Source organism: Gossypium arboreum, chromosome 2 (assembly GCF_025698485.1).
Source record: "Gossypium arboreum isolate Shixiya-1 chromosome 2, ASM2569848v2, whole genome shotgun sequence".
In the NCBI taxonomy this organism is placed as follows: domain Eukaryota; kingdom Viridiplantae; phylum Streptophyta; class Magnoliopsida; order Malvales; family Malvaceae; genus Gossypium; species Gossypium arboreum.
In genome coordinates, this window is record NC_069071.1 from 109,872,703 (window position 1) to 109,944,791 (window position 72,089).

The 72,089-nt window shown below is 32.7% G+C and overlaps 6 protein-coding genes across 6 annotated transcripts; 3 read left to right on the top strand and 3 right to left on the bottom strand.

Annotated features, from left to right (window-relative positions):
• Positions 1 to 8,960: 8,960 nt before the first annotated feature.
• On the bottom strand, positions 8,961 to 9,817 carry LOC108466601 (probable F-box protein At5g04010). Its single transcript, XM_017766988.2, has one exon. The coding sequence runs from the start codon at positions 9,787 to 9,789 to the stop codon at positions 9,052 to 9,054; it is 738 nt and encodes a 245-aa protein (XP_017622477.1). The 5' UTR covers positions 9,790 to 9,817; the 3' UTR covers positions 8,961 to 9,051.
• A 10,159-nt stretch (positions 9,818 to 19,976) lies between these two features.
• On the top strand, positions 19,977 to 25,241 carry LOC108466710 (glycosyltransferase-like At2g41451). The gene is made up of 11 exons (XM_017767084.2): positions 19,977 to 20,628; positions 21,194 to 21,343; positions 21,442 to 21,494; positions 21,886 to 21,994; positions 22,101 to 22,235; positions 22,353 to 22,397; positions 22,578 to 22,765; positions 23,379 to 23,520; positions 23,947 to 23,993; positions 24,143 to 24,230; positions 24,378 to 25,241. Exons 1-11 carry the CDS (start codon positions 20,302 to 20,304, stop codon positions 24,630 to 24,632), a joined length of 1,539 nt encoding a protein of 512 aa, XP_017622573.1. The 5' UTR covers positions 19,977 to 20,301; the 3' UTR covers positions 24,633 to 25,241.
• A 689-nt stretch (positions 25,242 to 25,930) lies between these two features.
• LOC108460655 (S-formylglutathione hydrolase) lies at positions 25,931 to 32,054 on the bottom strand. Its single transcript, XM_017760236.2, has 7 exons — positions 31,776 to 32,054; positions 30,521 to 30,638; positions 28,655 to 28,702; positions 27,422 to 27,618; positions 27,100 to 27,198; positions 26,935 to 27,000; positions 25,931 to 26,282 (listed from the first exon to the last, which is right to left on the bottom strand). Exons 1-7 carry the CDS (start codon positions 31,920 to 31,922, stop codon positions 26,103 to 26,105), a joined length of 855 nt encoding a protein of 284 aa, XP_017615725.1. The 5' UTR covers positions 31,923 to 32,054; the 3' UTR covers positions 25,931 to 26,102.
• A 19,691-nt stretch (positions 32,055 to 51,745) lies between these two features.
• Positions 51,746 to 52,240, top strand: LOC128284058 (protein DOWN-REGULATED IN DIF1 11-like). The gene has a single exon (XM_053021549.1). The coding sequence runs from the start codon at positions 51,809 to 51,811 to the stop codon at positions 52,193 to 52,195; it is 387 nt and encodes a 128-aa protein (XP_052877509.1). The 5' UTR covers positions 51,746 to 51,808; the 3' UTR covers positions 52,196 to 52,240.
• A 1,610-nt stretch (positions 52,241 to 53,850) lies between these two features.
• Positions 53,851 to 56,842, top strand: LOC108463225 (uncharacterized). The gene is made up of 5 exons (XM_017763170.2): positions 53,851 to 54,236; positions 54,419 to 54,554; positions 54,874 to 55,005; positions 55,091 to 55,492; positions 56,336 to 56,842. Exons 2-5 carry the CDS (start codon positions 54,436 to 54,438, stop codon positions 56,472 to 56,474), a joined length of 792 nt encoding a protein of 263 aa, XP_017618659.1. The 5' UTR covers positions 53,851 to 54,236; positions 54,419 to 54,435; the 3' UTR covers positions 56,475 to 56,842.
• A 4,001-nt stretch (positions 56,843 to 60,843) lies between these two features.
• On the bottom strand, positions 60,844 to 62,721 carry LOC108464021 (zeatin O-glucosyltransferase-like). The gene has a single exon (XM_017764083.2). The coding sequence runs from the start codon at positions 62,329 to 62,331 to the stop codon at positions 60,949 to 60,951; it is 1,383 nt and encodes a 460-aa protein (XP_017619572.1). The 5' UTR covers positions 62,332 to 62,721; the 3' UTR covers positions 60,844 to 60,948.
• Positions 62,722 to 72,089: the final 9,368 nt, after the last annotated feature.

A 72,089-nucleotide genomic window follows, 5' to 3' on the forward strand; every position in this document is an offset into this window, starting at 1 on the left:
GAGTATTTACTCTTAAGCAACATAACTTTTCTCACTTTTATAATTTAGTCCTTTCCTGAATCAAGATATCATAATATCTTTCTAATGTTGTTATAACTCAAAATTTCCCTTTTTGTTACTTTATTTCCTTATTTTACTATATCAAAGATAATATCTTATTGTAGAAATTTTCGGGGTATTACAGCGTTGACCCTTCTCCAGCAAAAATTAATTTTCTATCAGTACAAGATTCATATTATGTTTCCATTTGTTTACCTTGAAAATAGGCTCACAAATATTTTAAGAATACAAATTTCAGTTCCTAAATATTTTTTTACAATTTGTAATAATTTTTCAAAATCATAATAGGGGAACCCAAAATCATTTTGACATTGTCTCACAAAAATTCGTATATCTCATAATCTATAATTTCATTACTTACACCATTATGCAAAATTGGGCTCAATAATATTTAATTTCATATTTAATTCAACCTTTAAATCGATTTTTATAATTTTGGTGAATTTTCAAAGTTAATCTACTATTGTTGTCCAAAACTATTTTAATGAATATATTTACTTATTATCATTTATATCACTCATACCAACGCTTAAGATTTATTTTACTTATCAACTATTAGATTGTTTTACAAGATCACTTGATTATGTATATCATCACCCTTGAATTATTAGCCAATTTAGTTCTTAAAGCTCACATATCATTAATGATAATTTTAAATCATAACTTCTCATAACACAAATTATATCACTATTTATTGATTACAATTTATAATATACTTTCCATCACTACTACTTAAATAAAATTCATATATTAAACACTCAATTTAGTACATACCTTAACTTATTACTTTGAAATATCAACGAAATTAAAATGATAAGTTATCTATTTTTAACAATAACTTCATTTTTCCTTGCTTTCCTTCTTATTTCTTTCTCACTTCCATCACTTCCATTCCTTTCTTTTCTACTTTCATCTATTCTAATTTCTCATTCCTTGCTTCTAAAACGATATTCTAACTCTCTAGTGTCTCTACTTCATTTCTTCTTTTGAGTGTGTTAGAGTATAAAGATGCAATCGTACGAAGCTTTATATGGCCGCAAATGTCGAACTCCATTGTACTGGACCGAGCTTAGTAAGAAAAAGATTCACGGGGTTGATTTAATTAGAGAGACTGAAGAGAAATTGAAAGTAATTCGCGATAGTCTAAAAGCAACTTTAGATCAATAGAAATCGTACGCGAATACGAAATGAAATGACATCGAATTTCAGATCGGCGACAGAGTATTTCTGAAAGTATCACTGTGGAAGAAAATGCTTAGATTTGGTCGTAAAGGTAAACTGAGTCCGCGTTTCATCAGGCCGTATGAGATCATTAAAAGAATAGGTCTAGTGGCATATCGGCTAGCATTACCGTCAGAATTAGAAAAGATCCACAATATGTTTCATGTGTCGATGTTGCGTCGATATAGATCAGATCCATCACACGTAATTTCTCCGACAGATATTGAAATTCAACCCAAGATGACATACAACAAAGAACCGATCAAAATTTTAGCTAGAGAGGTCAAACAATTGAGAAATAAGAGCATAACTTTAGTAAAAGTTTTGTAGCAACGACACGGTGTCGAAGAAGCCACTTGGGAACCCGAGTGTAACACCTCTATCCCGTATCCATCGCCGGAATATGTAAGGGGCATTACCAAACAAACAGAACATTTCAGACCAATTCAGAATCACAGATAACATATAACATCATTTCATAAGCAATCATCTCTTAAGATGGTCTACGAGACTTAGAATATACTTTTAGGAACATTCAGAACTAAACCAAACCCATTCATAAATTTTAGAACTCAGAAAATCTTTCAATTCTGTTGAGGTCACACGCCTGTGTGACCAGGCCGTGTGCCTTACACGGGCATCAGACACACCCATGTGAACCAGCTGTGCCAAAACAAGGCACCTATACTGACTTTCACCCACGGCCAATAGGCACGCCCATGTGCTTTGGCCGTGTGATACTTAGTTAGCTACTGACTTGAGCCCACGGCCATATGACACGCCCATGTGCTATAGCCGTGTGGATCATAAGAGGTTACTAATTTTCTTACATGGCCACAAGACACGTCTGTGTCCCCTGACCGTGTGACACAATGCAGGCTTGGTTTAAGCCAACTTGCAACCCCTATATGGGTCTTTCCTACTAACAAGGTTAAACAACATTCATACAACAATTTTCAAACAATTCTATTCTCAAAACATGCTTCATTACAACTAAATCATCATCATTCAACAACCCATTCAAAACCATACCAAAATTTATACCATTTGCTAGCCAACTCTCATGGCATAATATATGTATACAAATCAAAACTTAATACATAGACCTTCTAGCCTATACATACCATATTTTAAAATATTTACACTTTCAAAAGTACCAAAATGAGTTCAATAGTGTGGTGACGATCCTCGACTATCCCTGAGCCTTCAACATCTATGATAACTGTAAAACAGACAGAAATCACACAGAGTAAGCTACAAAGAACTTAGTAAGCCAAATACAATTGGTCTAACTACTAAAGCTTATAAGTACAATTCAACCATAAAGATTCATAGCTATTTCATAGAATAATTCATAAACTTAACCATTCTCCTTTGTTTGCTTATATGTCATGCTTCGTTTCCAAATTCCATACATATTTCACAGATACAGAGTCTTTCATATACAGAAATTTAGTACGATACAAACGTACCTATATAGGTTATACATTTCATATACTTATTCTCATATTTCGTACTCTATCATCAGACAGTTTAGAAACGATAACGATACTCACAAACAAGTACAGTGCTGACGTCTCAGACGTGGTCGTACATGTAATTCAATATCGATACATCTGTCCCAGACAGGGTCTTACACGAAATCAGATATGATACCGATGTCCCAGACATGGTCTTATACGTAAATCTCAATCGAGGCCTGTGTCCCAGACACGGTCTTACATGATATCTCAAATAGATGTCAACGTACCTTTAGAAGTATATAGAGCTTTTCGGATACTAACATATTATCAAACTTTACTTAAAAGACATTCATCAAGCTCTCAAGGTCATCCAATACAGATTACAATTTATATATGTGGAAATTAGTCAATTTAACACATAATTGTAATTTGACTTACCTTGGACGAATTTCGGATGAAACGAGTCGACTATTCAACTATTTTGAACTTCCCTCGATCTAAGTCCGATTTTCTTTGTTCCTGATCTAATACAATTCAAATTCAACCATTCAATCATTCATTTCATTCAAAAATAATCCATGAACACATATTTAGGGCACTTTGCATTTTAGCCCTTACATTTTCACACTTTGACAATTTAGTCCATTTTTCACAAAATCACAAATATGCAAAATTCACCAAGACTATAGCTTGGAAGAATATACATGGCTTCCATACCAGCCCAAATAACATATTTAATTCACAATTTAGTCCTTAAAAACCTAATTTTCACAAATTAGCCCAAATAGCTCTATTTCATAAAAATTCAAAGACAAAACTTATAAATCATCTACCAAGCCTTTATAATTCATCCAAAAACATCACAAAACTCATGATATCAACAATGGAATTTCATGAAATCTTTAACAGAAACAGAAATTCAGACATGGGTTTTGAAGAACCCAAAGTAATGAACACAGAAACGTAAAAATCATAAAAAACGGAACAAAAACGAACCTTGAATCAAGCTTGTACAAGGCCGAACCTAGCTTGCTCTTTTTCTTTCTTTTTCTTTTGAAATTTCGGCTAAGGATGAATACTAATGCATGGCCATTTCATGTTTATTTTATTTTTTACATATTAATCATTTTTTTCCCATTTTTCCCTTGACTATATAATATAAATTTTCAACCACTAATGTCCATATTTGTCCACCATTAAAAAAAATGGTACATTTGACATGCAAAGACCGTTATTTTAAAAGCCAAGCCAATTAGATGCTTTAACATCTAGCACTCAACTTTTACACTTTAAGCGATTTAATCCTTTTTCATAATTAAGCACAGAAACAGACAAATTAAATCACAGAAATTTTACAGATATAAATTCGCATATCACAGACACATAAAATAATATTAAAATATTTTTCAGAATCGATTATTTGGTCTCGAAACTACTGTTCCGACTAGGGTCAGAACCAAATTGTTACACCGAAGAAGCCATGAGAAAACAGTACCTAAACCTATTCACTGGTAAGATTTTCGGGGACGAAAATCCCTAAAAGGAGAGAGTTGTAACAGCTCGTTTTTAGTCAAATCAGAACAGTGGTTTTGGGACCATAAATTTGAAGTCAAAATGATTATTTTATTATTATTTTGAGGTCTATAGTATGATAAGGTGATTGTGTGAAAATTTCGTTAAAAATTTTTATCTTTTGAGTGGTTAATTTGATAAAAAGGACTAAGTCGCGTAAAGTGCAAAAGTGATGTTCTATTAGCTAAAGGTGTCTAATAGCTATAGAACCTTAAATTTAAGGTCTTTAAGTAGTAATTAGACCATTATTAAGTTAGTGCAAAATTATGATATTGGTATTGTTGTAATTAGTGTGATTAATTAAGGTTATTTTGGTAAATTAGCAATTAAAGATAAAATAAATAAAACAAAACAAAAATTGTTTTGTATCATCTTCTCTAGCTGAATTTTATCTAGAAGAAAAGTCATTTTAGGGCTTGAATTTTGGCAAGCTTTTCTCCTTCAATTAGGTATGCAATTTTAACCCATTTTTAATGATTTTTATGTTTTTGAGATCGTTGCAGCTTAGTCTAGTAGACCAAGGACTATTTTGCAAAACCTTTAAAGATTTTAGATGTTTCTATTGATGAATTTCTATGTGTCTTGATGTTTGATGACAGAAAATGCATGGTTGTTGTTAGATAAACAACATTTGTTAAGTGATTTTTAGTAAAATGTCCAATTAAGGATTAAATTGAGAAACGTGAAAAGTTTGTAGGGTAAATTGTGAAATAAATGAAAAATAATGCCTTTTAGGGACCTAATTGAAATTCGGCTAGCATGGGTTATGGTTAAATTACATGAATTGATGTTTTATGAAATAAGGAATAAGTTTTAAAAGTTGTAAAATTATAAGGGAAAAAATGTAAATGTGTTTTAAAGTGTATTTTGGACTAAATTAAAGAGAGATAATTAAATAAGATAATTTTGATTACATATAGATCAAGAAAAGCAAAATACGAACTTAGATCAGGGAAAGAACAAGGTTAGAGAATAGTTGACTCATTTAGCCGTTTTGTATCCGAAGTAAGTTTGTATGTTATAAATTTCATTATAAATGTATTTTATACACTTTAATATTGCATAAACTGTGAATACGAGACTACGGATATGTTCAATAGTGATTCGACGATAAATTGTCCTTCAAAATCTCGGTTGAACCTTAAGAATAGATTAGGATACTAGTCACATGTCATTAGGAGATACATTTATTTGGCTTTGGGCCATGATATTGGCACTTTAGGTGCGAACTTCATTGATTTGGCTTCGTGCCATGATATTGGCACTTTGGGTGCGAGATATATTGAGTTGTCTTTAAGCCATGATATTGGCACTTAGTGTGCGAGACTCCTGAGTATCCGACTTTTATTCCGAATGGTTCAACGGGTATATTAAAGATGTGAATCGGTGAGAAATAGATAAGTAACGGTACATATATGTACTAAAAATTATACGAGCATTGAATCAATAGAAGTTGTGAGTTTATGATCAAGTATGTGGTTAAGTTCATGTAAGCTTGGGATTAATGCATTGTTTTATGTTATGTTATTTAATTCGTTTGGCAACTGAGTAGTGAAGCTTGCTTATTATTTTCATACGAGTTTACTAAGTTATAAAGCTTACTTTGTTCATTTTTTCGTGTTTTATAGTGATTTTAAAGCTAGCTCGGACTAGGGGATTGTTAGAGACTTCATCACACTATCCAACTATCAATTTGGTACTTTTGAGCTTATGTTTTGGTCATATGGCATGTATAGGGACTTTGGTTATTTTGATATGTATTTTGGTGGTAAATTTTTCCATTTAAGTTAGCTTGTAAATTTCTATGCTTTAGTTTATATATATAGCCATGAGAGTTGGCTTGATTTGGTTGGTTTGGTTATATATATATGCTCATATATAGATGTATTGTAAGCTCATGGATGGATATATGATGCTTGTGAATTATGAAGATTGTGGAGATTAAAATGGTTGATACTAGAGTAGTTATATGCTGGTGATTTTGATGCATAATGATGCATGTTTGGAAGTGTATAAATAGTTGAATTATAAATGTGAATTTGGTATAAATGGTATGACATGTTTTGTGAGTAATGTGTATAGAGAATAGAAGTATTGAATTTGCATGATTTATGTTTGAATTGGTTTATGTTTGAATTGGTTGATTTAAAATGCCTATTGATGCTATGTTTTGTGCCAATTAGGTTAATGTAGGTATATTAAGTTCTGGGTAGCAAATGGCCTAGTAAATAGACTATTTTTGTCCACACGGGCAGAGCCACGGGTGTGTGTCTCAGCCATGTGTGACACATGGTTATGTTACACGGCCATGTATCCCCTGGTGTTGAAATTAAAATCAAGTCAGTATGCTCCACACGGCCTCATACACGGGCGTATGACTTGGCCGTGTGGCATAAGTCAGTATACCCTACAGGTTTGGCACGGCCTAGCACACAGTCTTGCACACAGGCGTGTATGACCATTTTTAGGGCACACGGGCTAGCCACACGGGCGTGTGTGTTGGCCGTCTGACCCAAGTTAGAGAGTTACGCGAGGTTAGACACGGGCTGGGACATGGGCATATGTTCCCATTTTGAATGTCCACACAGCCTGTGACACGAGCGTGTCTGTGGTCGTGTGAGACACACGGCCGGGCCACATGGACGTGTATCCCCTGTTTTTGAGAAAATTTTCTAAGTGTTCAAAAAGTTTCCAAAGTTATCGGTTTAGTCTCAAACCACTCCCAATGTATGTTTAGGGCCTCGTAAGCTCGTATTAGGGACAAAATGTTTGATTGTGAATGAAATGTATATGATTAGATTCATTGTATATGAACTGTATGTTTAAAATATGGTATAAGTTTCGTAACCCTATTCTGGCGTTGAATACGGGTGAGGGGTGTTACAATAATAATTTTAAGTGTGTTACAGTTACCATGTTCCCTAAAGGGCCAACCATAATAAAATAGGATGGACACGGAGTCTAATGCTTGTAACTGACCATATTTGCCTATAAATAGCCTTCTTTAGCCTTGATAGAATTTTTCAACCTCTTTCCTTCATGCCATATACTTCTTTTTTCCTTTCATTTAGTTGTTTTCAACACTTCATCACTACGTGAGCCATCACCTCTCTCTACTTTCCACATTGGTCATCAAATGATATTGATGAAAGAAAATCAATATTAATTCCAATCTTGTAGATTTGCTAAAGTTTTTTATAGTTGGAGAAGAGAAGGGTCTAAAGCAATGTAGTCAGTTTCGCACTAGTTTCGGTTGCACTTGTCGGTGCTCACCGTTCCAGTAATAAATCAGAATGACCACTTCTCTTTTCTAGATTAGCGTAAGTTCCAATCTGTACTAGCTGCAGCAACTTGTTCCTACCAATTCCAGTTGCATCGATTAGTGTCACGGGCCAAGGTGCAAAGCTCGTGACCATCACACAAGATACATCCCATAGAGGTCTACGAGAATTGAGGAGATCATTTGACCTACGAGAATTGGCTTGATTCAAAGAACTGATGAAGAAGCTTGTTTGATGATGCAGATATGAAAACATAGGCTACCTTGGTAAATAGGAAAACTAATCTTAGAAGATTGAGGGGAATCAGATCTGATAAGATTAGATTTAATTTGATTATATAATCTTGTAAATCGCTTGATTGGAGGGATAGGTTTAATCTCATCTTTCAATGTAACTTGATCTAGACTGTTGGTTCTAGGAGAGCTCAACAATAAATAGAACCTCCCCCTCACTTATAAAGCATCCATTTAGATCTATTCATCCATTACATTCTTATATTCTTTGAGAAAGTAATACAATTGAGAGCATTTACTCAAACACTCTCGTGCATAAATTTTTTGTGGCTATTCTATTCTTTTGAACTTTTTTTTATTAGTGTTACTTTCGCTATATAAATTTGTGTTTTGGAAAAATTTTTTGTGAATCCTCAATTGTTTCTTAATTAAGTTGACTTGACATGTTTACATCAAAATGATTGTCTAAGGCCGCACAAATTACGAAACTAAAATTCTAATCAAAATGATTCAAATTACGAAACTAAAGTTCTAGCATTGTAATAGCATTGTAAGACTAGAACATTGCGCACCACCCGCGACATGAATAATATTAAATTTAATCAATTAAAAATTATTAATCAAATTTAAATTTTAAAATTTAATCAAGGCAAATGAACAGCTTTAAATTTTAAATTAGAAAATTAATAAATAATTTATATAACAAATGGAAAAAATTCTTAAATGCTTCATGAATACAATTTTATTTATTATGAGATCATCTTATTGTTATAGATAATTATAGATAATTTTGTTGTTAAGTATGTGAGATGTATTTATCTTTATTTATTTTATGATAAAATTGTGTTTTTTATATAATTAATTAATATTTTTATATTTAAAATTATTTAATCAAATACATTTGGAATTCAGCTTATTGACAGCCGGTAAAAAGATTGATATTTGTCCGTATTAATGAAGTCCAGAAAAAATATGATTTTCTACACACTTTATACTATAGTGCCAAATGGAAAACCCAATTTCCCTAAATTTTGCCTAGACCTACCAAGTCCAAGGGGATCTTTTATATTATTCTATATGCCATTTCAATACTTGCAGGAAATTAAAATTAATTAATCCATCTATCCATCTTCCCTAAATAAAAATAAAATTGTTTCATCACTGAAAACCCAAAAAGCTTGCTGAATTGAAACAGAGAGCTGGATTTAGTTTTAATGTCAACTACATCCCATCACATTGACATGGCAAAAGAAAATGCTGCAAATATCTAAGCCCATCTTCAATACTCACATACCTCCAATCAACAACCCTTAATATCCCTACGCTCACTTTTTCCACTTTCATGTCCACCTTCAAATCTGCAACAATCCCACTTCCCACTTCGCTGGAGCAACACCCTGGGCAAGGAAGCTCCTCCGAGAACCACCCTTCCACCGCCCTACAACTCAACTTTCCTTGCCAATCCATCATTGTAAAAATTGCTTCCCATCCTTTTAACACCACGTTCCACGTCACTTTCATCTCTTCCAAACCTTTAATCCCCTTAAAACTGCCATGCTTTACGTCAACATCGAACTTGAACACTTGGTTGTTATTCATTTTGCTTGCGGCTTCTGCTATAGTGAAGATAGGGACTCCCTTGGTGGATAATTGAATGGTGAAGACAATGTTGTCTATGGAAAGGCGTGGTTTCGATGGGGGTTTATGACGCCGTTTGAAGGCGGCGAGGCCAGTAGCATAGAGGCGATGATATGGGACGGAAGGATAAGAGATTTTGAGATTAGACAAAGAAGGAAAACTAGAAGAACAAAGGGGCTGCCAAACGACATCTAGGGACATAGCTTGACACCATGGTTTGGAAACACATGAAGCAAGGGCTAAGGTTTGAGGATCAAGGTAGTGAGCAACCATGACAAGGGCTTCCCATGGTGGTAGATTTTTGGACCTTGTCTCAGACATTTTTAGCTTTGGATTCTTTCTTCCTTGTCGATTCAGGGACTTTGGCTTCATTTTATTAGCTGTTTGAAGAGAGAACTTCTGTGGGGGGCACGTGTAATATGATGGGATGTTGCATGGAATTTAATTTACACGTCAGGTAGGAGAAACAGATTCTAAGCGTTACACGTGCAGTTTTATGTCATGCACACGTTTGATGGGATTTCTATCATCGTCTTGTCCAACAATTAAAGCCAAAACTATATTACATTTTTAATTACTAAATTACGAGTAAATTTTAGTTTAATTTTAGTCACTTAATTAAAACGGATTATAATTTTGTTATTAAATTATTAAAAAATTTTTATTTAAGTCAATGAGATGTTAAAATTAATATTATATGGCTTTTTTATTGTACTAACTGCGTCAATTGAAATCTTTCTTTCCTTTTTCTCTATAATTTAGTTTTTTTTTATGAAACAACTTTAGACATTATGAATTTGCGAACTAAAATTTAAATAATTTCTTCTCTGATCTCCAATACTAATTGTCAGATTAAATTGGATCTAAGATATTTTCTTCTACTTGTCGATAGTTTTTGATCCACGGAATCACTGCTTGGAACTTCGAACTTAAAAAAGAAAAACCTAACATCCTAGTGACTTAAATAAAACTTTTGAATAGTTCAATGACTTAAAAGAAAACTTTCAGATAATTTAGTGACAAAATTATAACTTTTTTATAATTAAGTGATTTAAACACAAACTTACCAATAATTTAGTGACTAGAGAAGCCCACCTTTGAAAACTTTAAAATTTATGAGGTAAAAAAGGCCTATAAAGTAAGTGGAGAAATATTTGGATGATAAAAATATTAAAAAATTTAAATATAAGTAACAAAAATTAAAGTGAAGCAAATCGAGATGAGGCGAAGATGGATAAATTTAACATTTATGGAAGTAGTAATAATTTTCAAAATTATACATTCATAATGAAGAGCGTGCCAACTATAGAACTACGGTGAATTTAGCAACATCCGTCTCCTCTCTACTCCATTATTTTCCTTATTAACATTACAAGATGAGTTTAAGGGATAAGTAAAATATTATTATATAAAACTATCTTTTAAGGAGCCATAAGAATAAATGGGGTATAAATGACTTTTTCAACTTATTTTTAATATATATTTGCAGTTCCTAAGGGCTCTATAAAAATAAATAAGGGCATAATAGAATTTTAATATGTTAGAATTTCTATATAATACCAGGAATATAATTCTAAGACTTGTACTTTTAATTATTTTATTTTAAATTTAAAATATTATAAAATTAATCACTAAAATTTTGAAATAAATAGTATCAAAATTTTTCATTTCATAATCCAAGTATTTATCTATAAAATCTAATGCTCATAATTAAACATGTTTCCAATGTGTGCCATATATATAGCTTTTACCTTAACGATATTAGTAGGGGCAAAATTAGAATTTTTTTAAGGGTCGAAATTAAATTATAATTTTATTATAGTAAAAATATAATTTCACCATTTTAATAGTTTATATATTTATAATTTTAAAGGATTAAATTAAATTTTTATATTTTCGGGAGAAATTAAAGTGTAATTTGACCTTTGCTAATTTAAAATTTTAAAAATTTAAATGAAAAATTTTCTATTTTAAAAATTAAAAATTTATTATGTTTCAATTACATTGTTTTTCATATATTTATATTTTAGATGATTTTGTTTTACATGGAGACAAAAGAAGTTTTGTTTATTGCTTAATCACCTTATATCCATATTAAACATTTTGCTCCATATTATTATTATTATTATTTTGATCATACTCCATATTTTTTTAATTATAAAATTTAGAAAAAAATATAAACAAATAACGTTGATTGGTTAATTTATAATTAAACCGATTTAAATAAATAATGAATTATTTGTACATTCATTTTCATACTTTTCATTTTTTAATTTCATATTTAAATTTAAAATTATAATTTTTTTAAAAATCCAATTAATATTTTACATTCATTCATGCAATAAAAATTAAAACAAAATATTACGAATTCATATACCACAAATACAAAAATATGTTTGAGTTCAATAATTGCTAAAATATTTGCAATATTAATGGTAGTTGTTATATTTGAAAAAAGAGCAAAAGTAAAAAAAAAAAAATATTGCCATTCATTCTAGACTAGGTTGAGTTTGGGTTGATTCTAAATTTTAGGCACAACTTGAAAAATAAGTCTAAAATTTTACTTAAGCTTAGCCCAAATAAAAAAATGTTAAACTTGAGCCCAGCCTAGCCTGCTTGTATTAACAATTTTTGTATTATTTTTTATATAAAATAAATTTAAAAATATAATACATCAAATATACTAAAAATATTAAAATAAATGTTTTCCAACAAACTGAAAATATACTAAAAAGTATTTATACTTAAATAACACTAAGATAGTTGCAACTTAGCAAGCAAATACTTTTAAAATAGTAGCAAACGTAACAATAAATCAAGAGTTATACAATATCCAAACAAGAACAATATAATAGCAAAATGGCAACAAAACAACAACAAACAACATCAAAACATCAGCAACCAACAGTAAAAAAATTTTTTTGGTAAACTCGGGTTGGGCCAGGTCGGTCCTGAGCCAAAAAATCTTACCTAGGTTTATTTTTTGTCCAAACCCATTTTTTGGGCTTATATTTTTACCCAAACCCTCCCACTTTTTGGGCAGACCTTCAGGCCTAGGCGGGTGATGTAACAGCCCGTTTTTCAATGATGACGGAACAGTAGTTTCAAGACCACAAATTTTCGTTGTGCTAGTTGGTAAATATTATTTATAGAATATTTACAGAGTCATTAGAGTCATATTAAAATTTGGTTAAGAAATTTTAACGTTTAGACAGCTAATTAATGAAAAATGACTAAATTATAAAAAATACAAAACTTGTTAATTATTACATTTTGATGATTTAATAGCTTAACTAATAAATGTGGGAGGGCCAATAAGGAAATTAAACCTTATTACTTGATAGCGGACGGTTTTGGAGTGAAAATTTAAAGAAAAATTGAAAGTAAATTATGTTTAATGGTAATTTTGTAAATAAATTAAAATCTAAAACAAAATTAAAAAAAGAATAAAACAATTTCTTCTTCATTTTCTTCTTCAAGTGGCCGAACACCATAGCTAGGGAGAAGAAGCTTTGGTTGTGTGATTTTCATTGCATATAAAGACTTTGTTGATTTACGTGAAAAAGAAAAAATTGTGGAATAATCCCTAAACTTTTGTAACTATTACAAGACAATTCAAATAAGTTCGTACGGTTTATAATTTAATATTTATATGAATAGTATGATGATATAATGTGATATCATGGATATTAATTGTTTTATTGATGACGTAAAATTGTTTGAGAAATGTTATTGAATTTTGATATTTGGATCGAATGAACGCGGGATAGAGTACAATTGAATGACGGCGTGTTATGTGGGGATTGGAGTGGAGATTGATATGGTGTGAATTATATATTTTTCTTGAGTACACCGAGGTTTAGCATTTGTTGCAAACTCGTGTTGTACTATCTTGTTCTAGTGTGTTATAGGGGCGGATGTATAGTTTGTATAAGTATCTGATGTGTTTACAGTTGGATTAGCTCTTATAAGCATTTGGCGTGTTTGTAGTTGGATTAGCTCTTATGAGCATTTGGCGTGTTTACGGTTGGATTAGCTTTTATGAACATTTGGTGTGTTATCAGTTGGATTAGCTCTTATGAGCGTTTGGCGTGTTTCGATTGGATTACTTGTGTACTCATATCTATAAGTTGTTCATCAGATCGTAAATTATTGTATTATAACTTATATAATGACTTGGAAAGGTTTGACATGTAAATGATATCTAGAATTGATTCTATTATGGATATATATGTAATGGCCTAAATTCAAGGTTATCGGAACAATGGTTTAGTAACCATAGATCCGATTTAAAGAGAAATTTATTTCAATATTTTTGCTTGAAAATTGATATGATAGGAAAATAGTATGAAAATATTGATAGGAAAATTTTATCGATTTAGTGATTAGTTAGAAAAAGAAATTATTGAAGAAATTGGGTAAAATATGGTATCGGGACCTCTATCTCTTAAAACCGAGTAGAAAATAATTTTATAAATATTTATGAAATGTTATTAATGTGGTATTAAAATATTGTTAGGAAATTTTAATGTTTGGGTAGTCAATTAAATGAAAAGGACTAAATTGTAATAGGTGTAAAAGTTGCTAGAGTGATTAAAATGCTTAAGAGTCTAATGAGAAAGGATTTAAAAGGCAATTAGACCCAAAAGTTATTTGGGCTGGACGGCAAGGGTATGAAATCAGCAAAAAAATTGATAAATTAAGGGTAAAATTGGAATATTACAAAATTAACTAAATAAAACTAGGACTAAATAGGAAATATCTAGATTTCTCTTCATTTCTCTTCAATTCCAGCAGCTAAAAACGCCATAGGAGGGTTCTCTAAGCTGGTATTTCATAATTTTTGCACCAAAAGATTCAAATACGAAGCTAGATCGAGGAAAGGAAAAAGTTCGGGATTAGTAGATTTTTACTGTTTACAAACAAGTATCAAGGTAAGTTCGTGTAACTTGAATTATATTCTTAAATTGCTTGAGATTGTATGTTATTGATGTAAATATGATTTGAATGTTCATTGTATGAGAATTAATGAAACATTGATATATTTGATAAAATGGGAAGAAATCTCGTTTGAATGAAAGGAAAATTTGATGGATCTCTGAAAAGGAATTGACGGTAAAAAGGATCTAGCCCGGACGGGTGATCCTATCTTGATATAGCCCTCCCGAAGAACATGTGTAAAATGGATTTAGCCCGACGGGTAATCCGAATTAGGTCTCAATTTAGCTTTGGACTGTAATTGGATCCAAGCTCATTAGAGTAATTGTCGTTGCGGGATTTAGCTTTGATGGTAATCTGACAATACTCTATGAGTTTATATTGTAGGGGATTTAGCCTGGACTGGTAATCCCGCTGCAAGGTTGAGGTTCGCAGGAGTGTGCTCTCTGAAATGGATATGTGCGCACATGAATATGAATTGACGGATTCGGAATTGTACAATAAATGTGTACCTCTGAAAATCCATCAAATTCGATAAATTCAACGGGATAAATATGGAAAAATAACAAGGAAATGGAAATCATGGTATTGACGAGCTCATCAATCATAGTATATATTATTGGTACATGGAAATTATTGTACTAACTTGAATGTTGAGTTTGTGCATATTAGGGTAATAATGCATTGAATGGATATATGGATGTTTATTGTATTGTATTGAAAATATTAGGTAAGTATAATTCTTGTTACATGAGCTTACTAAGCACAAAGTGCTTACCCGCTTCCTTTTCCCTGTTTTGTAGTGTTAAGAGCTCGGAGGTCGGATTTGGTGGAGACACATCACATCGTCAACCTCGGGATTTCGGTATATAAAGAAACTTTATTTTGGAAATCAATGGCATGTATAAGCTAACAAAGTAAATGTTAACGTGAAATAAATGTAAAGTTAGCCATTAGTATGGTTAACAAACACAGTTATAGATATGTGATGACGTTATCTTATATAAATGCATGAATCTATCATGAAAATATGTTGAATTGATTTGGTTGATGTGGATTGGTCTCGATTTAATATTACAGGGAAGGTTAGATATTTATAAAAGGGCTATATTGAATATAAAAAAAAAATTAATTCGTAAACTCCGGTAATGCCTCGTACCCTATTCCGGCAATGAATACGGGTAGGGGTATTACAATATATATATTATCCTGGAGTTTATTATTGAGCTTTGATTTGAACTATGCAATTCATCGATTGACATTGTGGATGGCAGGAAACACTTGTAGTTGAGTTATTATTGATTGAATTGTTGTATTTACTTTGATATGATTTATTGTTTCTATACATTGAACTTACTAAGCTTCAATGAGCTTACTTGTGTTAATTTCTGTTCTTGTATATACTTTTGAAGGTTAGACAGTCAGATCAGCATCAAGTCACACTATCCATCCGTTTCTAGTAGTTTTTGAATCATTTTTCTTTTTGGATTATATGGCGTGTAATAGGCTTGTTTTGACCTTACTTTTGTTTTGGTATGTATATATATAAAAAGTAAGCCTAAGTGCAAATTGGTAAAATGAATATCATTACATGATCTTGGTATTTATTTGGCAAATGTTTGGTTGATGATTTGCTATGAATTATGATTGATGAAAGGTGTTTTTGACATTAACTTGTAGTGAATGTATAACTAATTGGCCTCTCTTGAATTATTATGATTTGAGGTGCCTATGATAGGCATATCGGTTGGATGTTACGTTGTGTGAATTGACATGTTTTGGTTGATGATTCATATTGTTGTATACTTGTGTATACTTGTGGTACTAATGAGGGCACACTGATTAGGCACTTAGGATGGTTGATTTAGCATGTTTTAAGCTTGTGTAATGTTATTTTGAATAGGTTTAATGGCTAGTAAATGGATTACTTAGAATCCAAGTAAGCTTGAAATGGTAAACTTGTCATTTAAGGTTCATTTAGGTGCACATAGTCTGGGACATGCCCATGTCACTTGGCCATGTGCAACACACAGTTTAAGGCATGGTTGTGTGTTTTAAATCAGTGTGTTACACGGCCTACGACATGGCCGTGTGGTCCAACGACAGAGACGAGTTAAAAGTGTTAAAGGTGACATGACCCATGAACAAGTCTAAAACAATTGTAGTATGATTTCTCCTTTAGCATAGCTAGTTGTCCTAGCAAATAAATATAAAATGCATATGTAACATATAAATATTAATAAAAAAAGTACATAACATTAGCAAATATTCAAGTTAAAAATAAATGTAAAATAATTGCCTCCTTCAACTTCAACTCTTTGACCCTATAAAATTATGTCCATCATTCTCACCTTCATTACTGGTGATAAGCTTTTAGTTCGTAATTTTTAACCTTCCTCTAACAATCTTTTTTATCTTTAAAACGTGCAAGTTTTCACTTAGAAAATTGTGCAAACTTTGCAGCAATTGCTTCAAAAAGTTCCTTGTAATCGTCTACTACTCCCACTCAACTTTTATGGAAGTAAAGCATCGACTACACTTTCAAATCTCTGACCAACATGAAGGCAAGTTGAGCACGAAGGTTGTAAAACACTCTCTCCATAACATGGAACAAATTCAAATCCCAATGATTAGTAACCTTATTCGGGCAACACCCAAATAAATTGTAACAGAGCGTAAATAATTTTGAAATTTCTCAAAATTGATATTTAAAGTTGTAATAAATTTTATTATGCAAGTTTCAAAATTTTTATGGAAGTTTTAATTGTATATAACCTCTAGAAAATGAATAAGAAATGAGTCAAAGGTTTCATAAAAAATAGTGACTATAAATATTCAAAAATAGTCCTATTGACATTTTTAAATGAAAGTGAATAGTCTTTTTACTCTAATTATTTTGTGAATTTTATTTTATATATTATATAGATAAAGATAATATAAAATTTATTTATTTTATTTCTTAAGATATTTCTTGGAGCGAGCCGAATAACTAATCCTCCGCATTTTGTAGGCCCATTAAGGGGTAGATGCTGACCACAAGTCTTTGTAATCTTTTTTAAGAAGGAGAATTATTCTGAGATTTAACACAAGCATTCTGCATTTATTTATGTAATTCTTGAACTGAAATGAGTAAGCATGAAATTTTAATTGTTTTTTCATGATTGTAGTCTCCTAGATTTCTATCCATGCTTACTCATCCGGAAAATGAAACATTTTTTATCTTCTTCATTTATTTATGTAATTCTTGGATTGAAATACTGAAATGTGATATGAGATAATAAGAAAAAAACTACTTCATTAAAGTCCAATTTATCTTCAATTGATCTCTACTACAATTCAAAAATTGAAAACGAATAACAAAATAACATTAAAAAAACTAAAGCCATACATAGGAACAAAAACAAAGCATAGAAATATTGGGATTAACAAATGTGAATCTAGTAAAAAGAAAAAGAAATTCCATGAATTTAAAGGTTTTCTAAGATGAAATCAAAAAGAAAAAGAAAAAAAAATTATAAGAGAGGCAAATAACAATTAGTAAATGTAACTTAAAATTTTAAAAAAAATTAAGGGTAAATTACACCAAGTCACTCAATTTTGAGGTAGCTGACAAAACAGTCGCTCTGGTTTCAATTCAGTCACTTAACTTTAAAAAAAATAACAAGACAATAATTAACGTTATTGAAAAGTGACAAATTAATCACTCATTAACTTTTTCCGTCACTGGCTTGATGACACTGTTGATGTGGCCAGTTAACTTGTCACGTTGGACGAGGCAAAGTTGAGTGATTATTTCTTTTTCGTCCTTCCTTTTTCTGCTTTTTTTTAATAAATTACCCAATATTTTTTGCGTAAATGGCTCAATATGTTTATGCATTTTCTTCTCCACCTTCAAAACCCTTGGCATAATCCTAATCCTAACAGTAACTGAGCAAATCGCTCACAAGGGAACCGTAATAAGCGCTCTCCTAACAACCCCTCCTTCTCATCCCACCGTCGGTCACCCCAAAGCTCCAACCAAGAATCTCATCATGGGTCAAGTCAATATCCTCAAACGCAGCGAAGATATTAATTAAACAATCTATGTCGGATAAGCATGTGAGGTTCATAAAGGAAAATGTTGATGTAGATTGGGGTTCCACCGACTATTTGAGTTCAGATCCCAGGTCCTCCCAACCCAGATCCAATTCACCGAGTCAAAAAATAATGAAAGTAAGGTTGTTCTAGTCTCGTTCCAAGTTTTGTTCCATTGCCAACATTTTTTACAAAGAAGATTGGGGTTGGTTTAAAGGATGACGTCGCTATGAGTGCCTTGAGGAGGATATTAAGGTCAGATTTGTAGCCAGAACCAAAAAACAAATAATAATAGTGTGGGCAGTGATTGACTGAATTTGTTGTTAGATAGCTAATCTATTCTTTGGGTTCTCTAATCTTTGATCATCCCTTATTTTTTCAAGGGGATAGATCGAAATAGATAATCAAGTGTTCTTTTTACTGCTGTATAGCTTTGCAATTGTTTGGTTTAATATGAAATTGTCTACTGTCTAGCAACTTCTTCTCTTTTTTATTCTTCTCTGTTTCTTCTTTTTCTTTTATTGCCCAGCCCATTTAGGGTTTTAAATTTGGACGTTTACACAGTAGGATGCCATGTCTTTTTTTTGTTATGTCTGTATCGGAAAATGGTTTAAATGATTGTTTTGTTATTTTTTGAAAGTTGAGTGACTATTGGTATAATTTATCTAAAATTTAAAGATAAGAAACATTATAAAGATTAAATGTTAACATTTACATTTAATAATTAAAAAGTTGAAAAATTTGAGAGTTTTTTATTATTATTAAATAGCACATATGTAACAATTTCATAAAATTGATTACTTTTACAAAAATCTTAAATAAAATTGATGAAATTAAAGTAGAGAGATTAAATTCATAACTTTTATAAAATATACGTACTAATAGCAAAATTTAACATTAAATAATTGAGTTGAATCTTAATATAAGTAACTTGACAGAAGATGATGAAATATACATGAATTTAAATATGTGTAACAAAGATTTGTTAAAAATAAAGTGTATAAATTGATAAAATAAAAACAAGTTAGTATTTAAGGTGAATTGCCCGATTGAAGTAGCTCGTATTTAGTCCTGCCTAATTAATTTGGTAAATATAAATACGTTTTTAATATTAAATCTTTTTCACACATTATTTAGTAATTATAGTAATTGATTATGACATAAATTTGTGATCAAGTTTGATCTCTATTCATAAAAAGAAACATATTTCATAATAATCTATTTATCTCTTTGAAAAGTATTAATACTAACGATAAACATCCTGATTATGATAAAAAAAATCATCTATTTAGCTAAGTTATTTTGTTTAACAGTTTCATTATAAGTTCGATAATATCGATATTTTTTATATAATGTTTGAACTATCTATAGTTTATTCCCAATCTATAAATAGGAGAATAATACGGTTCAATATAATTTCAATTGTATTGGAAGGAAATATGAAATAAAGAAAAGAGTAAATAATAATAATAATAAGTTATTGTGAAGAAGAGAATGAGATGGATATAAGATTTTTCATAATTTAGGTATATAAGTTAAATAGGAAAAGTAATTGCATGGTTATAAAAAACGTAGAACCAAATGGGAAAGGAGCGGAAAGAGAGAAGAGGGTGACGGTCATCACAACGCCAACGTACGGACAAAAACGCCTGCTCTTTCCCTTCCCTTCTCTTCGCTTTGCTTTCTCATTTTTTTAGTCTTTCTTTTGAATATCTGTTTATCAACTTTCTCTTCAGTTTCAAATTCAATTCTTCATATGCATATGCATGTATATATATACACACGTCTTCCATCTCTGTATCTCATCTCATTCTCATTCTCATGGCTCCTCTCTCCTATTCTTCTTCAAAGCCCATCTCTTCATCTTATCAAGCCCTTAATTATCGTCTTCTCTTGCTTTTGACTCTCCTTCCATTAACCGTTGCCTTCTTTGCTTTTATTCTCCAATGGCAAGGTGGTCTCATTGACCCCCTTCTTTCGTCTCCTGATCCTTTCCAGTTTCCTGGCATGGACTATCCTGGATCAAACTCTCGCCCCCATCGGCGCTCCGTTTCCGATTGCGTCGATGTTTTGGGTCAGAGCCGGTCCCCGGCTTTCCCTTATTTTAAGGATTGGAATTTTGAATTCGGCTCGAATCTCAGGCCAAAGGTTTTCGTGCCTTGATACGCTTTTTGGGTCTCCCTTTGCTATGTAGTTGATGGAAGTTCATATTCTTAATTCTATGATGTTAATTTGTTACAATTTATTATTCAAAAAAAAAAAAAAAACCTGACCCAGATTCGGCTTTTCTCCCCCGAAGAAATTTGAATAGGTGGTTTTGATTAGCTTAATGCACCTGAATTATAGTTACCTTTAGGACCGAAACCTTAAATAACTTCATATTCGTCTTCATTGTTCATAAGAGCACGAAAATTCAGATCATAGAGAAAAATATAATTAGATGGTAATGTAAAGAAATACAAATTAGAGGGGAAAATCAATTCCAAGAAAACATCTTTAAACCCAAAAACACAATATACAAAATATAAAAATGTGGTGCTAAATATATGTTATTTATTTATTTCAAAATACTGGGAAATGTTTCAATTTAAAAACACCTAATATGTTTCTTTTTTAAATCTTAATCTGATCCTTGTACTTGTTTTTAACTTCTTAATAGATTTATGGGTGCTATTTCTTACCATATTTTTGGTGGTTTTTTGGTGCATGCCAGATATGTATTGTTTCAAGTACTGCTGCAGGCCTAGAACAGATATTACCATGGATATTTTTTCACAAGGTTATTGGAGTTTCAACCTTTTTCCTTTTTGTTGAAGGGAAGGCTGCCTCTCCCGTTGTGTCCAGAGTCCTAGAATCGATTCCAGTTGAGTATAAATCCTCTGTTACTCCTTTTTATTAGTATCTACTATTATTTATTTCACTTTGGCTCTGTTCCTATGTGCAAAATCCAATCCTTAAAAGGGGGTGGAAGTGATATACCGAACAAAAGAATTAGAGGAACAACAAGCTAAAAGGTTGGTACATGATTTGGTTTAATAGCTTATTGTTTGTTGTGGTATTGTTCTAAAAGGCATTAGTTTCACTTCCTTTTTCATATGCGAAATTTAAATGATTGTTGAACCCAATGCTAGGTAGTAATGAAATCAAAGTATACATAGTGCTTGACCAAAATAGAAATACCATTATGGTGAGCCTTCTAAATCGAAATACATAACACATTTTGAGTTGAGAGACAAGTTCTTTGAAATAAATAGTGCTACGTCTACCATTTTCGGGATATGAGCTTTACCTGCTTTCTTTTTCTGTTTTAGTACTTCATTTCAATGCCCAAAAAGGGCAGCCGTTATATGTCATAAGATTCTGACTTGCCCTTTTTTTTTTTTTCTTCTTTCTTTTTGCTTGTAGTCGGATCTGGAATGAGACTTGGCTGGCAAAGTTCTTCTACAAACCATGTAATCATGAGTTGTTTGTGAAGCAGACTCTTAACATGGAAATGGCTATTGTAATGTCAAGGGTATGCTGTTGCATTTTCATCTCTGGCATAATGTGTATGTTTGGTAGCATAAATTCATGTTCAGTATAACTCTTAGCTTTATTAATTTTTCTTCATTCATTTATAGGATGCTGGCATGGATTGGATTATTCATCTTGACACTGATGAGCTTATACATCCCTCCAGTGCTCGTGAGTACTCTGTCAGACAATTACTGGCAGACTTGCCTGAAGATGTTGATATGGTTGTCTTCCCAAATTATGTGAGTGGACTTGCTATATTTTAGGTATAGAGGTTAAGGATGTTTAGTTGGTCAAGTTGTACGTTTATTCTTTCATTGTTGACACGGTAGGTGTTTATATCATGTGAATTTTCTCAGGAAAGCTGTGTTGAGCGGGATGATATAATTGAACCTTTTACTGAGGTGTGATCTCATCCATTTGTTTCTCTTCTCATGCTTTGCTTTGGCTAGGTTTATGACTATATGACTTTTATTAGTTTGATGGAATATTATTAGCAAATGTGCCTGTCAATAGGATTTGCTGGAGTTATGATCATATACGTGCATTTATTGTATATGAATCTATATTCTATCTTTGCATAGGTCTCAATGTTCAAGAAGAACTTTGATCATCTTCCTATAGAAGCCTATCTTGGTAACTACAGACGGGCAATCCGTGGTAACCCAAACTACTTTTTAACCTATGGAAATGGGAAAGCAGCTGCTCGTGTTCAAGATCATCTTCGTCCTCATGGTGCACATAGATGGCATAACTACATGAAGGCACCAAAGTAATGTTATTTCTCCTATTCCATCCATTTTGTGTAAATAAATTGATATGGTTAAATGTATTATTATGTATATCTGGCATTGTGTGCACTGCAAATAGTGTAAAGTCCCTTGTACTGATTCAAGGAATCTTTGATCAAGTCCATAACAATTATGCCTAGACACACTTTTAGGGCCAAAAGCTTAAGAAAGAGTGACATTTTGCTTTCTTTAGTTTTTAGTTTCTTTTATTAGCTTTCTTTTAATTGCCAAAAGAAGATAATATTATCTCTCTTTACAAGAATGAAACATTGGATAACAATCATAATGTAATCCGTGTGCAATTTTGGGTTTGTAGATTGAAGTGAACAAACATTGAGCTTTTGTTGATGATGACTTTCTGTTAAGTAGTTAAACAATAAATAAGACAATTTTTTTAACTTTCTATCCACAAACCATAAATTTCAAGCTTGTTATATACTTCTTTTTTCTTTTTATGTTCCTGTAATGGGCCTTGCACCTTTGACAACATTGATACGTACTTTTGTATGATATGTTGTTCGTTGCTTCAAGCACTTCTTTCCTTTCTTATTTATTGATATATAAACTACCGTGATTTTGAGTAATATATCATAGGGAGATCAAATTGGATGAGGCTGCCGTTCTGCATTATACATACACCAAATTTTCTGACCTCACTTCAAGGCGTGATCGATGTGGCTGCAAGCCTACGAAGGAGGATGTTAAAAAATGTTTCATGTTAGAATTTGATAGAGCTGTGAGTTCCAATTGATGCCTAACTTGCTTTTCAGTTTCCCTTGCCCTTGCTTTTACTTGAAGTATTTCCTGTATTCCATTTAGGTTATACATTAAACCAATGTGTGTGTCATTTTTCCTGCCATTTTTAGATAATATTCCTTTCAAAAATAAATGGCTTTATGGTCCTAGGAAAATTAATTTACGGCTTACCTGTCGTTGGGTGCAAAGTCGTGTGTTACTTTCAATATTTTCAAGGATATTTTAGAGGCAGATTACTAGTTTATGTTGGGCTTCTCCTTTTATTTACTGATATGGATGAATGTTGAGCTTGATTGCTTATCTCTAAGTTTAGATACTAATGTATTTACATGATATTGGGTCATTTTATATTCCTAATATTTGGGATTAATTTGCTTAGAGTTTGTTCACATTTTATTTCATACAGGCATTCATAATTGCTTCAACTGCAACGGAGGAGGAAATGCTTCGCTGGTAATGCTTATGTTTAACATTTGAAATATACTCTAAAATATATTCTATTTTAGACTGTAGAATTGTTGATGATGTATACTCCTTACATTCCCTAGAGGATGAAGACTATATATTTCTCTTCCTCAAATAGTATGGTTTTTCTGACTTAGGTACCGTCACCATGTGGTGTGGACTAATAAAGCATTGAGCTTGAAACTTTTGAAGAGGGGCATTTTAACTCGGATTTATACTCCCATGGTGGGTAAAAGTAAAACTACTACAGCTGTTTATCTGATGCCTTGTGTTATATTCTTTCGTTGATTTTCGCAGTGAAATATTTGTGGTCGAAATGCTGGATCCTCAAACCATTCATTTTTTTTTTTGCTTTTTTTAATCTATTCACAGGCCATAATTCAAGGACTTAGGGAATCTGGTGTTTTTGGCTCTGTTTTACAGTCAGCACAGACACTCTCCAAGGACAAGTTCTTGTCGTCTGTTGAGAGTAGCAACTTTTCTAGCGTAGATAAACAGATTGGTGTCAAAGAATCTCAGGCAACTGCCAGAAGGATCTTGGATATCAATGACAACTTTTCTGGTGGTTCAGCAATCCAACCACTTTCTCCTCCAGTCCCGGACGATTTTCACATTGGAATATCATGAGGGATTAAATTCAGTGATTACTGCCTGCCTCATTGTTCCTGCAAGGAGTTATTGAGATTTGAGTTGAAATTGGATACGTTAGACAACTTGAAGTAAATGAGACAGCAGTTACTGGAAGCACCAACATACTTGGCTTTGTTGGGCTATTCCCGAAGGCGATCATTACCGAAGTTGTGCTGTACATTCAGGTTAAATCACAGTAGATTATATAGTGAAAAGGCGTAGAGTGGCATTTTGTTTTGATATACATATACTTTCCCGAATGATGCCTAGGCTAGCCGCTCATTGTTAACCATACTACTTAGTCTAAACACATTGCTGATCAGGTTAACTTACAGAACAGCACATTGCTGTTCCATTCTTTAGCACGAACTTGAAAAGATTGCATTCTGGATTACTTGATTCCTGTGAAAAAGTTATTAATATTGCAAGCTATATTTTAGTAGCTATTTGATTTTGTATGTACTGCATATCCCTCACTTCAATGATCAATATTGCAAGCTTAATTCAAGTACTCGTCCAGGCTGAGGCATCAGATTAATTTTGCAAGTTTAGAATTGCAGCCTTCAACTCTGTCCATTACATCGCTTATTTGAAAGAGTAGGATACTTAACATAGAGCGCAAACTCAATGAATTATCATGATGCAAGAGAACTCAAGATAACAATTCAGATCATCTTAGATCAGTGATGCTACATCCCACGTCCGGAGGCTTCTTCCCGGACATACACCTTGCTCAAAACATTTTTACCACGTTAACCATATTATTATGAGCACTTAATTAATATTGAACTTATTTGAGCTTGAACGACCTCAACTTCGCACTTAAAGTCCCAGACCTTAGGGGGCAATGGTATGGATATCTATTGTTAACAAAATTAATAATAATTAAATTAGATGATCTTTCCAAGTGTTATAAAAATTTGAAAACGTGTTTCTAAATATTTTGATTGAGGTATCGACACTCGAAAGTATCGGATGAGGCTCGACTCCCCTGCCAGGTTGGCTTTCGGCCTTGGGTTTACTATTATCTTGTCAGGTTGAATTCCGGCCCTGGGTTTACTATTATCTTTCACTAGGGGCTTACCCCCCCCCCCCCCCGGGGGTAAATGCTTCGAGAACTTTAAAGATCGACTTTTGATTAATGGTAATGGAGGCATAGAGGATCTAGCTAGTCTTATGTTGTTGCTCAATGAAGAACATTGAGACGAGCTTTTTCTTACTAATATATTAGTATAATTTTGAAATTTATCCCTAAAATAAAAAAGACTAGTAATAAATTCGGTATCACCAAGTACTTTACCAAACAGCACTCCTAACAATTTCACTTTATTACTACTGCAAATTATCCTCAAAAGTTAAAACGAAAGTCACAACAGTGAATGGAAAGACCAGCATTTTAAAGGAAATAGTCCACATTTGTTCACAAGGTCTTAAGATTTTTGTTTTAGTGCAGAAAACCTCATGAACTTAAAGCTTAAGAGCTTGAGCATGGTGGCGGATGTGATCATCGATGAAGGTGGAAATGAAGAAATATGAGTGATCATATCCAGGCTGCAACCGCAATAACAACGGCACATTCACACTCCTACATGCCTCCTCAAACTTGTGCGCCAGAAGTTGGTCATGTAAAAATTTGTCATCCTCCCCCTGCGTCCAGAAATACATAAACATAAAAAAAAATTTTGATTCATCCAACGCAGCTTTTAATAAACAATGTGGATTGAAAAGTAGAAGAATTTAAAAGCAAACATATTTTCCAATATTAGCATTTCCTTCCCTCACTTGTCCTCGACTGAAAACGAACACCTAAAAGGATAGCTCATATGATACTTTTCGTAGTGCTACCCCTCCCTTCTTCGGATTTTGAATAATGATTTCTGATTGTTGTCTAAATTTTCATACTTTTCAAGCAGGCTTTCTTTTTGTTCTTGAACAAGTCTTCTTGTCAAATTAAAGAACTGTGTAAATCCTAAAACCATCCCCATTGCCAACAGATTGTGATATATAGAGGTAACAAGCAATAAGAGCGGTAATATATTAAAATACTTCACCGTTATATCATTGGCAAAATAAATCTGAAAGCTGTAAAGAATATATGCTTCTCCAAATTTAGACTCTAGAGGATTAAGTAATGTCGTAACTTAGAAATTTATTGAACTTGAAAGACTCATGAGATTGAAGAAAAATAAGACATCTAAGCTGCTTCAAAATAAGTAAATAAAAACGAGAAAACAAAGAGTTATAAGTAGACAGATGTTTTGTGTTTGGTGATACTTATAAAGAGAGATTTTAATCTTACCTGATCAATCAAAATGGTAGCTGATACATTATGGAATTTTTTGATCAGGCAAGTGGCATCATATTCCTGCAATTTTTTTCCTTCTTTTTTAGATTTGTTCTCCACCCCAAGATAATAAAAAATAGGTAAAAATGAAGGGCATTCATTAGTCAAATGATACTTGACCTCCCAAGCAGCTTTGTCATTGCCAAGATAGTTTGTGAATGCCTTCTGACCCCAGGGACAATTTATAGGATTGGCAATGGGTGCAAAGGCAGACGCTGACTGTAAAGAAAAAGAACAAAGAAGGGTTGAAGCAAGCAACTTAGAGTAAGATGAATAAATATTTAGTTATCCTCTGGAGAATAAATTAGAAATTCTATGATAAAGCACAAAGAACGTATAAAAGCAAGGAACTTAGAGTGAAGATGAATACATCTACATCCTCTAGAGAATAAATTAGAAATTCTTAGTCAATAAAATAAATTAAGATCTCTACTGCAACTACCTTATACTTATCAAGGTTTTTCAGATAAATTGTGAGAGCACCATGTCCACCCATAGAATGACCAGAAATAGATGCTTTTGATGTATCAAGTTGAGGAAAATTTTCACTCAGAAGTTTTGGCAGTTCTTTCACAACATAATCGTACATACGCCAGTTCTTCCACTTCTGTTGTGTAGCATTAAGATAAAATCCAGCACCTAAAATTTAAAAAATCAAGGGAACAAAAAAAAAGTGAAGAGAGGAGGAGATAGAAAGTTGGTCAAAATGATATGCTTCGTGCACATCTATATTCAACCATTCATGCCAACCAGTGTTGGAAAAATATTGAGCAATGCACCATGTAAATTTCAAAATAATGTTTCCCACATGGAAGCAATGCTGGGAGCAGGTAAGCCAATAATAAGAATTGCATTGGAAAGTTTTGCAAAGATGCATTTTTTTCTGTGGTTAAATCCCCAATCGCCAGTAAAAACTAGGGGGTAACTCAGAATTATATTATTTGATACCTAATCAATAAAGTATGTCTTAAATTATTGTTTCTGGGTCAGGTCAAAAGAAAAATCAAAACTAGCTCTGAAATTAATAAGCATCTATATCTTTTGCTCAGCAAGAAATTATTAATACTCATTTTGCACTCAAATCCAACTTGTTGACAGAAAATTCCATAAAAAGGAAAAGGAGAAGATTGCTAAGATTTCTGATTAAAAAGGGACGAAAAACCAAAAAGAAATAAAAATTTCTAGTCAACATAATTGCCAGTTTGGTAGCATATTCCCTTATCTAGTTTCACGGATTCTCTAGTGATTACAAATGTATGTGTGCATGTATATACATACATACAAACACAAATGCCCTTTGAGCAAAATTGACCATCCTATTTCTTATCAGGAAACTTTCCCTGATAGAATAAATAAATGGTTCATTTGGATGGCAATGGGAAGGGATTCCCACCGCACAGAAGCTTGGCTTGTCACTGGACCCTTAGTGGTGCAGTGGAAATTCCACCCAAATGAAGCCTTCACCTTTGATTTTTTCCAGGATTACCTGCTAAAAGAAATATTGTGCATGCTTCAGTTTGTAACATAAAACTGAAATGGCACCTTTTTCCCCAGGAAGAGTTCTCCAGAATTAAGCCATAAGATATAGAACAGTTTGATATTGGGTACAAATGTTTAGGATTTACCATAAAAGATATCCGGAAATTCAAATTTAAACAATCCAAATGCTGCATACCTACACCAAAATCCCAGCTGTCAGCCTCTCCTTCCACATTCAGGCCTCCTGTAGATTAGAAAGGGGGGAGAAAGGAAATCAGCTCTGTACATTTAGTAGATAAAATGACATTTTGAAAACGATAATTTATATTGAACTAAGAAAGGCATTTTGGAGAAATTTGTATCCGAATAACATGTGTACAGATAACAAACAGTTAATTAGTTGCAGTATGCATCCTACTTGAAAATATATATATATAAGTTAAAGATAGTTTCTTGACAATGTGTTCATTCTTGCTTTCTGTTACTTGGATGATATAAAAAGGAAAAGACATAGAGAGAGAAGAGAAATATTGGTCAAATCATAGAGTCTATAGTGTATATGCTCTAGAGCCAACTTCTACTTCAGGTAAGTCAAGAGAGACAAAGTAATGGCGGATGCTTTGAGTAGCCAGTCAATTATTATAACTATGATGAGTTCGCAAGTTACACGATTTGAGGAGCTAAAGAATCAATATATGGCAGACCCGTATTTCAACCAGATTGTGAGGGAGTTACAAAGGTCAAAAGCTGTAAAGAAATTGCCTACAGGTTGCATGATGGTTATCTTTTCAAAGGCAACCAATTGTGCATTCTAGAAGGGTCATTTGGTGAACAAACTATACGAGAACTTCATGGGAATGGTCTTGGAGGGCATTTTGGCAGAGACGAAACAATGGCATTGGTGACAGTTCGTTATTCTTGGCCACATATGTACAACGATGCGCGAGTTCTGTCGGGTGGTGTTTTGTTTGTCAGCTTAGTAAAGAGAAGTTGCAAAACACTGACTTGCTCTAGAACAGCGGATGCATTGCACATTGTCGATTTGTTTTTAAGGAAATAGTGCAGCTCCATGGTGTTACTACGTCAAATGTTTCAAACAACGATGTCAAGTTTTGGGGGCATTTTTGAAGACCCTTGCTGCACAAATAAGGGGCTGAATTGAAGTATTCCAGCACATGCCATACACAAACTGATGAACAAACTGAAGCAGTTAACCGGAGTTTGGAAAACTTGCCGAGAAGCTCAGCCAGAAACCATGTGAACAGCTGGGATTCAGTTATACAACAAGCTGAATTTGCTTACAACAATTCAGTTAACAGAACTATAAAGAAGACTCCTTTTGAGGTTGCATATGGCCTTAACCCACGAGATGTGCTTGATTTGGTGCCATTGCCACAAGAAGCAAGGGTAGATAATGACGTAGAAGCTTAATGCTTTAGACCTGTATACACTTGATAGTTTTGACAAAGGAAACACAACTGTTATTACCAAACAAGTTAGTCAACTTCCAGCAAAGCAAAGTGAAGTTATCCAAGAGGTTTTCGATGTGAAAGAAGTGAGATCTAGCATAAATACTCTACTAGAGGATTAGTAGGACCAGTCTTTATCATTAAGTTTTTGTTCTACATTGTTTTATTTGAGTCTATGTGTTGCATCTTTTATTAAATATTTAATAGTCATGTGATTAGCATGTGGCTTTCAGTACAAGTTCTATCATAATACTCCACTAGAGGGTTAGTAGGATCAATCTTTATCATTAAGTTAAGAGAGTTTTAAACCCACAAGGATTCTGGAAAAACCAGAACCATATATGCTTCTATCCCATTTCAATTACGTTTGCCTTTTGTTTCAATTTCTTAGCTGTTAGAATTCCTACAGCATCAACAGAATAGACGAAAACTAAAAGGATAAGTAGGGTCAAGATAACTTGGTTGAACTGACTCAAATCCTCGATCAAAGGGAAGAAATGACAAGCAGAAGCACAATTAATCAATATTGAAGTATCTAGACAGAATTCCAAAAACCCATGTCAAGAATAAGCTAAAATGGTCTGACCACTTACTTGGAGATGTATCAGGAGCAATTAGAGCAACACCCTCAGCTGAAGCAGCACGTTGTGCTCCTGACTTGATTATGAAATTCTCATCAGTGCAAGTAAGTCCAGAGAGCCAGTAAAGTATCTGCTCAAAGATGAATGCAAGACAATACTGTTTGAGAATCTCATAGATTAGAAAATATCATGATACTACCCCAGAACCAAAATGTAGCCAAAACAAAAATAAAACCCAACATGTCACAAATGAAACAAATAAAGGGGACTCACAATAAAAAGCAGGGTGACATACAAAATACCCCGAGGTTTGATTGAGAATACACTTTTTTTTTTATGAAAATTGGAAATACATTTAGATCCCTATTATTTTTAGGGAAAAAATTGAAGTTAGCCCTCAATTTTACAAAGTACAGCAATCTATAAATTTTTTGTTTATTCATGAGAACCTTGATGTTGTGGATTTTCCTTTATTTCTTTTTAACCTTCTTGATTAACAGATGTAAACAATAGAATTACTCACTCTGATTAATTTGAATGAGTGTATTTTCTTTTTCCCATCTACCATTTAAAATGATCTTTTGAAAAAATATATAGAGTTTGACAGGATAAATGTACTTTGAATATAACATCATGAATGAGATTTACTTTTACTAACTGAACTTAGTATAATTTAAAAGATAATTGAGTTATAATTCAAGTTAATTAAAATAGTAATTAAACATGATTGTAGAACTAATTAAAACTTTCAAACTTAATTGTATAAAATTTGAAATTTCTAATTGAAAAGGGCTAGGACAAACAAAAGAAGAAAATAAATAAAAAAAATGGAATGAAGGGGAAAAAAATTAACAAAAGGGAAATTAATAGGGTAACTTTTTCCTAGGGTTCTCATATTAGAATCTGAAAAGTCATAATCAGAACACAAATGCAGACTAAACGAAAAAGAGAAGAAAAACAATTCTTCCCCACAAATCCAGCTCTTATTATGAAAAAAAAAATCATAACTTGAGTGTAACCTAAGTTTAAGCCAACTAATTTAGTAGCCAACGAGATCATATATAACAAAAATGAAATTCGAATTCCAACAATGGAAAACGTATTTCCGAAGCTATTGCCGAAAAAAGTAGAACCCAAATTTTCTACTAACTTCATCCCATCAGACCATAACCATTAAAAAAACATGAAGTAAACCTTTACAAAAAAAAAATCAAAATGAAAATAGTAATAAAAAGATAGAAAAAAGTGGGAAAGGGAAAGAACATACAGGGAACTTGTGGGAAGGAGAAGAAGAAGGAGGGAAGTAGATATGGAAAGTCATGGAACAGCCGAGGGTGCGACTGAAATGCTTGTATCTTTTGTTGTACCCTCCAAACATCTTTGAACTCCCAATCTCTGTGGGTTTGGTCTCCATCTTCTTCACTGACTCTGCTTTTCCTTCACTTACCAGAAAATGTTTCTGATTTTTTTTTCCCCAGGTTGTATCTCTAATTTATCACTGCTCACTGGTAAAGCTTAAAACAGATGTCATTCTTTGGTTTTAGGCCCAATGCAAAGGTCTCGGTCCATAATTGCTTAATAAAATAACGAAATAAATATTCATCAGTCATCCGTCTTGGATTTGGGCTCGGAGTTGGGCTTTGAATTTAAAGCATAAGCCCAATACATATTTTAAACAAATTTATTTTTTATCCAATTTCCTTTTTTATGCTTGATATTTTTATCTAAATCCTCACAAATTTTATATATCGGATAATTCAATTCATGAGCAGGCCTAGTCACACCTTTGCTAGAATTTATTGTCATCATTGAGTCGCATTGTTTTCAAAATTGGACTAGTCGGTCGAATTGGGAATTAGTTGAGATATTAATTCAAAATAAGAGGTTAGTTTTGTTGAACCGATTTTCTCTTCTTCTTTTTTACTATTTTAATTGTTATTTTAAATAACTTATTCAATTGAATCAAACAAACAAATCGATTGAATCGAATCAAAAATCAGTAAACTATTTTGACTACTTATCCAATTTTGAAAACTTGATCTATTACGTAACTAAATGGATACAACAGTAGATATTTCATAGTATGGTGGTGCAAATACACAAGAATGGGTAAATTACTTGATTCTAGCACAGTTATTTTACATTAGTAATACATGCATGCATTGTCACTTTGAATTCGATATAAATTTCTTTTTAAAATATTAAATTATGTAGTGGAAGAGTAATATGAGAGAAAGGGTATTTTCCATTTTATCTTAGTTGTCGTGGGCTCATCTCAATGTCACAAACATTTTTTTCTTTTCACACCAGAAGCTATTAACAATATTTATGTTATAAAATACGAAAATAAAAGACTATTTTTTTTCAAAAAAAAAAGAAGAAGAAGAAACTATGAGATTGTTGAATCACATATAGACTTGTTCATAGGTCAAGCTTGTAACACTCCTTACCCGTATCCATTGCCGGTGTAATATCCTGATTTTGGGCCTAGTCGGAATAGTGGTTTCGTGACCACAAAATCCGATATAGAAATAATTATTTTATGATTATTTTAAGGTCTATGATATGATTGCATGATTGTGTGAAAATTTCGTGAAGAAATTTTATGCATAAAGGCTTAATTTGAAATTTGGGACTAAATTGAATAAATTGCAAAACTTGTGTTCTAGAAGTATTTTGCATAAAATTGAATTAGATTATTAATTAGAGGTCCTTAAAGAGTAATTTTACCAATTTCTAAGTCTATGGACAAAAATTGGACATGGATGGAATTTTGGAAAGTTTAGTAGTAAGGGCATTTTGGTCATTTAGGGTAAAATGAATTAAAATACAAAATTAAAGCCAATTTTGCTCATCTTCAACCCCATGGCCGAATATAGCAAGGAGAAACCATGGCTAGGGTTTTCAAGCTTCCAAGCTCGATTGTAAGTTCGTTCTAGCCTCGCTTTTAATGATTTTTACGTTTTGGAGTCCGTAGCTCGATTTAGCTTATGCTAGCAATAATTTAACCTAAGGTTTATATTTGGAAAAATACCCATAGGTGAAATTTGTGTATTTTGGTGTTTTATGATAGAATATGAAGTTTTAAATTATGTTAGACAACTTGTGCTACTCGGTTTTAAGTGAAAACAAGCAAAAGGGCTTAATCGGTAAAAATACCTAATAGTCATAAGTACATGTTAGAGTGAGAATTTGATGTTGCCATAGAAGGGAAAAATGATCAGCATGTCATAAAACATAAGAAAATAGGCTGAATTTTAATTTACGAGCTTTGGGGCAAAAGTGTAAATATGCAAAAGTTTAGGGGCAAAATTGTAATTTTTCCAAAATATGATTTTGGGTCAATTTGAATAATGTGAGTCATAATTAGACTATATTTTAAATGATAGAGCAAGGAAAACTGAAATTCGGGCTAAAATGGGGAAAATACCAAGTGGTGGACGAAATGGTAAAAATAGCCATTTTCGCATACGAGGTAAGTTCATATGTAAATGTTGGTAACATAGTTATTATTTTAAATGTTTTAATGTTTTTAAATGATATGATAATTATTATGAAATATTATACTTGTGATAATTGTTTGATAATATGTCAAATTATGTGATATACTTGGAAAATATGAAATACTACCGAGTATCGATTCGGCATTCCGTAGAAGATGGTTGAGACACATGATTGGGAAAAAGGTCCGTTGAACCTTAGGAATGGATTAGGATACAAGTGACATGTCACTGGGATATTTGGGCATCTGAACTCGTTGAGTTGAGTCCGAGTTCACTTATGGATCGAGCGTCCGAACTCGTTGAGTTGAGTCCGAGTTCGTGAGATGTAACTAGGCATCCGAACTCGTTGAGTTGAGTCCGAGTTCACTTATGGATGCGAACGCCCGAGCTCGTTGAGTTGAGTCCGAGTTCACTTATGGGCGGGTTACATGGTAGCTTGGCTACATATGTGGCACTTATGTGCAAACTTTCCATGTATCCGAATTATATTCGATGTGTTCAACGGGTAAAGTTCTACTCAAATGGAGGAATACTCAAGATGAAAGGGACGTATTGGTAAGTGTTGTGAAATGGATAATTTGAACAGGTATGTACTTAACCCTCGGGTTGAAAACTCGATATAACAACAATATGGTAAGATGATAAATGAAAAGGTGATATGAATGTCTTGGTGATGATTATGCAAATGATGTTTTATGTTTGCTTATATGGTTATGTTACTTGCTATTTGCATGTGAGCTTACTAAGCATTTATGCTTACTCCTCCTTTTCATTCCTTGTAGTGCTGACAAGCCAGCTCGAAATCGGAAGCGGTCGGAGGCACGCCACACTATCCGTATACCATCTTGGCATAATGGCTTGTATATTTTGAGTATGGCATGTATAGCATTATAATCATTTTGTATATATGGTCTTATGATATGGTTATTGAGTGGTATGGAAATAGAAATGCTTGGTAATGATTAGCCATTGGAATGGCTAATCATGATCATATTTGGTATTATGTATGTCAAATTGCTAGCTAATCCATGGAAACCATGAAATAGGTAAAATTTACCATAAAATAGATTCAGACAGCAGCAGTGACGTGAGTTTAAAAAATCACTAAAAATATTAGAAATGGAATTAAATAATGAATAAGTTATGGAATCGAAGCTTGATGAGTCTATTTTCATATGGAATAAGCGAAACAGGTATATGAGCTATATTTTATGAGATGTTTAAATTTTTGTGAAACAGGGCCAGAGCGATTTCTGGATCCCCTGTTCTGACTTTGGAAATTCACCATAAATTTTACAAAGATAATTAGAAGTCACGCTTTATATTTACAGATTCCTTATTGAGTCTAGTTTTATTAGAGACAAACGGCATAGTCATTGAAGCTCTGTACAGGGAGATATCTGATTCATAATACACATAGGTCAGAGTAGTTGAACCCTGAAACAGGGAGACTTTAACTAATAAACTGTACTAATTGGCCCAACCAAAATTCTAGAAAAAATTAGTAGATATATATATGAGTCTAGTTTCAGGAAAAATTTACGGAATTGGATTTCGAGTTTCGTAACTCGAGATATGATTTTTAAAGCGACTGTGATACAGTTAGCCAGCTTGTCTGGAAATTTTAAAATGAATTGTATGAGCTGTTTAATTAATGAATTAAGTCCGTTAACACCTCGTGTTCGACTCCGGAAACGGTATCGGGTATGGGGTGTTACATTTAGTGGTATTAGAGCAGGTTTAGTCAGTTCTCGGACTAACCTAGCATGTGTAAAAGTTTAGCTATACATGCCACTGATCTGTGATAGTGTGATATCTTCCGACGCGTATGAGTACCGTCTTATTTAGACAGGGTACTCTCCAACCGAGCTGTGCCGACCATGTTCACGGTTATGTGAAGGTATTTGAGTAAAGTTATGATTATGATAAGTCTCGGTTCAGAAAAGTATGAATAAAAGTTTATGATACATATGTGATAATATGTGAGATGAAAGTTCATGTTGTGATAAATATCCATATTTGCTTAATGCTCATACGATGTAGTGTATGTGGCTTACTTGATAAGATGAACGGAATAAATAGAAAGTAGTAGAGGTATGAATAAAGGTCATAATATCATAATACGGATGAAAATGTCCTTGTCTTGATTGGACGTTGAATGTTGATGAATGTTAATGATATACAATTTTTATGAGATAAAGGATTATAATGAAATGAACTTATCTATGTTAAATTGTTGGACTGAATTGTATGATTGTAATGATATGTACATGATGATGCACGAAATGAAAGTTGTGATTGTGATGCAAATATCTATGTTTGTTTGGCCTTATATAATGTCATGAGCATGAATTAATTTAATTAAATGAATGGATAAGTAAAGTCATCTAGAAAACATAGAATGTATGCATAAGTATATTGTCTAAATGGGACAATAGGAAAATTGGTGTAAGCCAACATGAATGAATGACATGATTTTGATGATGTTACTATGATGATGGAAGTTGTGTCATATGTGTATGTATAAGAAAGTCGAGTCGAGGTCCTACAACCCTCCCCTTACCAAAGTGGTACTTATAATGGAATTTCATGAGATTTGTATTGAATAAGTTTCGGTTGAGAACCCAAAGAGTTCGATGATAGAATAATTATAAGTATGATTCGAGATTGAAAATGAGCTGATAAGTAAAGTTAGAGCCGAAAGTATCGGATTGATATAAAGATTATTGGAATTATTCATTGTCCCGTTAGAGAAGGAATTCTCTTTGGTAAATCGAATTACTCAAGTGCAAGGTCGAGAAAAGTGTAAATCGAAATTTATTCGAACCCGACATTCTTTAGTGAATGATTTAATATGAAATTTGTGACGGCAGAACTAGTTGGGAAATGATATTTCAAATGTGAATTATCTGAGTGTGACAGTATGACCGGACAGATTTAGCGATCTCTTTTGAGATGTTCTATGTGTTCACCCGTTCTCGAAATATTTCTATGGATATTGATCTTGAAGAAATTCTTGTTATATGGGAATGTCTTCTAATTTTGGTGTTGGATGAAAGCATTGGTAGCCTTGATTGGTTTATAATTTATATTGCTCTATTTCATTGGGTATTCTATTTCATTTCGTTCGATAAGAATTGATGAGAGAATTCATATGATATTATGATTCTGCTTCTTCTACTTGATGCTTCATCGATATATATGTATGGGAAGATATATTGATCTTGTTATATTTGATTTCATGGGATTAAATGATGTTTTCTTTTGGACTTTCTTTCTTTGAAGAATTATCGGGTATTCTCGTATTTTCTCTATGAATTTGGTTTTCGATTCTCGGCATAGTATCGTATCTTGGGTTTCTTTATCCGGATCTCTTTATTCGGATTTCTTTATTCGGGTTTCTCTATCTTGGATTTCTTTATTCGGTTTTCTTGTTATCTTTGTTCCATAATTTGTCAATTATGACTCATGTTCAATCGTTCTTCACTGGTGATAATCATGTCAAATATGACTATACTTCTAATTTGATCTTGGTAATGTGGTGATTTTAGTATTGGGATTTTTCTAATTTACGTGTAAGGATTTGACATCGGTAAAGGCATAGGTGATAAAAGCGCGAGTTTTAGTCGGTATGGTAAATTATTTATTTGAAAGATTTCATGTGACAATTATGTCGGGATTATTTTTCCCAAGTCGATAATAGAATTTCATTTTGTACGGATAAAAGAGTAAATAGTTTGAACGAGAAGTGTATATTTAATAGAAAGAGTTGAATATTAGTTTAAGTCACTACGAATGATAAGGTTTCCATATTGTGAAAGTGAAAAGTTTATTACATGTTGACAGAGTTCGGATAGATGAGAATATTGGTAACAAAGGCGTCTGAACTAGACTAGTCTACATTGAGCAATGACTTCGACTTTCGGAATGTATTGTTGTATGAATTGTGATGTGTTTCAAGACGGTGAGGTAATGTGATAGTTTAGAGCATCCGATGTTACATAAAATCGGAGTTGTTAAAGGGGTTAAAGCCGAGCATTGGGATCTATCAAAATTATCCTTGTCAATGTTGATATTGGGATGGAAATGAGAAGGATTATTCTTGAGGCCATATCGAATTATTTCTATGGCGGAAAGAAAAATGTGATGTATCCTATTGTTAAATGTTTGGCGAGATCTATAAATCACATCTGTATTGAATGAATTCCTACTCATCAGATTCATGGAATTTCAGGTCTCTTTGATTGTTGGATTTCTTGGAATTCCGGTCTCCATTAAATCAAGTTGAGATCCGGGTTTTATGTCATGATATCATGGGAAATTGAGAAGGGTTGAAAATTTAAGAACAGGTTGAGAGTTGAGGCTGTAAGCTTTTAGATCATATGAGAAATTGAAGAGATGTATTGGAGGTACAGTCTAAGTGCAAGTTCTTGGCACCAAATATGAGATTAAAAGTGAAGACCACTTTTACGGTAAGATTTTAGGGACGAAAATCCTCAAGGGGAGAGTTGTAATATCCTCGATTTTGGGCCTAGTCGGAATAGTGGTTTTGTGACCACAAAATCCGATATAGAAATAATTATTTTATGATTATTTTAAGGTCTATGATATGATTGCATGATTGTGTGAAAATTTCGTGAAGAAATTTTACGCATAAAGTGCTTAATTTGAAATTTGGGACTAAATTGAATAAATTGCAAAACTTGTGTTCTAGAAGTATTTTGCATAAAATTGAATTAGATTATTAATTAGAGGTCCTTAAAGAGTAATTTTACCAATTTCTAAGTCTATGGACAAAAATTGGACATGGATGGAATTTTTGGAAAGTTTAGTAGTAAGGGCATTTTGGTCATTTAGGGGTAAAATGAATTAAAATACAAAATTAAAAGCCAATTTTGCTCATCTTCAACCCCATGGCCGAATATAGCAAGGAGAAACCATGGCTAGGGTTTTTCAAGCTTCCAAGCTCGATTGTAAGTTCATTCTAGCCTCGTTTTTAATGATTTTTACGTTTTGGAGTCCCTAGCTCGATTTAGCTTATGCTAGCAATAATTTAACCTAGGGTTTATATTTGGAAAAATACCCATAGGTGAAATTTGTGTATTTTGGTGTTTTATGATAGAATATGAAGTTTTAAATTATGTTAGACAACTTGTGCTACTCGGTTTTAAGTGAAAACAAGCAAAAGGGCTTAATCGGTAAAAATACCTAATAGTCATAAGTACATGTTAGAGTGAGAATTTGATGTTGCCATAGAAGGAAAAATGATCAGCATGTCATAAAACATAAGAAAATAGGCTGAATTTTAATTTACGAGCTTTGGGGCAAAAGTGTAAATATGCAAAAGTTTAGGGGCAAAATTGTAATTTTTCCAAAATATGATTTTGGGTCAATTTGAATAATGTGAGTCATAATTAGACTATATTTTAAATGATAGAGCAAGGAAAACTGAAATTCGGGCTAAAATGGGGAAAATACCAAGTGGTGGACGAAATGGTAAAATAGCCATTTTAGCATACGAGGTAAGTTCATATGTAAATGTTGGTAACATAGTTATTATTTTAAATGTTTTAATGTTTTTAAATGATATGATAATTATTATGAAATATTATACTTGTGATAATTGTTTGATAATATGTCAAATTATGTGATATACTTGGAAAATATGAAATACTACCGAGTATCGAGATCGGCATTCCGTAGAAGATGGTTGAGACACATGATTGGGAAAAAGGTCCGTTGAACCTTAGGAATGGATTAGGATACAAGTGACATGTCATTTGGGATATTTGGGCATCCGAACTCGTTGAGTTGAGTCCGAGTTCACTTATGGATGCGAGCGTCCGAACTCGTTGAGTTGAGTCCGAGTTCACTTATGGATCTGAACGCCTGAGCTCGTTGAGTTGAGTCCGAGTTCACTTATGGGCGGGTTACATGGTAGCTTGGCTACATATGTGGCACTTATGTGCAAACTTTCCATGTATCCGAATTATATTAGATGTGTTCAACGGGTAAAGTTCTACTCAAATGGAGGAATACTCAAGATGAAAGGGACGTATTGGTAAGTGTTGTGAAATGGATAATTTGAACAGGTATGTACTTAACCCTCGGGTTGAAAACTCGATATAACAACAATATGGTAAGATGATAAATGAAAAGGTGATATGAATGTCTTGGTGATGATTATGCAAATGATGTTTTATGTTTGCTTATATGGTTATGTTACTTGCTATTTGCATGTGAGCTTACTAAGCATTTATGCTTACTCCTCCTTTTCATTCCTTGTAGTGTTGACAAGCCAGCTCGAAATCGGAAGCGGTCGGAGGCACGCTCACACTATCCGTATACCATCTTGGCATAATGGCTTGTATATTTTGAGTATGGCATGTATAGCATTATAATCATTTTGTATATATGGTCTTATGATATGGTTATTGAGTGGTATGGAAATAGAAATGCTTGGTAATGATTAGCCATTGGAATGGCTAATCATGATCATATTTGGTATTATGTATGTCAAATTGCTAGCTAATCCATGGAAACCATGAAATAGGTAAAATTTACCATAAAATAGATTCAGACAGCAGCAGTGACATGAGTTTAAAAATCACTAAAATAGTAGAAATGGAATTAAATAATGAATAAGTTATGGAATCGAAGCTTGATGAGTCTATTTTCATATGGAATAAGCGAAACAGGTATATGAGCTATATTTTATGAGATGTTTAAATTTTTGTGAAACAGGGCCAGAGCGATTTCTGGATCCCCTGTTATGACTTTGGAAATTCACCATAAATTTTACAAAGATAATTAGAAGTCACGCTTTATATGTACAGATTCCTTATTGAGTCTAGTTTTATTAGAGACAAATGGCATAGTCATTGAAGCTCTGTACAGGGAGATATCTGATTCGTAATACACATAGGTCAGAGTAGTTGAACCCTGAAACAGGGGAGACTTTAACTAATAAACTGTACTAATTGGCCCAACCAAAAATTCTAGAAAAAAATTAGTAGATATATATATGAGTCTAGTTTCAGGAAAAATTTACGGAATTGGATTTCAAGTTTCGTAACTCGAGATATGATTTTTAAAGCGACTGTGATGCAGTTAGCCAGCTTGTCTGGAAATTTTAAAATGAATTGTATGAGCTGTTTAATTAATGAATTAAGTCCGTTAACACCTCGTGTTCGACTCCGGCAACGGTATCGGGTATGGGGTGTTACAGCCGGAATAGGTACGAGGCATTACCGGAGTTTACTTAATATTTTCAAATAATTATGAGTCATTTATTGTTCATATTTTGAAAATAATCATAACGTCTCTCTATTGGGCCCTCGAAGCCCCTAACATACATTAAAAACCAACCGAAATTAAATCGGGATCATAAAAAAATATCGCAAAATCTAAAATTTTATTTTTATCTAAGTACTTACCATTTCAATGCTTCTTATAATTAAACATGTTACCATTCAATCAATAGCTTGGCACTTGTCTAAGCGTCAAACAACATCATTGTTAGTATACTTGCACATATTTCATATAAATTCAACATTGATATACTTATTTTCTCAACATGTCACACTTGAGTTTAATAATTGTCTTTACTTACATAATTTCCTTGTATCAACATATCAAAGATAATCATATGTACATGTCATGAAACATATCATTCTCTTACCGTTTATTCATAAGTATATATCAATCATTTCATTATATCAATATTTCATGCTCCATCATTTCCATATATTTTATGCATATTTATTCCGTAAAGTTTATATCAAACTTAATATAAATTATATTCCATGTACTTATTCTTATTTCATTTATCTATCTTCATAATTATTTCATACAACTATTTTGTACATATATTTCCATATGACCAGTTCTTGTAAACATTTCACACAACCATTTCATATAACCATTCGTCATCTGATACATATTACCTGAATATCAATTGTTTAATAGATGTCATCGTGTCTTCCATCCACGGTCTTATTTATCTTTGACATGATGCCATAGTGTCTTTCAACTATGGTCTTACTCATTTTCTGTCATGTTGCCATGGTATCTTTCAACCATGGTCTTATTCATTTCATGTCAGCTGCCATGGTATCTTTCAACCATGGTCTAATTCATTTCCTGTCATGTTGCCATGGTATCTTTCAACCATGGTCTTATTTATTTCATATCGCGTTGCCATGGTATCTTTCAACCATGGTCTTATTCATTTCATATCGCGTTACCATGGTATCTTTCAACCATGGTCTTACACATTTCATATCAGGTTGCCATGGTATCTTTCAACCATGGTCTTACACATTTCATATCGAGAGCACACTGCGAACCTCATCCTTACAAAGGGATTACCACCGAAGCTAAATCCTCAGTAATATAAACTCATAGAGTATTGTCGGGATTACCGGTCGGGCTAAATCCTCAGCAACGACAATTACTCTAATGAGCTTGGATCTGAATTACCAATCCAGGCTAAATTCAGACCCTGATTCGAATTATCCGTCCGAGCTAAATCCATTTACACGTATTCTTCGGGAGGGCTATATCAGGATAGGATCACCCGTCCGGGCTAGATCCTTTTTGCCATCAATTCCTTTTCAGAGATCCATTGAATTTTCCTTTCATTCAACCGGGATTTCTTCCCCTTTTTATCAAATATGTTAATGTTTCATCAATTTTCATACAATGAACATTCAAATCATATTCATATCAAAAACATACATTTCAAGCATTTAAGAATATAATTCAAATTATACGAACTTACCTAGCGAAATTGCAGAAATATCAAGATTTAGGGACATTTTGGTAATTTACCATTTTCCCAATTTTCACCCGATCTTAAATTGATAATTTCATTCAATTTATTAATTTAGATAATAAAATAATTCATTCCCTTCAATTTGGTCATTTTGAGATTTTTACAAAATTGCCCCCTAAAGTTTTACTTTTATTCAATTTAGTCCTTAAGCCTAAAACATGCAAATTAGCCATGCTAGCTGAATATTCATATATATTTTCCTCCTCCTCCTCTCCATTCCACATCCTTAATGTATATAACACATTTGTAAGTAACATTATCTATAATCTTTATTATTTACTTTTATGAATATTCAAGCTGTCCATCTGTGTCATAATAACTAAATTATTTATATCTGGAGCTATAGAACTCTAAATTAAGATCCACTAATTTTCCCTGAAACTAGACTTATATATCTTATTACCAGAAAATTTTCAGAATTTTTGGTTTAGTCAATAAGTATAGTTTATTCTTTAAAGTTACCCCTGTTCTGCTGTCTAACAGTTGTGACCCTTCTTTACTAAAAATTAATTATCTCCTCGGATAGAATTATAATGATGTTTCCGTTTATTTATATTGAAAATAGACTCATTAAATATTCTAAAATATAAATTTAATCCCATAATTATTTTTATCCAATTTTGATGATTTTTAAAAGTCGAACAGAGGAACCCAAGATAATTCTAACCTTGTCTCACAAAATTTATTATATCTAATGATTTACAATTAAATTGCTTACATAATTTATTTTATAAGAAACTAGACTCAATAATATTTAATTTCATATTTTATTCATCCTATAATTCGATTTATACAATTTTGGTGATTTTTCAAAGTTATACTACTGCTGCTGTCCAGAACTGTTTTAGTGCAAGATATTAATTACCATGTTTATAACACCCTTATTTTCTTTTTCTACACTATTTCTCATCACTTTCTCTTATTTTCTCTTCACTAACATGACAAGAACATAAGACCATATATAAGAAAACTATAAATCAACATCAATTTCCATGCTTTTTCAACAATATTAAACTTAAAAATATATTGAAATCTTGATGTTCTTACCTTTTCTTATTGACTTCAATCTTTAACTTGATTTTTCTCTCTCCTCCAGCTTCTATTTCTTGAATCCAACTTGATATTCTTGCTCTCCATCATCTCCTTGCTATCTTTCTCTCTTGATGGCTATGGAAATTCTTTCAATTTTTAGGTGAAAATAATGAATTTTTGGTGAAAGGACTAAATTGTAAAGAAAGAAAACTTATTTTCTTCTTCTTCTCTTACGTTGGTTTGTATGGGAAAGGAAAGATGATGATAATTATTCATCTTTCCTTCCTTTTATACTAAATAAATAATAATAATATAATAATAAATATCTCATAAAAATATTAATAAAATAATATTTATCTAATTAACATAATCATTACATTCTAGAATTCTCTCTCTTACTAATTGACCATTTTTCCCTTCATGATCTTTTAGAATTCCATCCTTGAGTCATCACTTAATTTGGTAAAATTACGATTTACTCCCTCATAATTTTTCACCTATTCAATTTGGCCCTAATTTATCAATTTTTCTTGGTTTCTAGATCATTCCACCCTTAAAATATTTGAACCATTAGTCCTTCAACTTTTTATATTTACACTTCAACCCCTTAAATTTTGAGTTTTTACTCTTGTGCAACAAGACTTTTCTCATCTTTGCAATTTAGTCCTTTCTTGAATTAATATATCATAATATTCTTCCCTATATTGACATAATTCAAAATTTCCCTTTTTGTCACTTTATTTCCTTATTTTACTATATCACAGATAATATTTTATTGTAAAAATTTTCGGGGTGTTACAAAGCTGCTTGTCTAGGTCTGTCAAAAATTTGAGAGGTTTTGAGTACAAATATTAGGCTCGAAAAATGAGCTTGGATAAAAAAATTAGGCCCGTTTAAAATATAGGTCGGGCTCAGACTTGAACATTTAAGGCGCCCGTTTTTAAGTTTATAATACTTTATATTATGTTATTTTTATATATTATATAATTTAGAACAAATTAAAAAAATAAACATATACTAAATATATATATTGCTCTAATGTAAACATTAAAATAAAGTTAAGATGATTATATAAAAATTTTCAATAAATAAAAAATGTATAATATTATTAAATATTAAAATAATATAATGTAAAAAGTTTTAAATATTACAAAATAATATGGATGGACCTAAAATGTATTTGGGTTAGTCTTCTATAAATATGGCTGTGTTTGGGCAAAATTTTAAGCCCATATTTTAGGATGAGCTAGTGATAATACTCTAAAATGACGTGTTTTTATATATTAATCATGTGTTTATTTTGAGCTATTTATGTCTTTTTATCTTTTAGGGACTAAATTGGAGGCGAAAAGTAAATTCAAGGGAAAAAGCATCAATTTGGAGATCAAATGGGCCAATATGCAACGTGGGACAAATATGGTGCCAAAAGTGCGAACATGGAAGGCACAAGGACTTAAAAGCAAATAGAAGAGATTTTATTTTGGAAGACTCTATTTTATTTTATTTTATTAGGATAATTAATATTAAGATAATTATTAGGATTATTCAAATTTAGGATTTTATTTGAATTATCTTTGTTTATCTTTAATTAAATGTATTTATCTTTTTAGAATTTAAGTTCAATTAGACTATCTCCCTAGCACTATAAATAGGGGGTGAAGTGACTCTATTTGGTAGCATTTTTTTCTGTAAACACTCTCCCCCTGAAAGTCTAGGCTTTTGTTTCTTCATATTTTCTTTCAATAAAATTCCCTTTTCCATTTTTATATTTATTTTCTTTTCCACCATTATCATGAGCCACTAAAACTCTTCTAACCAAAAGTTGTCAATATTTCCCCAAAAAGGGTTCTTGAGGCCTAAAATCCGTACTTAGCCTTCTCACCAAGTATTCATTATTTCTCCGCACTCCGGGCTGACGCTTCCGTCCATGGCCCTTAAGAAGTAAGCTTTTTAATATATGTAAAGGCGGCCGCTTTGTATGTTTTGGAAGGATTGCATAGTCGGTTCGTTAACTTACTGCGTCAGAGGTTGGCGAGCCAAAGAGACAAAATGGCGTGGGATTCACCATTGAGAAGCGTTGATCTAGCATAGATTACTGGTTAGAGTCAGGTTCCCTAAAAATCGTAAGTCTAATCTTTGGAGCTGGTGGTCGTAGGCGTCCTCTTCCGCTATAATTGGCTTACTTGAGTCGAGAAGGATCATCCAAAAGCCAAGGATTGAGCTCAAGGCGAAATGAGACAACCGGAGGCTGGAACTTTCCCATAAGAATTTCTTCTCTTAAAACTCTCTTTATTATTTTTATTATTTTCGTAATCATAATTTCAGTAAATTTTAAATTCTGTTTTTATTTTATTTTTTGTTTCCAAAATCAATTCTTAAATTCTGTTTTTTTTTTATTTTTTTCCAGGAACGCAGGTTTTCTTAGGCACGATTCTGCCTAGGATTTCGAGAAACAAGCATTCGTATAATCCGGTCCTTAAGGATTCGACCCTACTTCCCCTTTACTATTTCTCTCTCGTTATTTTACAGGGAATAGGATATTTTTAGTGCTCTCAACGACCGCATCAGCTAGGCTTGGGCAAATATAAAGTATATTAATATCATGTCTAGGCTCAACCCGACCCAACTCATGAACACCTCCAATCACAAACTGTTAGAATTAAGTGACCCAAATTCTTATTTAAATAAAATACGATGGAAAATAAAATAAAAGTAAAATCCATATAGAACTAGACTTCTTTTATTTTATTTTAGAATAAGGTTTTAAACCTTATTAAACTCCATCTATTTTATATTGATTAGGATAAGGTGTTTCAATCCTACTAGAATATGGCTTTGCAAGCCTATAAATAGACATAGTCTATTCCTCTTGTATTTGAGTAAAAATTTTTCGACATAGTGAATTTTCTTCTCCTCTGCCGTGGTTTTTTTCCGAAAGGGTTTCACGTAAAATTTATGTGTTCTTTATTTTTATTTATTTTATTCTATTTTATTTTTCACAAATTGGTATCGAGCTTAGGGTTATTCATCTCGATCACGGTAATGGCGTCTTTGAAGTATGAAATTCATTGTTGGATCCCAACACCGATTTGCGTTGTGGCAAATTAAGATGCAAGCGATTCTTGCAGATGGATCTAGAGGATGCCCTGCTAGGATAGATAAGATGCCTTCGACATTAGCGAGATGAAGAGAAGAAGCGTAAGGATCGAAAGGCATTAACACAATTACATCTGCATTTGTCCAACGAAATTTTGCGAGGATGTGATGAAAGAGAAAACTGCCACGCATTATGGAAGAGGCTAGAACAAATATGTATGTCGAAAACTCTAACAAGCAAGTTGCATATGAAGCGGCGTCTTTATGCTCATCGTTTGGAGGAAGGTGCGTCATACATGAACACTTAACAGTGTTTAAAGAAATTCTCTCAAACTTGGAGGCCATGGAGGTTCGATATGATAAGGAAGATCTAGGGTTGATTCTACTTTGTTCGTTGCCCGTCTTATTCAACCTTTAGAGACACGATTTTATATAGCATGAGTCTCTCACAGTTGATGAGGTTTATGATTCTTTAACCTCGTATGATAAGATGAAGCATCTTGTGGTTAAACCCAACTCTCGGGGAGAGGGTCTCATTGTTCGTGGGAGACAAGACCGGAATGTTGATGATGATCGTGGTAGAACACGAGAACGGAATCCTCGTGGTAAATCTAAGGGTAGATCGAAATCTTCAAACAGAGGTAAAACTTGCAACTTCGCAAGAAGAAAGGGCACATTAAATCTGAGTGCTATAAGCTACAAAATAAGATTAAAAGGGAGGCTGCGAATCAAAAGGAAAACAAACGGAAAATTCGGTGAAGGCGATGTTGTAGAAGACTACAGATGGTGAACTTCTAGTTGCTTCATCAATGATTCTAAAGTAAGCGAGTGGATACTTGATTCAGTTGCACCTTCCACATGAGTCCCAATCGGGATTGGTTTATAACTTATGAAACGATGTCAAGGTGTTATTTTGATGGGAAATAATGCTTCATGTAAAATCGCAGTGTTGGAACAATTAAAGTTAAGATGTTTGATGGAGTTGTCGAACACTTAGTGACGTGCGGCATGTTCGAATTGAAAAGAAATTTAATTTCGTTGAGTACTCTTGATTCAAAAGGGCAGATATACACAGTGAAAGTGGGGTTTTAAAGATTTCAAAGGGTCCCTTGTTGTGATGAAAGGGCAAAGAAAGATTGCCAAGTTATATGTTTTACTGAGGTTCTCTTATTCTTGGTGATGCAATTGTCGCTTCCTCTTCCTTGTCGATGATGATATTACTAAACTTTGGCATATGCGCCTAGGGCATATGAGTGAGAATGGCATGGCGAAATTAAGCAAAGAGGACTTCTTAATGGGCAAGGAATTTGCAAACCGAATTTCTGTGAGCACTGTGTTTTTGGGAAGCAAAGAGAGTTCGATTCACTAGAGGAATCCATAACACGAAGGAAACGTTGGAGTATATCCATTACGATCTGTGGGGCCGTCCCAGAGTGCCTTGAGAGGTGGAGCTAATTATATGCTAACCTTTATTGATGATTTTTCCGGAAAAGTTTGGGCGTTCTTCACAAGCGAAAAGCGATGTGTTTTCCACATTTAAGTCTTGGAAAATTATGATTGAAAAAGCAGACGGAAAAGCAGATAAAATACCTCCGTCATGCACAATGGCTTAGAGTTACATTACGATGAGTTTAATAGATTGTGCAAGTCGAAGGGATCATGAGACACTTGACAGTTCGTCATACTCCACAAACAAAAGCGGCGTTGCGAGCGAATGAACGAGCGATCATGGAGAAGGTTCGATGTATGTTGTCAAATGCCAACTTACAAAGTCATTTTAGGCGACGACCTCTCTCGCATGTTTTTGATCAACCGATCTCCATCCGTTGCCATTGAGAAAAGACTCCACAAGAGGTATGGTCCGTAATCCCGCTAATTATTCGATTTAAAGATTTTGGGTGTCCTGCGTATGCTCATGTTGATAATGGAAAATTGGAACCGAGATCCATTAAATGCGTTTTCTTGGTTATAAAGCTGGTGTAAAAGGCTATAAGTTATGGTGTCCTGAAAATAGAAAAGTTGTGATTAGCGAGAGATGTTGTTTTTGATGAAAGCGCTATGCTACCTAACTTATCTCTTAAAGACTCTTCCAATAAAGAAAACCAAAAGCGGTGGAGCATCGATTAATACGAATCAACTCCTCAAGCCAAGACAAAATTGAGAATAGAGTTGCTTCTTCACCGCAATACTCTATTGCCAAAAACAGGACAAGAAGAGAAATTAAACCTCCAAAGAAGTATGCCGAGGTTGATCTAGTTGCTTATGCTTTAAATGTGGTGAAGATATAGATGCGAATCAAGAGCCATTTAATTATTCTGAGGCGATTAGTGTGAAGACTCGAAAAAGTGGATGTTTGCTATGCAAGAGGAGATGGAATCACTCCACAAAAAGCGAACATGGGATCTTGTAAAACTTCCTAAAGGTAAAAAGGTCATTCGTTGTAAATGGGTGTTTAAAAAGAAAGAAGGGACTCAGGAGTTGAAGAACCCGGATATAAAGCAAGGCTTGTTGCAAAGGGTTACTGATCAAATTCGAGTGGACTTCATGAGCGTGTTCTCTCCAGGTTGTTAAGCATAGTTCGATTCGAGCTTTGCTTGGTATTGTTGCCATGCATGATTTGGAGCTTGAGCGGTTAGATGTAAAAACGCATTTTGCATGGAGAACTTGAGGAAGATATTTACATGCAACAACGAGAGGGTTTTATAGTCTCGAAAAAAGAGGACTATGTTTGCTTGTTGAAAAAGTCCCTTTACGGTTTGAAACAATCACCAAGACAAGTGGTACAAGAGGTTTGATTCCTTTATGACTTCTCATGATTTCAAAAGAAGTAGTTTTGACAGTTGTGTCTACTTTAAGAAAAACAGTGATGGTTCTTTTGTGTATCTACTTCTTTATGTTGATGACATGTTGATAGCGAAGAAAAGATAAAAGAGAGATAAGAAAGGTTAAAGCCCAACTAAGTGAAGAATTTGAGATGAAAGATTTAGGACCAGCAAAGAAGATACTTGGTATGGAGATTCTCGAGATAGAAAATCAAGTAAATTGTACCTAAGTCGGAAGGGTACATTGAAAAAGTTCTTTGCGAGTTCAATATGCAGAGTGCTAAGCTGTTAGTACTCCTTTAGCGACCCATTTCGGACTTTCATCGGCCTTATCTCCTCAATCGATAATGAGATTGAGTACATGTCACATGTTCCATACTCTAGTGCAGAGGGATCTCTCATGTATGCTATGGTTTGTTCACGTCCGATTTATCATATGCGATCGGTGCGATTAGCGAGATACATGGCGAATCTCGTAAAGAACACCGGAAAGCGATTCGATGGATTTTAAGATACTTACGAGGCACTACTAATGTTTGCTTACAGTTTGGAAGAACTAAAGATGGAGTTATAGGGTATGTTGATGCTGATTTTGCTGGAGACCTTGATAGAAGAAGATCTCTCACGAGTTACGTCTTTACAATCGGAGGTTGTGCAATTAGTTGGAAAGCCACTTTGCAAACTACGATCGCTTTGTCTACCACTGAAGTCGAGTACATGGCGATTCTTGAGGCTTGTAAAGAAGCTATTTGGTTGAAGGGACTATTTAGTGAACTCAATGAAGACCTTCAAATCAAGACACGATATTTTGTGACGGTCAGTGCCATCTTTCTTACAAAAGATCAAATGTTTCATGAGAGAACAAAACACATTGATATTCGGTATCATTTTGTTCGTGATATTATTGCTCGTGGTGATATTGTTGTGAGCAAAATTAGCACTCATGAAAATCCTGCAGATATGATGACTAAGTCACTTCCTATAACCAAGTTTGAGCATTGCTTAGACTTGGTTGGTGTTCATTGTTGAAGTTAAACCCTTAAGGGTTTTTTGGAAGAGGTGAAGAACTTGTTTATTGAAAGTTCGCGATGAAGAACTTGTTCATTGAGAATTTGTGTCAAGGTGGAGATTGTTAGAATTAAGTGACCCAAATCCTTATTTAAATAAAATACGATGGAAAATAAAATAAAAGTAAAATCCATATAGAACTAGACTTCTTTTATTTTATTTTAGAATAAGGTTTTAAACCTTATTAAACTCCATCTATTTTATATTGATTAGATAAGGTGTTTCAATCCTACTAGAATATGGCTTTGCAAGCCTATAAATAGACATAGTCTATTCCTCTTGTATTTGAGTAAAAATTTTTCGACATAGTGAATTTTCTTCTCCTCTCTGCTGTGGTTTTTTCCCGAAAGGGTTTCCACTTAAAATTTATGTGTTCTTTATTTTTATTTATTTTATTCTATTTTATTTTTCACACAAACAAAATAAATATATAAAGCAACAAAGCCATCATTGGTGAAACAAGAGCTTTAACTTCTTTACAATTTATAAAATTTTAAATTAATAATAGTAAAATTACACTTTAACTCTCTAAAATAGATAAAAATTTAATTTAATCTTTTAAAAATTATAAAGATATAAACTATTAAAATGTTAAAATTATACTTTTACTATCGTAAAATATATAATTTAATTCGAAAAAAAATTCATGCATGTATTCATACATACATACATACATACATACATGTATATATATTTATGTAGGGCGGTAAAGCAATGGTTCATTTTCGTTACTTCTCAAAAGCATTAAAATATCAAATTTCAGTTGAATCCCCATAATAAACAGTTGAAGTTACTAACCCCATAATAACATTTTACATACGTTTGCTTTCTTGTAACATTAAACCAACAAATCTAATATAATCCCCCAACTCCCAACCTAAAAATTCATACCAATTGATCGTCTCTCTTCTCTTGGCATCAAATTAACCACACGACCATCACCATGGCAAAACTCAACCACAACTTATCCATGGCGATTGCTTTGCTCTCATCCATATTAATCGCAGCTTCAATGGTAACAAGCGAAGAGGAGTTCATGATTACAATCCCACCAGAACCAGAACCAGGTTTCTATAAAACCATAGAAGAATGCATCGAGAAGATGAGTAGGGAATGTGGGGAAAACATTGTGAAAGCCGTTTTAGAAGATGAAGATATTTCAGAGCAATGTTGCGTTGAGCTTGTGCGTGGAATGGGCAAAATCTGCCACGATGACTTGCTCCAGTTTTACGTCTCATTGCCCCAGTTGGGTTTTAATGTAACTCACCTTAACATTAGAGGTCATCAAGTATGGAATATCTGTATCTCAAAAACTCCATCAAAGATGTAACTGTTTTCTCAAATGAAATAAACTAATACTGCTTCAATAAATTAACTAGGTTTCATATTTTTGCTTTACTACAAACCTTCTACGCACTATTTTCTTTTCAAGTCCTTGTTTTTTCCCAATTAATTCAAACAATTATATTAAATTTACTCTTATGTGACTACTTTGTAATTTTTCATAATTGGACGATAAAAAAATTTGGTAAAAATATCTCTCCCGTCTCTCTCAATTTCGGTATTTAGAAAATCAATTCCACTACAAAAACAAAAATACTTTAATTACTATTAATTTAAAAAGTGAGCAACTAAAATAATCGATCACAATGATAATATTATTCATCAATTTTACATCATATTTATTGACGTAATAACAAATCTAGCCTTTAAAGTATCATTTTCGTCTTGATTTAACAAATTTAATATGTAACATTTTCACAAAATATATAAAACATCTAGAGCTACATTTGTTATTATACAAATTAAAATTATGTATAATTGACATAAAAACATTAATGTTATTATCAATTGTCTTTAGTTGCTCACTTTAGAAATTTAAAAAGATTAAATTGCTTTAATTTTTTTTAAGAGAGAGACCAATTTGATCAATAATAAAATTTCAAGGGATAACTTGAAACATGGGTTACCCAATTATGAAAAGTTATAAAACGATCATCGCACTTCCCAATTTTGTCTTTTTTAACCACCAGTTGACTAACGTAAAAATAGATACACCCAAAACTCTAAAATAGTTGGGTGACCAAAAAGACAAATTTAAATAATTGAATGATCATTTTGTAACTTTTTATAGTTAGGTGATAAAAAAAATTACTAATAATTATGGGTCTACTAATGTAATTTACCCTATATTAAATGTATACTAATCATTTTAGTATATGTAACGATGGCGTTACCTTAAAGATATAACTATGATAAGTTTTAAAAGTAGAAAGAAAAGAGAAGTAAATGTTTTTACATAAATGTAATTTAAAATAAAAAATTATTATTTCAAAAAAAATTATAATTGGAATAATACACAACATTTATTACCTTTAATATAAATTCAATTGATTTAATGGATAAGAATTTGATGTTGTTGTTTTTACGAAAGAGTAAATCACACTATTAATCACGAGTAAATTTTTATTTCTGTTAATTTAAAAATTATAATTTGGTCACTAAATTTTTAAAATTATAAGTAAATTCTGATGTTTTTGATGGTGTTTTTGGTAGTTTATTTAAGTTGAAGTGATTTATATTAACAATGAGAACAAAGATATGAGGTAAAGAATTCTCGAGTTTAATTATTATAATAATTTTTTCCCTCAATTTTGTTGGATCCCATTTATATATGTTATCATTGTAGGAATGCAAAGAAATAGTTGTGTATATAGACTATGACAAAAGTGTTTAAATGTAGTCTTATTCCTTATCATGGTTAAATAATTGGGATAAAAACCTAATACAAACGTATTGTTATTGTCTGGTTTAGTCCATGTCTGTGACATGTTGTATCACACATAATTATTTTGGATAAAATTTCTTTATTAATTTCCAAAAACATAAAGAAAAATTTGATAAACAACAAATATCTTCTTTGAACCATATTTATTAATTTTAGCTATTTTAAGTGATATCATTTATAACCCCATCGGATGAAAACATTAACCTTAGAGGGCGAAATTCATTTCTGATTACATCCATTATGATAAAATAGGCCATGGTTAATATTTATTTATTTTCATTATTATTTTTACTTGTCACGATAGAAAATTTTCAAAATCATTTCCTCGTTAAAAGAAGATTCAATTGAAAACTTGTAAAAAGTAGATCTAAGATTTCCAAAAACCTAGTATATAAAATTTTTCCTTTCTAAAATTAAAAAAATCCCGACAACTCTCGTTTCTGTTCTGCATCTCCGCCGCCAACCAACAAACAAGTCTAACACCACTATCGTCGCAGCCTGGTCTTTGTCTTCCTCTTCCTCCAGTCTCTGACCCACGTCCTCCCTTTGCTTCAAGTTTCCGATAGACCAGGAAACTATTAAGGTAATTTTTCAACCCTAATTTTCTACTTGAGTCGTTTAGATTTTGAGTTATGGTTCATTTGTGCCTCTACCTCACTCTGCTATATTCAATTTCCAGTGCCGACACCCAGAATGTTTTTAGCTTACTTCGTTATTTGTAGAATGCTTTCAGCCATGCTTTTCACACACTCATATTTTCTGCAGCAATTTCTGTATTTATAATGGGCAGCGATGATTGGGGAAGTTGTTCAGACAATGAGGTTTATCTTCAAGACAGAAATGAGGACGATGATGAAGAGGATTGTTACTCATCTGGGTTCTTATCCAAATTACAGTTTAGGTACTCTTTTGGTTACTTTGCATTTTGAATGTCAGCAATTTAAAAGACTTATTTTCATTTGGGAAGATGAGGAAAAGGATATAATAAAAAATCTCCAAAGTTCTTTGCAATACCCAAATTTTGCTTTTTGAATATAAATGGCATACTTTATTTAATATTAAACAATATTGCCTTTTTACATTTGACTATGGCACAATATAGTTTTGTCTACCCACATTTTCTTAGTAATGACTATACCAAGCCCTAGCTATCTAGAGTTAATTGACTTAATTCTACTGGATTATTTGAACTTGAATTATATGACTAAAACTTGTTTCAGGAAAGATATCTCAAAGGCTCGATGGGTTGATGATTTGGCTATGGCTGAGGTTGTTGAAAAGAAGGGTAAGATGTGGGTGACTATGGGGATAGTTCGCAATGGCAACACATATTGCTTCATTGAGGAAACTCTGTAGGTGAAACCCAACTTGACTTAAAATTTTTGTTATTGATAAGTTTTAGTTCTTTATTTTAATTTTTTAGAAATAATTTTCTAGGTTTTTGATTGAAATAGGGGCGTTGCACGTTTTAGATGGAAATGACATACATCTTTCTCTAAAAGAACTATATGAAAAGCTTTCAAATGGGAAGAGTGGATGCTATTGGGAGCTTTTTGAGGTGTATAAGCACCTAAAATCTCTTGGCTATGTAGTTGGGCGCCATGGTATTCCTTGGTCTGTGAAGGGTCAACAGATTAAGTCTGGAACTTGTTCACTTGAAGGCAGTCAAGAGAGTAATGAGATGCTAGAATTGGAGCCGAAAGACGAGAATTCTGTCATTGAGTTGTTCAATAATATGCAGATTACAGATGTGAGTCCAGCTTTTAATGTTTATCTTCCTAACAGCAAGTTTAGAAAGTCTTCTCCAGGTGATCCGAGTTTTGTTCTATACATAAGTAGGTGAGATTATATTGCTTATCCAAGAATTTGAGGACTCTTCTACACTCATGAATATGCAGATTTACTTCATTTCTTTCATTCATATTTTGTGTTGGGCTATTTTCCCACTTAAGATTTTCTTTCTCATTGATGTCGAATAGCTAATGGTGAAACTGTATTTGAGAAGGATGTATTGTTGCTTACACATCAAGGTAACAATTTCGGAGGAAGAACTAGTCATGAAATGACTGTGTTCAAATTTCTAAGGCTTTGCATTAATAAAAAAAATTGTTGCATTTTTGAGACACATAAGGCTGAGGTGCATTGGTTTTACTGCAAAATTATCATGGTAAAGAAAAGCAAATTAAAATCTGGATTTACTAGAAGTAATACTTTGTGAACTTTTCTTAATTTCTCTGTTCCTCTGTTGCTATCAACCTGAGACTCTCCTTATTTTTTCTAAAGACAGCTGAATATAGAATCACACAATTAATATTGTTCTTCACATTTTTGTCAAAACTGGTTAGGCTCTATAAGCTAAAATATAAATTGACTTAGTTGAGTATCTTGTTATTATAGTTCTTTTGCAGAAGCTGCTGAAAAGAAAGTAGTTTATGTAGAGCTTTTCTTCATATGTTATTATATGCTAGCTTTCCTGACTCTATTAAGCCTCTTCTATAGTCCTCTACTATTTGGCATAATTTTTGTTCAACCTTTAAATTGTTATGAGTTTAACCATCGTTGGACTTGTATTGACTTAATTTTGACCCCAACTTGAAAACATGACAATCAATCTTTAACATGAAAATTTCCAATGTTATTGTCTATATATCTTATTGTTTTTTCTCTCGTCTTCTCTTACAGGTGCAGTCCATCATCCAGAGTAGAAATTGAGGCCCTTGAAAGAAAGCATGGTGCCATCCCTTTTAAGTTCTGTCATGTAGAAAACGGGCGTGTAAGTTTCTTCTCCTTCGCTAAGACTGAGCTTCCCATCTTACCTTAAGGCCTTTTTATATCCGTTGGCTCGGATGATACCGCAAAAGGATTAAGAAGATTTTAATCTGTCGGCTGAAACATTTCTTGAAGTTCCTAGATTTGGGTATGTTAAAAAGGGTGTACTTAGATCTTGAGAATGTGTTGTCTGTGTACTTCCTGCTGGCAGGTATTCTTCTATCATGTTTTCTAATTTACATTTAGTTACTGATTAAGAACTTTATCCCAGGTATAAACATTGTTTACTGTTGGCGTTTTTCATTTTTAGAATTAAGCTAAAGGTCTGATAGGATGTGGGTGATCACAAATTGTAAAATCTTCATGAAAATACTTCAATAGTTGAAGCTTTTATATGATAGTTGGAGTTTCGTTTTATCAGCTGATGTTAGTTAATCGTTAACTCTAGGTATATCTTAAATGTTGTAACGCTGATTACATCCTAGTTAAAAATAAAAAGGCAATTTAACGCATCATCTTACCCTACGAACAATAGTTGTAGAATTTTGCTACTATTTAAGATGTAACAAAACATAGTGCAAGTAATAATATGTGTACTAACTAGTGTTGGTGTCATAATGTCGCCTAGAGTACAGAGACCTAAGTTAAGTTAGACATAAGACAAAATCTTAGATAAAATCAAAGTAGAGCTGTCACTAACCAATCTGTGACACGAGATAAAATTTTAAATGAAATCAAACTATAGTCGTCGTTAATTAATTTGTGTTACATTGGTTAGCTACCTATAAACCTATAATCAGTGGATCAAAAAATCCAGTCAACTTCATAAAAAGAATCCAGCACCCCAAATCAACAAATAATATAATGAATGTCCGCGTGCTAGCCTAAAGGTCCGTTAAAAAAGTAAGAAGGTTTGTACAAAAATATAGGCTTAAAAAATGAGTTTGGGCAAAAAACATAGTTTGTTTAGAAAACGAGCTAGGCCTCGAGTAAGGTTTTCAATTTGGGCCTAGATTGGCCCGGCTTGAATTTGCAAAAAGAAAATTGTTGTTTTGCTATTGTTTTTCCATTGTTTCCTGCTGTATAATTATTGTTTTATTGTTAACTTTACTACTATATTAGCGGTATTTACTTGTTTAATTGCACCTATTTTAGTAAAATTTTAATACGGGTAGGTCGGATCAGGATTTTAGCATTTCTATTTGAGTCAATTTTTAGATTGAGTTGGGTTTGTACATATCAAACAGGCCTATTTTTAAAGCCCAATTCAAATCTGACTCGACCCATGAACTCTTCAAATCATCTTTCTGTTAAACATGATCACTTTAAACTATATTTGTTCAAAAGCACGATTTTAAATATATATATATATATATATATATATACTTATTAAAAACTAGTAATATGGAATTAAATAAAAATTATTACTAATTCATATATTAAAATATAATTAAAAACAATAACCTTATCCAATGTAATAATAGTATTAAAAAACTAAAAGAAAAAAGTAAGAAAAGAACACTTCAAGAATTCTATGAAGAGAAAAAGAGTATTATTTAATATGAAAGTAATAGAAAATGTATTTTATTGATTAAAGGAGTGATTATAATGTTTCATGTGAGTCTATATTTATAGATATAACAAGTATAAAAGAAGTAGAGATTTAATTCTAATAACTATTAGAATTTAAAGTACATTAAAATTTTATTTTGATTATGATGCACATTCATTTAATAAGGTATTCATAACACAAATAACTCTTTTCAATACTGTAATCATTAATTATATAAAAGAAAGGAGTTATATATATATATATATATATATATATATAATCAATGTATTTTTTGGTTGTTTTACTATCCATATTATCAATATTATCTTCAAGGTTAAAATTTAAATTCTCTTATTAAGAGTGTAATATATTTTATTACTATATTCAATACTTATTTGTAATGAGATTCCTTAATCATATGGAAGGGTGAAGCTGAAAATGTTTGAAGGGCTGGAATTGAATAATAAATTTGAGAGATCAAAACATAAATTTATAATGTATTAATTTATGATCTCATCATTTTTAAGAGATTAAACATATTTTTTTTTCATTTTTTGATAAGTTAAGGTGTAATTTTACCATAATTAATTTTTAATTTAATAATTTAATAGGATTTACATGACAATTTTTCCTTTTGGAGCCACACCCCCTGATTATATGTCAACAGCACCAATCATGAATGATTCAATTATATTTGGTTACAAATATTAGCTGTGGTTTGCAGAGAAATAAATCGTAATTAATGTATTATTTTCTTTTCTTGAATAGTAAAACCAATATACTAAATATAATTTTTTTAAAATGTTAATAATATCTATAAACAATCAACTCAGTGGGTCCTTGATGATTAAAAATATTGTAAGATTCTTTACCTGAAAAAGATCATTAACTTTTGCTGCTTCTTGGGGGTCTTTACCGGTGGGTGGCATGAGGATGTATTAAAGGCCATGCTATAGTAATGGTTAGTAGTGATTACTGTCTACTTGTTGCTTGATTTCACTTGCTCTTCCACCTTTAAAATGATACCCAACATTTTCATTTTCACACTAACTGATATCCTAGACAAAAATATAAACGTCAAATCAATATTTATAAATTTAGACACAACAATGTAGGAAGTAACCATAAACTCGAATTTAGATTATAAAACAAATATATAAACTATAAACTATGACTGTTGATCAGCTTATACAATATGTTGACAAATTTTTGCACAACTGGTTTGGTGTGTAAGTGGTTCATGCTTCCTAATCGGTGTCGCGAGTAGTGGCAGAAAGTGGCGATAGTTGCTGGAGGGGGCAATCAGCAAGTGTAGAGTGTGCCTCGTATTTCAAAATCCTTTTAAGCACTTACCATTACCCGTATCATGACATGAGGATATTAAAATAGCAACACATCCAATAGGCAACGATGTCGCAACGAGAAATTTTCCGATGTCATGACGGCAGATGATGTCGTGACGAGGTGATTTGGGACGTTGTGACATGGCGATGTGTTCCCACAAAAATTCAGTTTCTTTTTCCAGTTAAACTTTGCTATATTTTACCAGTTAAATTCTAATTATTCTAGGGATATTTTAGTTATATATTCACATGAATTTCAGCTTATAAAAAGGCTTTTGTAACCCTAAAACTGACATATTCATCACGTTAAGATTAAAAGAAGATTAAGCGAGTTTTGAGAGAGCTTTAAGGGAATTTCGTGTTTTAGTCAGAGAGCTTTATTTTATATTGCACATAATTTGTATAAGATGCAATAGCTAATTAGCTTATAGTATTGAGCTTCTGTAAACTTTTATTAAACTTGAAATTGATTGTATATTAATTGAAACAAATGAATTAGGTGATTAGAAGTGGTAAATTGAAAATAGGGCCGATAAGGGCATGTTTTGATATTGAAATTTATTATAATTAATGTTATTATTATAAGTATAATGAAATATCTCTATAGATTGCATTGAAGGGGGATGGGTTGGTGCCAGTTTTGTATACATAACATGTTCATATCGAAATGTAAAGCTTGGTAACTTCGAGTTACAAGTGTATGGTAGACAAGTATATATAAATATACATGTTTATTTAGGGTAGAATTGTTAATGTTAATATTACATTCTTAAATTATAAAATTACCACTGAATGTTTTATTCAGTGTACTGTTTGTTTTTTCCGTGCGCATGTTAGATTTAATTTGAGATTTTCGAGCATCGACTTCAGCATTCAATCCACAATCCCAGTCTCAGTAATGTTTGTTTGTTTCCAATATTACTTATGTTTGGCATGTACCTAATAAGTTAGATTTTGTGGTAGTTGCTATAATCAAATGTTATATTTTATATTCTAGTAGTAATATATATATGGTTGATATGCATATGCAAATTATAATTCTCATAGTCTGATAAATGTATGAGATATGTGATGGTGCCTTAATTGAAATATTATTAAACGACCTTAATAGATGGTGGATTTGTTGTATGTTATTAGGTGCTTACATAAATGAAATTTATATTTGCATTGGTATGTTAAGGAGTGTATATTTAATTTGATTTTATTGTACAAATTACACTCTTTAATTGTGAATTGATCTTAATTGCTCCGACAACAAATGTGACACACTGTAGCTCGAATTCAGCGATCGATCAAATATAAAATGTTACATTTAGTGATATCAATTTGCTTGGTTCTTGAATATAACAATGGATTTTTTAAAAATGTTTATGACACAATATTTAAATAAAATCCTTAGTATTTATTTACAAGTCCTTTATATTTTATTATTTAATTTAATGATAATATATCGTATTATTATTTACGATTGTTACATAAAAATGATGTAGTATAGAATGTCATTTCACTTAAAAAGAAACATTAAATTTTATTTCATAATTTTCATTTTCCGAAATTTGTTTCGTAGATTAACACATACTTGAAGGAAAATAATCATGTGGCAGTAGTTTGATAATAATAAATGATAAAACCTACCTAATGATATGAGTAATGAAGGAGTCCCACTCCTTACGGTAAACCTCACCTTCAGCCAACGATTGGCGCACCGCACCACTTACTTCTGCCGCTCTCTTCCTTATCTCATCTCCTTCCTCTGAAGCCATCAAACGTTTCACGGCATCTTCAACTACCGCTGCTGTCACTACTTCATCTCGACGTGCCCAGTCCTTGATGGTAATGCCGAGTTTGAGCAACTTTGTGATTAGTACTGCGTTTCTTGGTTGATCTGAATGCACAGGCCAAGCCCCTATTGGTACTCCCATGGTGATGCTTTCCATGCATGAATTCCACCCACAGTGGCTTACAAACCCACCAATGGCAGGGTGGGCTAATATCTCCAGCTGAGGTGCCCAATCTCTCACCACCAACCCTTTATCTTTCACTGAATCTTGGTATCCCATTGGAAGCTCCGGCCTTCTAACTTCTCCATTGAAAACATCACCTGTGTCAGCATCTCTCAATACCCAAATGAACTTTTGATTGCTTCGTCTCAAACCAATTGCCAGTTCTTGGATTTGTTCATCACCCATTGTGGTTGTAGTCCCAAAAGACACGTAAAGAACAGAGTTCATCCCCTGTTTATCAAGCCATTCCAAACAGTAGTGTCGGCTACCGCAACTGTTTTTCTCAGGTACTTTTAATGGATTAAATGGCCCCAAAGCCCAATGTTGCTTTTCTTTCATATGTTGGCGAAGCAACTCAACGTATGTACCTTCTATCACTTCGCTTGTGTTATATATACTCCCAGAAGTGACGTTTAGATATCGGTGTTGCAAAGCAATGAACTCCAAGAAATCTTCAGTGAAGCATCCTTCAAGAGAAGGAACGTCATTTTCACCAAGCATTTCTGCGTTAACTTGTGGTTTCCCCGCTGATTCCCATAAATAAAAGAAGAGAGAAAAGGCAGAAACAGTGTGGAAAGCATAGGATTCTGTGCTGGGAATTGAACCAACATCTTGAACCACGGATCCCATCATAGAGTCATGAATGATAACGACCTTTTTTGCTTGTAAAGAAAGCATGCGTAACAACTCAGTGACAGGTTTACGAAGATGATGACAGGCATCAAAACATGGCTGGAGATGAGAAGGGAATTTGATTGCTGCATTGGGGTTTGGAGGAGGAGAAGCAAAAGGAGGAACTTGACAGTCATGGAAATGGAAACTAGCCACAGCTACAGGATCCCAACCATGAACTCTGACCTTTGCCTGCCGGTTGTGTGTGGATGTACCAACATAATGAACCGGGATGCCATAGGAGAGGATGATCCTAGAGAGGTGAAGCAACTGGTTTAAATGACCCTGTGCTGGAAATGGCACCATCACAACAATCACTGAGTTTTCTTGGTTTGTCATCTTAGGGACCCCACCCCCCAAAAAAGAAAAAACTATTTCTTTGAGGAATAATATATGAGATGAATCTGGGTTTCATTAGGGGGTGGTTATATATAAGCAACCATGGGCATGGGCATGGGCATGGAATTTTTGTTAGACAAAAAAGAAGCTGAAAATGATGCTTCAGTGTGCCATGTCCTTAAGCCTTTTTTCGACAAATTATGTCAGCCATAATCCATGTGAATTCCATAGTGTGTTTTAAAATGTGATTAAGGCTTTTCAGTGTTGTCTTTTTCTTCTCTGGATGTGAATTTAATCCATGTTGTTGTAGAAAAGTTCTTTGGGAAATGTAATCGTATGTTGACCGTGCTTCCCCCTCTTAACATTCAATGCATTAAAAACTCATACATCATGCTTTAAATTTTTTATATTATTCCTTTTATACTTCTTGAACAACCCAAAACTTCATTTTTTTCCTTCAATCTATATATTCTTATAAATATGATATACTCAATGAGTAAAAGGGAATATATATGATAAAGGATATATGTATTTTAAACTAAAAAAGTCAATTAAATCTCCTTTAATTTATGAATTGCATTATGTCAAAATTGTTAATTACTCATGCAGTTGAAAATTGTAAATTCTTTTAAAAATAATTAAAAAGTTAATAGAAATTATTAAAATATTATAGAAATTATTAAAATTATTAATTTTTTTATAAAATTATAAAAATATTAAAAATGTAAAACCATTAGACACATCAAAATCGACAATAACTAACCACTTTAATACAATCTAGGCTACAAAAATAATTTAATATAAACAAATCCATTTCTGTCTTGCACATGCCATACATTTTAATACAAAAAATCTATTTCTATCATTCACATGACAGACAATAAAATATAAAGAAATCCATCGACGTCATGGACAATAACCAAGCAATTTAATACAAACAGATCCAAAACAATATCATGCACATGACAAACAATAACCAAATAAATCTAAACCCGCCATACTCTTTGATACCAACAATAATCATATTTGGATCAACATTTAAAAAATATTCTTCACAACTAGGAATTGGTTTGTCATATTTGATTCCAAAGAAGCTTGATATTGTTAGTCAAAAAAATAGGAATTGATTTGTCTTTTTCCTAAAGCTATTAGTATGCACATGCCAGACAATAACTTTAGAAAAATTTAAACCCGCAATTCAATTTGATACAAACAGTGATCATATTTGAATCAACATTTAAAAAATATTTTGAATCATATTTGAATAATTCAATGACATACACAATTTTGAATAATTTAATAAAAATTGATTTGTCAGATAGGAATTTATTTGTCTCTTTCCTAAGGCTATTTGTATGCACATTGAAAACTAAAACTTCAGAAAAATCTAAACTTGCGATACACTTTAATACAAACAATAAACATACATAATGCATAAACCCCATGCGAATGCAACATTTTTCAACAAAGAAATCCAAAAAACCCTAAACCAAAATACCCTTAAATCCAAAAAATCATAAACCAAATACAAAAACTTACTCGTTACAGTGGATGCAACAACATCGACTGCTTCTCTACTATTAACCATTGTGGCCTTAAACCCTAACCACTGATATCTTTTGTTGTCTTTTTTTCTCCCTAAACCCTAAACGTAATCCTTCAACCTTAAATTTACACTGGAAGTTTTAGTCCTTTAATCATTCAGCCCTAAACCCTAAAATATTAATCCCAATAAATTTTCTTTTCTTCTCTTAATCCCAATCGATTTATTTTTTTTACCCTAAACCCGTCCAAACATTAGACCCTTCGGCTCCTCGTCATGTCATCTGTCTCGTTAGGCCTGCAATAAAAAAAGTTAATGGGTGATGGATTTGTCACTTTTGATAATGTTAGTGACCAATTTGTTATTTTTTAAAAGTTAAGTGACTATTTTGTTATTGAGATTAAAATTGTGGCTGTTAGTGTATTTCACCCTAAAATTACTTATAATTTCTTACAAATATAATATATCCATATTGAATTTGTAAAATTTGTAATATAACTATTCCTCTTTTATATTTTTTAGATTTGTAAAATTCGAATAATCTTATTTTCCTAAATCATTCATTTATCCAAACAAAACAACTACAAAGAATTTATCAATTCTAAAATACTAATATTTTAAAAACTAAATAATTTTAAATATTTTCACTCAAGCACACTCTTACTATTTTTTTATTTCAATTCTTGAGTAAACTAAAGTGAAACAAATGGTCACAATGGGAGCGTCTATATAAATTACATGTGCCACAGTGGGACATCAATATCACTTTATGGTCATTTATAATGCTCAAGGATGTTACTTCACTGTAGATTGTAGCTTCAACTTACCATTACGAGGTCACAACGGTGATAATAAACTTGGTCCCATAATGAGGCATAATGTAAACATGTCATTTACATTACGTCACATCCAGACTTAGATCAAATTGATGCCACAATGAGGGGTATGTTTCGAATTTTTCAAAACTTCTCTAACATGTGGTATGCTATTCCAACTTGGCATGATCATTGATCCATAAGATTTTTGACGGGTGTCTCACTATATTATGGTATTATCCACAAAGCTTTTGGCCAGGTATCTCTACTAATACTGTCTATAACACTATTCACTATTCGACTGCACAGTCTATAAAGCTATTCGTAATTCATATTCAATTGAATGTTACCTACTTTCACATATATCCATAATTGTTTAATAATACGAACTAGAGTCGTAATAAATTTCGCAATGTATCAAAAACAGTTTCAGTTTGCGTACAAAGTCAAACGTTACATTCAATCACGAATTATCATCTATATTCGCGTTTCGTATATGCATAAACAATATATAGCATAATCGCAGAGCTTCGGGAACTGGCAACGGCTCGTCCCTCTTCCTAAAATTAATGAAATTTTTTTTGTTTAGGTTTATTTATAATTTATAAAATTTTTATTTAATTTTTTAAAAATTATAAAAATATAAGTTATTAAAATGATGAAATTACATTTTTACTATCATAAAAATATATAATTTAGTTCCGAATTCTAATTTTTTTTTTTCACTTCACCTCTATATAACGTATCATTACATCCATTGTCCAATACTAAGTATCACACTAGGTTACTCAACCTATAACAAAGCTAACCTTATTCTAAATCCCATTTTATCTAATCATTACTATAGGCCATTTAACTTTTATATATATATATATATATATATATATGAACAATATGGTAACTTTAAATTATATTCTATCCCATATGAACCAACCTCACATAACACAACCAACTAACTAAATTTCTATTCATTCTAAAATTTATTCAAGTAACTCATTTCAAGAAGGTCACGTTCATTAAATACCACCTATCTTTTTATGGACATCAGCCCCTTCACTTGGACGTTATCTTCTTAATTCTCTTGCTTCTTCACCAATCATTCTTAGGCACCAAATGAGATCAATTTCTCCTTTCTTTTCCCCCAAGCTGATCAAAACTTAATTATCTCTTTTGCATGGAAAATGGCTTCTTATTTCTATCCCACTACAACTATTATTCTCATCCTTAGTGGGCTAGCTGGCAATTCATTTCATTGTCACATTTAACACCAACTGATCCACTTACTTTGGTTATTATGAATGCTTTTTAAGAAATCCCTTGTTTCCCTTTTCCTCATTTCACCACCGATGATTAGCTTTTCAGGCAAAAAGGACGTTACATGTCTACGAAATAAATTACCACCTATCTTCCTTTGACACCTTGCAACCATTATTATATACGGCTGAAATAAAGAATAGAAGTTTCTATTTTTTTCCCTATCCATTTTCCTTTTGTCGAAATCATCTCCTTTTGCTTCTTGTCTTTTCCCCCCCTCTAATCAAACGTGTAACTTCCATGCAACTAATGAGATTTTTGACAACATCATTCCTTTACACCTATCTAATAAGTGTCATTTACTCTCACTTCAATGCTATTCTAATTTCATTGGTTTTGCTCAATTTTACCATCCACTTCACTTGGTGGTTTAGTTGCCACCATGTCCATTTGCCCCCATCATGTTTTAAGTCCTACTTCATTCAAATGAATAACTTTTGAATTTACTATTCATGCTGACCGGAACTTTTAGGACGTTACATCCGATGTTAACCCATTTGAGCTTTTTTTAATATAGTATTAGATATAAGGGATGAAATAATATGATTCGGATTTATACTAAATTAGTGTCTAATAAAAGTTTTAACTATCTCTTCATACACATCTAATTTAAAAACCGGCCCAATAAACAATAAAATAGGACGTTTTCTAAGAAAATCAAATGCGATAATTTTTCCGCCACATAACGGTAATACAAAGGTTTTAAATGAGATTTTCCAACATAAAATTGAGTTTTGTTTCAAATGGCACAACCTTTTAATAAATCGAACTTAACAATGGATGACCTAATAAACTGGTGTTTTAACTTTATGCAACCACGCTAAATTTTCTGAGAATTTAACAAAATAGAGATTTTACAACCGGACGTTTTTACTTAATCATTTCAATGGCTAATGTAACATTCGAAATTCGGTCATAATGTCTAAATCGAGTTTGGGAGGTTACATATATAATATCTCCCAATCCTCCAATAACACGTGTGCCCTTTTTTTTTTTTTAATTAGTGAAGGACCCTTTAAAAAGGAAAACCTTTTATGTTCCTCTTTTTTATCTATAAGAACTTCACCATCACCTCATTTTTCAATCACCCCTACTTTTATTTTTGAGGGAGACTATTGTTAACCTTTCTAGAGTGAAAAAGATCATTTGGCATTTCCTATTACTGACAGCCTCCCTTTGTGGAATGTCTTTTCACTTTTTCGTATTTATTTTGATAATTTTTAATAAGTTCTTTGTAAGGGATCATCTTGATCTTCTCACTTTGGTTATTTGCGATTTTAGATTGTTAGAGTTGTGTGACCAAAATTTTAAGAGATTGCTTGCAAGTCAAGTTAAACAAAATATATTTTCTTTCTAGAAGATTTAGTATTTATTAGTATAATATATTTAGCATATAGTTTATTTGACCTACTAATTGAGCCTATAAATAGGTTCTTTTACAACCTTGGAAAATACAACTATTAGAGATTAGAACTCAAAACACATTTAGAGAATTTTGTGTTTACATTTTGAGGGTTCTTTATTTTTGGGTTTTCGGGTTTTAGTTTTTATCTCCATCATTTGTAGTCTTCGTTCTTTTTCCATTATACTAAAATTATCTTTGCCTGTGGTTTTTATCCTTTTTGGAGGGGTTTTTCCACGTTAAATTTGTGTTCAATTTCTCAATTTATTACACTAGTTTTTTTACTTGTTGTTTAATCGAGTTGATTTTCATAGATCAGCTCGTTTAGAGATGGCAGCAACAAGGTTTGAAATTAAGAAGTTCGATGGTGAGACAATTTTCAATCTGTGGCAAGTTCGGAAGATTGCAATTCTAGTTCAAACCTGATTGAAAAAGGTTGTTACTGGGAAAAAGCCTGAAAGTCTAAGTCAAACAGAATGTGAAGAGCTTGATGAAAAAGCGTTGTTTGCAATCCAGTTGTGCCTTGCTAATATGGTATTGCAGGAGGTATTGATGGAGAAAACTTCATTTGCCTTGTGGAAAAGGTTAAAAACTCTTTATGCGACTAAGTCACTAGCTAACTGTTTAGTGTTGAAACAATGTCTATTTACATTTTGCATGAACGAATGCGAGCTTCTTAGAGATCACATCAGTCAATTCATTACTCTTTTAAATGATTTAAAGAACATTAAGGTTCATATTGACGATGAAGATCAAGTTATGCTATTATTGTGCTCTTTACCCCCTTCATACAAGTCTTTCAAGGAGACCCTAATTTATGGCAGAGGCAAACTCTTGTTCGAAGATGTGAAGGGTCATTTAATTAATTTATTTATCAAAACATAATTTACAGCGGAAGTTTTAAAACCGTTATATTTTAGAAATGTAATTCGTGTTTTCTGAAAACCTTTGTTTTCGTAAAACCGTGATTTTAGACAAGTAATGAAATAAGAGAGTAAAAAATGCATCCAAAACCAAAATAAAAACCAATAGTCCGGAGAGTCCTAATGATTACAAACTCTCAAATAAAACCAGAATTATAAAACTATGGATTACCAAGTAAAAGAGTTCTCGATCAAGTGGCCATCATTGATCCTCCGTCGCACTGACCCGTCTAAGTTTGTGGATTACCTGAATAGAACAGACAAACAGATGTGAGTTTACGTAAACTCAGTGTGTAACCCAATGGAAATAGACATGCTATACATACAAAAATCACATACATAGTCAGATTCAGATTCGGACCTATTACAGATTCAGATAACAGAAACAGATATACAGAACAGATATATTGAGTGTTGCATCCATCCTCTACACAACAACTCCGACCATCCCAACACACCATGTGGGGTTAAAAATACCCACTATCTTTACACACCATATCATGCCGTTACAACACATATCAGATAATGTACAGCCAAGCTACCAGAATATAGGCGATGATCGCCATACAGAACACTTTCTCCACATATATAAATCCCACCCCAATCAAATATACATAATCAAAATTATCATGCTTACATGCTCATATTCAGATATCAAAAATATATATCAATCTAATTAGACATGCATAACAGTGTCTTACTCAGAGAAGAATGTTAGACCACCAAATCACATAGTTTTAGGGTTTGGTTAGCCCTTACCGACCTATGTTAGGCCCATAATCGATCAGAACGAATCGTGCGACCCTAGGAAAAATTTTAGAATTATGGGCCCACATGCCCATGTAGGCTCACACGCCCAGATTGGTCTTGTCTGTGTGGCTCACACGACCTGACCCAAATCCACATGCCCGTATGGCATGCCCATGTGGGCTTACACACCTGTGTAGCCCACACGCCCAACTTGGCTTAGCCCGTATGGCCTACATGGCCACACTCACATTGTCATACGGCTGTGTTTTACGCACGACCATGCCCTCGTCAAACACACGGTCACGTCTTGCACATGGTAACTCACACGGCTAGCCACAAGCCCGTGTGGCGTCGATAGTAGGCATTTTCGGCTTTTATCGAAACCTCATTTTTTGCAATTTGAGAACACACCTGTTTCGATTTTCATGCAAGCATACACCCGAGATCACCAGAACCTAAAATCGATAAGCTAAAATCTAAAATCAGTCATAATTCATGATTAAACTGAAACTACCAAAACCAACAACAGTCTAATTCAAATGTTCATCACTTACCCAACCACTCCGAACGATTTCAACTACGATTCTGCAAGAAGAAAGCCCCATTCTTCTTGATCCGTTACTGCCAAAACACGAGTTCAACATCAATTAAAAGTTCAACACCGCTATAAATTAACGAATTAAAGAAAGACTCCCTACTCGAGCAAAACATACTACCCTCACTTACCAAATGTACAACCACAATGATACGAAACACCGCAATATAGAAGAACAATTTTTGTTAAAATGAGGAAGAAAAATGAGGAAACTTCTATTAAAAAGAAAATGGGAAAATAACAGAGGAGGAAAAAAGGGAAACGTTAGTTGTTTTTTCCCAAGAAGGGAGAGATTTTTGGGAAAACAAAATTTACCCAACTCCCACTACATCTATATCCATAACCACTCACTAATTCAGAATCCTACTACCACTGAACTTCTAACCACCACCGAAGCAAAAAATATTAACTACGTTCACGCAGGGACTCGAACACAAGACCTTCAACACACTAACTCTTTACCACTTGATCCAGTAGGCTCATTCTGATATGGATTAACAGACAATTTAATATAAATCCACTCAACAAGGGTAAGGCTTGGATTAGAAAAATAACAAAATTTGGCAAAGGTGAAACTTGAACCTAAGACCTTACGCACACCCACCAAAACACTTAACCACTGGAGCAGATAGATATTTGTCAGATATTTACAGAATTAAAAATAAATTATTTAGGGCATTATAGTTTTGGTAGCATCAAAGAAACGAGATAAAAGGTGTCGCTATTGTAAAAAGTTAGGTCACATTAAAGCAGATTGTTATAAATTGCGAAATAAAAAAGTTACTAAGAGTAACAAGGAATATGTAACTGGTGCTAATTTGGCTGATGAAAGCGGTGATGATTTCTTGTTAGTGTCAATGAGCGATAACTCCAAGCTCACGTCCGAGTGGATCCTAGATTCGGGATGTTCTTTCCACATATGTCCCAATAGAGAATGGTTCTCCACATACAGTTCGGTTGAAAGTGGAGTTGTGTGCATGGGAAACGATTCATTTAGTAAGGTAATTGGAATTGGTACTGTTAAAATTAGGATACACGATGGGATGATTAGGACATTCTCAGATGTCAGGTATGTACCTGGTTTATGAAAGAATCTCATCTCCTTGAGTATCTAAGACTTGAAAGGATGAAGAATCAACATCGAGTCGAGCGACATTAGAGTATCTCGTGGAGCTCTTGTTTTGTTAAAAGGTAAAAGAACCGGTAGTCTTTATATTCTGGAATGTTCTATAATGACCGGTGAAATCGGACGTCCCTTGTTCATTACGGAGTCGAAGTCAACTCGTTTGGAGCGGAGACAACTTGGTCATAGGAGGGAAAAAGTTATAACCGTTTCGTTGAAGAGAGGTTCTCTTTTGGATGTAAATTTTGAAAAGCTAGGGCACTGTTTTCGTGAGATCAAACCCAGGTTAGTTTTGATTTGGTAGTGCACAAGTCGAAGGCTATAAGTCTTCCAGCTTCTAAGCACAGATTCAACTTAGTTAATTCCCTACATAGTTCAAGATAAGCCTGTGGCGGGCTTTGGCAAAGATGGCATTGTAAGAATTCGTGTCAAGGTGGAGATTGTTAGAGTTGTATGACCCAAATTCTAAGAGATTGCATGCAAGTCAAGTTAAACAAAATATATTTTCTTTCTAAAAGATTTTGTATTTGTTAGTATAATATATTTAGCATTTATTAGCATAGTTTATTTGACCTACTAATTTAGCCTATAAATAGGTTCTTTTACAACCTTAAAAAATACACCTATTAGAGATTAGAACTCATAACACATTTAGAGAATTTTATGTTTATGTTTTGAGGGTTCTTTATGTTCGAATTTTCAGGGTTTAGTTTTTATCTCCATCATTTGTAGTCTTCGTTCTTTTGCCATTATAGAAAAATTATCTTTGCCCGTGGTTTTTTATCCTCTTTGGAGGGGTTTTTCCACGTTAAATTTGTGTGTTCAATTTCTCCAACTTATTCAGCAATTTTTTTACTTGTTGCTTAATCGGGTCGATCCTAACATAAATTTTCTCGAAGTGGCTCACTGTTTTCCTACTTCCTTTCACTTTCCTCAAAAGAAAAGTAAGTTATAATGTCTTCATCTTCGTATTCTAGTTTCGAATGTGGTAGCAATGTGAGCCGTCGTGAGGTGGTGGTCGCAATAACAGAGGATTTGACATTATGCGATTAGTAATGTCAAGATAATTACCACTCTTTTAATAGGGCTCAATTCTTTCAATTCTTTTAACAAGGATGGAAGGGTTTAATTTCCATTCAATTCCTTAGACATTATGCAATTAATGGTTAGATAATTACATCGCTTAATTATTTCCATCAGCACCCTTTCATGACACTTAATTTAAACATAAATATTTCGAAGTTTGTCATCACCTCAAAATTTACTATTCATGCCTTGAAATTGTGCCATTTT

Bases quoted from the DNA above. Each gene is read 5' to 3' on its own strand.
- LOC108466601 (XM_017766988.2), bottom strand. From the start codon at position 9,789: ATGTCTGAGACAAGGTCCAAAAATCTACCACCATGGGAAGCCCTTGTC.
- LOC108460655 (XM_017760236.2), bottom strand. From the start codon at position 31,922: ATGGAGACCAAACCCACAGAGATTGGGAGTTCAAAGATGTTTGGAGGG. The intron at 27,199-27,421 runs GTAGTTGCAGTA...TTTTCTTTACAG, and splicing joins AAAACCTTGATAAGTATAAG to TCAGCGTCTGCCTTTGCACC. The intron at 27,001-27,099 runs GTCAAGTATCAT...AAAAAATTGCAG, and splicing joins ATGACAAAGCTGCTTGGGAG to GAATATGATGCCACTTGCCT.
- LOC108463225 (XM_017763170.2), top strand. From the start codon at position 54,436: ATGGGCAGCGATGATTGGGGAAGTTGTTCAGACAATGAGGTTTATCTT. The intron at 54,555-54,873 runs GTACTCTTTTGG...AACTTGTTTCAG, and splicing joins TTATCCAAATTACAGTTTAG to GAAAGATATCTCAAAGGCTC. The intron at 55,006-55,090 runs GTAGGTGAAACC...ATAATTTTCTAG, and splicing joins TGCTTCATTGAGGAAACTCT to GTTTTTGATTGAAATAGGGG.
- LOC128284058 (XM_053021549.1), top strand. From the start codon at position 51,809: ATGGCAAAACTCAACCACAACTTATCCATGGCGATTGCTTTGCTCTCA.
- LOC108464021 (XM_017764083.2), bottom strand. From the start codon at position 62,331: ATGACAAACCAAGAAAACTCAGTGATTGTTGTGATGGTGCCATTTCCA.
- LOC108466710 (XM_017767084.2), top strand. From the start codon at position 20,302: ATGGCTCCTCTCTCCTATTCTTCTTCAAAGCCCATCTCTTCATCTTAT. The intron at 20,629-21,193 runs GTTTTCGTGCCT...GGTGCATGCCAG, and splicing joins GCTCGAATCTCAGGCCAAAG to ATATGTATTGTTTCAAGTAC. The intron at 21,995-22,100 runs GTATGCTGTTGC...ATTCATTTATAG, and splicing joins TGGCTATTGTAATGTCAAGG to GATGCTGGCATGGATTGGAT.